The sequence below is a fragment of the Scatophagus argus genome, chromosome 13 (assembly GCF_020382885.2).
Source record: "Scatophagus argus isolate fScaArg1 chromosome 13, fScaArg1.pri, whole genome shotgun sequence".
Taxonomy (NCBI): domain Eukaryota; kingdom Metazoa; phylum Chordata; class Actinopteri; family Scatophagidae; genus Scatophagus; species Scatophagus argus.
The window spans coordinates 7,702,628-7,763,575 of NC_058505.1; the positions used below are offsets into that span (position 1 = coordinate 7,702,628).

General features: G+C 39.5%; 2 protein-coding genes and 1 long non-coding RNA gene across 8 annotated transcripts; 2 read left to right on the forward strand and 1 right to left on the reverse strand.

Moving 5' to 3' along the window:
- The first annotated feature begins 10,072 nt into the window (after positions 1 to 10,072).
- LOC124069690 (pituitary adenylate cyclase-activating polypeptide type I receptor-like) lies at positions 10,073 to 34,270 on the forward strand. Of its 6 annotated transcripts, XM_046409061.1 has the most exons (16): positions 10,073 to 10,278; positions 14,165 to 14,331; positions 17,479 to 17,575; positions 22,119 to 22,229; positions 22,332 to 22,432; positions 22,511 to 22,608; positions 22,825 to 22,957; positions 24,303 to 24,456; positions 24,853 to 24,913; positions 25,617 to 25,686; positions 25,837 to 25,928; positions 27,130 to 27,213; positions 28,816 to 28,945; positions 30,491 to 30,532; positions 31,426 to 31,658; positions 32,427 to 34,270. In XM_046409061.1, the coding sequence occupies exons 2-15, from the start codon at positions 14,290 to 14,292 to the stop codon at positions 31,627 to 31,629; spliced, it is 1,419 nt and encodes a 472-aa protein (XP_046265017.1). In that variant the 5' UTR covers positions 10,073 to 10,278; positions 14,165 to 14,289; the 3' UTR covers positions 31,630 to 31,658; positions 32,427 to 34,270. The 6 variants fall into 6 exon arrangements, with proteins under 6 accessions (XP_046265017.1, XP_046265018.1, XP_046265019.1 ...); XM_046409062.1 differs by having other exon boundaries at positions 27,133 to 27,213; positions 31,426 to 34,270; XM_046409060.1 differs by having other exon boundaries at positions 10,074 to 10,278; positions 31,426 to 34,270.
- A 2,311-nt stretch (positions 34,271 to 36,581) lies between these two features.
- LOC124069949 (vasoactive intestinal polypeptide receptor 1-like) lies at positions 36,582 to 59,859 on the reverse strand. Its single transcript, XM_046409493.1, has 13 exons — positions 59,526 to 59,859; positions 58,640 to 58,748; positions 49,927 to 50,034; positions 47,895 to 47,995; positions 47,000 to 47,097; positions 45,713 to 45,845; positions 44,404 to 44,557; positions 42,465 to 42,525; positions 42,297 to 42,366; positions 40,863 to 40,957; positions 38,624 to 38,753; positions 38,076 to 38,117; positions 36,582 to 37,945 (listed from the first exon to the last, which is right to left on the reverse strand). The coding sequence occupies exons 1-13, from the start codon at positions 59,640 to 59,642 to the stop codon at positions 37,799 to 37,801; spliced, it is 1,365 nt and encodes a 454-aa protein (XP_046265449.1). The 5' UTR covers positions 59,643 to 59,859; the 3' UTR covers positions 36,582 to 37,798.
- On the forward strand, positions 41,641 to 43,215 carry LOC124069950. The gene is made up of 3 exons (XR_006845130.1): positions 41,641 to 41,783; positions 42,656 to 42,748; positions 42,876 to 43,215. It is a non-coding gene; the product is annotated as an uncharacterized LOC124069950 (long non-coding RNA).
- Positions 59,860 to 60,948: the final 1,089 nt, after the last annotated feature.

Here is a 60,948-nt window from a genome sequence, read left to right on the forward strand (position 1 = left end):
AGCTAAAAGCTGCTCCACAGCAGATTAGGTCTGGTATGCTCTTTGCACTCTCATCTGAAAATGTGTGCTTATTACCCTCGCAAATTATCGATTCCTTACACAGCATTTGCTTTCTGCTCTTTAATTTCATACAACCAGGAGCCTCTCTTTCAAGTCGGCAGACTCGACACTCGTCTCAGGCTGCAAGCATTTCATGCTTGTTCGCATCACAAAGCTTCGAGCGTGTCGCACGGCATATCTTCTCTTCAGAAATCCCAACTAAACATCTGTGTCTCTGAGTTTGTGTGCGTAGGAAGGAACATCTCTTCAGTGTCTGTCTTTAGTCTGATGGCTTTTGTCGTGTGAAATAAAGATCTTTGCACGCTTAATAGTCTCTTCACAGGCAGGCTAATATCAGGCATGTAGAGTTCAGATCCTTTCACAAAGCCCCACTATGAGAAATGATGTAATTGTTGTGCAGTTTGTTGTGGGTGTTATGAAAGAATTTTTCCACTAGTACAAATGTTTGGATAAGTGCGCATCTAATTATCTGACGGTATGCAACAGTGCCTGCAAATAACTCTTGTGTTTGTGTGTATGTGTACGAGTGCCGTGTGTGTTTAGTGAATGATAAAAAGAATGCAAGGCGTTTCCAAACGGCTTCTTTCTGTGTTTACATTCAGTCAAACTCAAGACACACGCATGTGACAGTGTTCATAGAAAATTCTGTTTATTGGAAATATTTCTTTATTTGGAAAATTGTAGGAGGCTCGTGCAGGTTGCATACATTCATTGTTTCGTGTGTGCTCCTTTCCTGAGTGTCTACAATAAATAAAGGTAGCACACAAAGCCAATCTGTGTGTGATTGACACACATCAATGTCTTTGTTCATTCACTATTATTATCTATAGCAAAAACAGCTTGGATGATTTGCAGTGATCAGTCATGTGACGGTCCTCTTATTCTCAGCTGTTCTGGTATATGTATATATACAAAAAAACTAATAAAAGCACATGAAATCCACTGCTGTGCTACCCACTTTCCATGCATTTAGCAATGTGCTCAATTAGTGTAAATTACAAAATTAGGTAATAGCTTGATTAAAGCAATGTCCCAATCACTGTGAGTTAAACAAATAAATGCAATAATTTGATCTAAGTGTTTACAAGGTTCACAGTAACCTGATTCCCTCAACAGCAGTTTATTTGATGTCCAGAAGGATGTAAGGAAGAAACCAGAAAATGTCTTACTGCTGACCTAAAACAAACAAAAAAAGGACACTGGGGATTTGTAGCAGAAGAGCCATTGATTCACATCCATGTCACAGTCATTTTAGTTTTGACTGATGTAATTCAGGTGTGTTAAGGGGATTATGCTGCATTTTTGTAACCTTAATCCAGATAATACAACCCATTTAGGTGTAAGCAGTTGCATTAATTTAAGTATTGCCTTTATTCACATTATCAGAGTGACTGTTAACATGCTGCTTGTCAGATCTCTGACCAAGCAAATACTGACTGTTTTATTTTCTCCCAATATACCCTTCATCAAATATTATCTGTGGTTACGCTGTTTATTATAGCCATTTTGTGATTGCTGATTTAGTTCTCATGTGATTAGTAAACTGCACACTTAGCTAGCTAAGACTAATGTGTTGCTAACACAGCATTCTAAATGTTAATGATGCTACTGTTGGGCTAACTGTTTATGTATTTCACTCTTGTGGGCTCTTGTTTCTTCCTATAGGGGGACAACGTAACTAAAACTAATTTGACTGTCCTGACTGCACAGATCTTCTGTGCTCCCAGGTTGAAGATGTGTGTGAAGCATCCATGTTTGTAGTTTCTTTGCTGCAACATCCATATTCAATAGCAGTGTAGTCCACCACAAGCTCGTTTGGCTTTGTTTTCCTTGCACCTTAATAGCCTATTGATACCATCATATACTTTTGCATATGTGAAACAAACTTTGGCTTCTAAATTGCCTCTCATAACTACCAGCAGCAGATTTATGGTCACTGATCAGGTTAAAACTGCAAAGTATTTGTCACGTTTGTGAACATTGTACCTGATCTGACATCTTAATTCTTCTTCTTCATATTGCCAACAAGTTCTGTAGATGTAAAGCACTTAAGGCTCTTTTGAGCTCAATGACAAACAGTGATATAATTCTGTTCCCTAATTCTTTTTTAAATTATGTGTGTGCTATTTAAAACTGCTTAGTGAACATATTATGTTCACATCCAGTGTGGATGCAACGCTGAGAACATTAGTTAAAAAACAGTGTGAATCTCACCTATAAATAAAATATAATTTATACCTGCACAGAATTCATTCATAGAAAATTTAAGAGGCTGATGGGAATGCTGGTAATTTTACAGGTGGGCAAGTAAAAATGTTGGGCTGATGATTGTGCAGAGTCATGAGGACTAATCCTCTGGGCACCATGCACATCCGGTAGTTCATATTTCCGTTAGCATGGCTGAGAATTTATACATGAAGACCGAGCAGTGCAGCACCAACAAGTAGCATTCAGTAATAATTCTGTAATGCAGCCTCAGGAGATTCATGAGATCTCAGTCATCAGAACCGGCCAAATGGTCACTGTAGCATATTGAAAGCTCCAGCTGCTCGAACAAAGCCTGGAGGTCATGCAGCTGGCTTCCACTCGCCTTGTAATTAGTTGTCTAAAGGAGAATGATAGTGATTACTATGTTGCACGTGGCAGCCATTAATCAACTGAACAACTGCATGGCGATCACTGCGGCACATTTTCATCCATACATGGACCTGTTTATCCAAGGCTGTTGTCAGCAAATGTTTAGAATGACCAGTAATAGTTGCATCATCCTTAAACATATTAAAAAGAAACTGCAAAAGCAACCTTGTGCAGCTTTACAGCTGACAAAAGTGTGGAGATCCTGACACACCTCACGGCAGAGATGAAAATGGTTCAGATTTACTGGCAGCGACTGTTGTCATGTGTTGAGAACTGGTGCTCTCTTCCCGCTCCCCGTCCTGACTCACGTGCATTTGGCATGATTATTCACTGACTTGAAGTGGCAATTACTTGTCTTCCTCTCAACTTTAATGTGTGCTGGAGACACATAATGCTCCAAACAATTAGGTTTAGACACAACCTGTGAAACGCCATTTGGAAGAGTTGGTTATGCTGTCGCAACTGAGAAATGAAAGTCATAGCAGTGAAAACAAAGACATCATTGCCACAGTATTTTAGAAGAAACAGCCAGGCTATAAGATTAGATAAGATAAGATCATCTAAACAGTTTGATTTCCCATTTTTGCGTCTCCTGAGTTATTGCTCTCATCTTCAGTGTTACAATCATTTCATGTCAGCATTTTGGTGGAATATCAGACACAATAACAAGAACGCCGCTCATCTCTTTGATGGTGCACATGATGTTTACAATGACAACAGTGCAGAGGAGCCGAGCCTTGAGCCAATTAGTCCCTGATGTTGTAGTTTATGTATTTTGGCTTGCAAAAGACACAGATCTGTGTTTTGCGAAAACAAATGTGCATGCAAGTTTGCATGCATAAAAGTCCAAAAATCCAAGCTTTTTTTAAACAAAGATTAATGTGGTGTAATTCAGAGGTGGACATGTAAGAGGCTGATCATCTTTTAACTGCCTCAGCAGGAGTAGGATGAGGTCACAGTGCAGTTAGGTTTAAGCATAAAAATGAGTTTGGTTAGCTGTAGGAAATGATCATGTTTGGGTTAAATTATGTTATGTTATGTACCTGATGTAACTTGCAGTACGTGATGTAAATTAAAGTTTGTTAATATTGACTTTTGGTTTTAGACGGGACTTGCTCACTGGTCCACAGGACCTGTGTTTGTTTGACACACTGACCACTCCAGCCTCCATGTGTGGACTTTCTGTTTGTAGTATGTCACCTGACATTTTTTTCCTTTTCACAATTTTGATAACAAGAATAAGTACTTGGCAGTATTCATGCGCCATTTGATGGGACCAGGCTGGGCTCCTATACCTGGTGAGCTATCTGCTAAATTGCTTGCCAGCTGGGCTAACACAAATCAGTCACAGGTGCTCCTGGAGATTTCCTTTCCCAACTGTTTTATTTCCCCCTGGCATTTTTTCTCCACCATTACACACCATTTCATAGACCTCCTCTGTCTATTGAGTGAGCTTGCTGATCAAATGGCACAAATTCGCAGGCCATAGTTCAAAGTTTAAAGTTTGGGTGGATTTGCCCCCACGAACAAATGACCTAAACGCTGCTCTGAAATTTTGACCTTTTAAATGCTGGTGTGGGCCTGCAGAATCATGGCGGCAGCAAACACTGGTTGAGCAGCTCCTTTGATGGTGAAACAACAGAAAAGCAGCTGTTTAGGGCACAAAAAACCCATGTTGCTTTGATAAAGAAGTCAGTCACGAATCTGCCTTTTTCCCATCGTGCAGCGAGTGAGCGTGATCTGGTTTCATCCTGCACACATCACAGGTAGACTAGATTTGCACACAACAGCAGGTCACGCTAAAAGGAATTGCAGGAGTGCAGTTTGTCACTTATTACTCTGAACAGCTCACTGTGTTTGTCCCTTCTTTTTTTACTCCCCAATATATTTTAGATGTATCTGTTGATTTACTGTTGTTTAATAGAAACCTTTTTGAAGAACAATTGTTTTTCTAGCATCTTGTTTGGATCCTCACTAAGCTATTAAAATTATAACAAAAAGGTAAGCGTCGGTTCTCCTTTTTGTCTGTCTTCATGTACAGCTGCACTGCTTACACTGACAGCAGTGGAAGTGACTTAATATTGTAAGTAACAGTAGAAACCTTTCACACTCACATGCACTAAAACCTCCACCCGCTGAGACTTCTGATGCGTGATTTGTCATTCTCCTCTCCCACACTAGTGAAAGGACCTCGTGACGACATGTGTCATCCATTACAGAACATTTTGTTGAGCTGCTTTTTCTCTTTCTGTGACAACCTGCAATTATATCAGCATGCTCTGAGAAGTCAATCCACACTGCCAGCCTCACATTAAAGTCCGTCAAAAGCTTTTGAACAGACTTGTCGGGAACAAAATGGATGTGCAGACTCTACGGTGTCATAGTGACTCTGATGGCCTCAGGAGAAATAGCCTTTAAACATTCAACATTATTTAAATTTCTATATGTTAAATATTTACCTCAATACATCATTCACAGACTTTTGCTGAAAACTTTGTTGAGACCTTTTAGGTGTGTGGAGCTAAGTTAGTTAGTGGCAAAAAGACAAGTTGGAAAGTTGTTGCTCAGTTTACTCTTTTAAAAAGGCGACCAATCTCACATGCTACTGGTGTTTAGTTAGAAGAAGAATAATCACTTTATTGACATTTTTTTTACACACACATACTGAATTTGTCTTCTGCATTTGACTCATCCTTAGTTGAACACACATGCAACACCCAGCAAATTACATGCAGTGAAACACACACAGGAGCAGTGGGCTGAATCAAGCCCCCGGGGAGCAACCTGGGGGTTAAGTGCCTTGCTCAAGGGCACATCAGCCAGCTAATGGAGGGGAGGAGCATTTTGCGCATTAATCACTCCACCACACCCAAATTTTTCCTGCCCATTCAGTGGGAGAATTGAACCAGCGACCCTCTGATCACAAGCCTCTAGGCCACGGCTGCCCCCTTCTCCAGTCAGTGCTCATTTCTCATAAACTTCAGGACACATTTCACATAAACCATGCTGCATTGGATCCTTCCTCCAGCTCACTGGCCTTTCACCACATGCATTTGTTTTTAAGAGCAAGAAAGAGGGCGAGAGCTCATAACTGAGAGCTGAGAATTTTCCATCAGCCTTTTGCTCATCTCACCATCTGCCACTGCGAGAAAACATTAGCTCCTTCTGTGCTGGAAGATCAGCAGCCGTCCTCTTCCGTCCTCTTCCCTCTTCTTCTCTTACATGTTTTAGTGCCATAAAGCAATCCAGCAGACTTCCTGTGAAATCTTAACCCAGTAGAGCACAAAATCTAGCGGGAAGGCCAGTTGAAGCTGCCAATCGTCTTGGCGTTGATCTTTGTGTTTATGGTAATTATGTTAATTTATCCAAATTAAAGGTGGCACTGATTTTTATTTAATTTTAAAAGCTATACGAGGGATCTTAAATATCTTACACTTTACATTAAAGCCAGTGTGGAAAGTAATGTAACTTGAAAATGTGTGCTTTTCTGAACTCCAGAAATGCAAAACTGTTGCAATGCAAAACAGACAAAGCCTACGTTTACATACGCTGCCACTCACCGAAGGTCAAGGCTGAGGCGTCAAACACATCTGTCATACACGAGCTTCTTCTTCAGTGCTGTCTTTGGTGCTTTGCCATATTTGTTTGAACGGCACGTCCGATCCATCACGTCCATCACAAAGACACACTTCCAATATCACCAAAATATCTTTAAAAATGCCTTTATTGGTTACATGGCTCGGTCATAAGACAATTAAAAACACACCTGTCTTCTTTCCTTCATCGTCATGCGCCTGTGGTTTCTATTATCCAGTCAGGACACACTCCCTGCTGAGTGAATGCAAACAAAAAGGTCAAAACTGGATAGTTTTGCAGTTGCAACTTTAAAATCTTCTATTTTAAGCTTTCTATTGTATTTTATTCTCGCTGCTGTGCAATCCTGAAGCTTTTTCCTCTTTTTTTATTTTTGTGAACGCCTTTTCAAAACAATAAATGTTCATAACTTCCTGAAAACATGACCAAAAATAACTCTAAACTTTCCTCCCCGGTTTATTTTGGCTGCAACAACATAGGAAAGAATCTGTCCTCTCACTTTTATGTTTACTTTTCAGTTTTTTTGGAAACTTCTGCCAATACAGTCCTCCCTTCTCTGTTTTTTCTAATGTTCATAGCTTATTGATTAATCCCCACCAAGTGAGACGCTCAGTGGGAGACAATCATGTGGGAGGACACTGGAGAGGGACTGGGGGTTAGACGAGGTCTTGCTTGGTTCCCCACGGCGCCCACTTTGAGATGAGATGGGTAGGTGGGTTTAGCACTCAACCACTTGGCGCTTCCCTCCCACATTCGATCGAAAACGAGTCACCATGGCAATCCAACAGTCTGATTGTTGCGTGATGGGAGAAGAGACACAGGCAGAGAGGGGGGAGATGTGTCCTGTGGAGAGCCTCATTGAGTGACGGCACAATGGAGCATACACACCTTCAAGAGACTGTTTCATATGAATAAAGCAAGTGAAGAAACAAACTTTTCTCATTAGTTCCTGGGCAAGTTCTCAAATCTTTTTAAAATCTGTGGCTTGCAGCTGTGCAGAGCATTAAATAACATGACGCTGGGATTTGTGCAGAGTTTAATATTCAATACTAATGATTCACTCTGAGAATTGACAAGTCAAGGGATTAGCAGACACAGGAAAAACCAACTGATCACAGTATTTGGCAAACCAGTAGGGAGGCTGACCCAGAGAAGGACCAGTCAACATATGTTTTTGTTGAGTAATTTATCCCTATGAAGGGTTTTATTTGGGGAAGCTACAGCGATCTTTGAAAATGTCTTAACTTGTGGAGACAATTTAAATTTAATCTCAGAATACTTAAGCAAGAAAATTAAATATGTCCGATGAATTTATAACATTTAAATATACTTAAACTCTCTATCTGTCTACCCTTACGAGACTTACATTTTCAAACATTTTTCATTTTCATTCAGCCTTGGTTGGTTATCCTTGTGGCCCACTTGTCCTAATTTGAATCTTTGGTCTAAAATTATGGTCTGAATTTCACATATCCAATTTGATTACTCAGACCTAAAAGAGACCAGTTGAATTTGGTGAATATCAATATATATACTGGACACTTGCATACATTTAAATGAATCTTTCAAAGTGGCCCAACTTGAAAATACCCTCTGGAAATTTCAGACAAGGATATCCAGGCATAAATTCAGATACAGTGCTTTTTTAATCTCCCAATTAGGTATCGTTTTGATTATTGATTGAGATTAAAATCCTCACAAACAATCTTCCCAAACCCGCTAGCCTGAACGCTCACTGTTTAAGGTTACCACTTGAACATGTGACATAACCATGTGTGCAACACACACACACACACACACAGACTTTTCCGGTTCTCAGGGTGGAAAGGCCGGCTGATAGCCAGAAGGTTGCCGGTTTGACCCCTGACACTGACATACATTTCAATCATGGTCTCCACCATCAATGTCACTGTGTCCTTGAGTAAATCTCAGCCGCCTTAAATCAATTATTTTCACGCTGTAATCACAGTGAAGACACACTCTGTGCAGATATTTCAGAAAACATCCAACTGCACAATTTTCCTTCTCTCTCTAGCCATTCTGCTCGCACACACTTGTAATTATCACAGCAGCTTAAAAGTGTCTTTGCCTTGTTGTCTGTAGTTCACAGAGATTTGGAAAGCCAAAACACAAATGAGTGTTTTCCATGGAAACAAGGCTAAAACGCACAGTCTTACCTGTTCTTATGCTACAAAAATCATCCACAGATTGCAAACTGCAATAGCAGAGAATTTTATATTTTTGTTTTTTAGAATTTCTCTCAATGGGAACATTTCCATGGATGTCCTTGAGGCAGGACCAAACGTTCTGGAAATGGCAGGAAACATGCGTCACTACCCGTCATCCAATCAGGCCTTTTCATCATGGTGTTTTTTTTTTCCTGTCCTCGACATTTTATACATTTTGATGGGGTTTGTGTCTCGAATGCAGTTACTGGGGCCCTTCCTGTTTTTTTTTTTTTTGTTTTGTTTTATGGGAATATTCACATCATGGCAGAGTTTAATACTTTTTATGCCTGACTGATTTATAGCCAACCCATCAAGGGCCTCGGCTGAGTGATCAATCACCCCTGCACTCAAAACACTTGCCTGCATATAGCTGGATCCAGGGGCGGATTTGGAAGCTGAATGGGCAGGGGCAGATTGGGGGCCTCAGTCTGAATGGCGCAGGGGTACGATTGATTGATTCTCATTCTTTGCAGTAATAAGCTGTAACATTAGCAGTTGTCACACGGTTTGTCCAGTGTGAATGAATTCCAAACAAACAACTTTAAGTACTCCAATATGACATATGTCAGTAAATGGCTGATGTTTGTAATGGCGTGTGGCTGTGAACTGATTATGAGATAAAGGACCCCTGAACAAAGACATGTAAAAAGTTTCTCACTGCAGCAAGACCCTCAGAGTGACTCACAGATGGACAAACAACGGCGAACTCATCTCCTTGTTTGTACTGTAATTGTTTATTGCTTCTTCTTTTCTTCTACTTCTTCTTTTTGATATATATACTTTTCCCTATAGTTGCTATTTTTCATCTTTTGTTGTTGTTTTTGGTGTTTTGTCTCGTTAATCTGCTCCTTACCTGGATCATAACAATCATGTTGAGATCTAATTAAAGCAGCTCCTCATATCCTCAGACTGAGAATGCTGTTTATCTGCCGATAGAGTTTTGTAATGAATTAAAGTTAAAGGATTTGTTTTGAGCCCACTGACGCCCCGGGGCCATTATATGGTCGCTGTCCGTGGTTCTGAAAGTAAACCGGATTGCCTGCAGCCACGGGGGCCACAACATCAGAGTACAGCTTCACTAAGAGCATTTTTGGATTATCATGAAACACATGCGGGAATTCAGACGTTAAACGTTTGACTACACATGAGTCACACACTCATCGTGGGACCGACTCAGCGCCTCACAAATTACACCCAGCAGGGAACCGGACCCTGTGCCTCCGGGAGCGTCTGAGAGGCGCAGGCGCAAATGTCAGAGAGTTTTATGAGAGTTTCTTCTCTAGGAGTCCCACGCATGCGTCTCGAATACGTGTAAGGTGGGTTTCTTTTTTATCATTCAGCTCAACATCCCATCGTTGATACTTAAAAATTTAAGGAAGAAAAAACTCTCCTCCTCCAGCTGCATTAACACTAAACTGTTATCTCACTTTGTTACCTCTGTGTCTGAAGAGGCGCGAATCCCGAAGGAGCTGACGACCGCCTCATCCTCCTCCACCACCACCACCTCCTCTTCCTCCTCCTCCTCCACCTCGTCGTGGTGCCGCAGCAGCAGCAGCAGCAGCCGACGCGGTGAGTGCGTCCTGCAGCAACAGCAGCAGCAGCAGCGGGCGAGCAGCCGTCGTTTTCAGGACGAGCTTTCAGCCTTTTTAGGAGTAAATCAAGGAATCCTTCGAAACATCTCATAGCCAAACAACGCGGGGATCCGTGAATACCGATGGCTTCATGTGTAGATATCTACGCCTCTCAAAATTACGCATCGGTAAGTTCCTTTTGACTTGTTTTCCACGCCGAGCGCTGCGCGCTTTTACTCACGTGTGGATTTCGCTGCGGCTGATCAATTAAGGAGGCTCTCACTGAACCCAAGGATAAATGTCACAAGCATATTTCCTTAAAAGACAACAGAAGAGCTTTGAATGAATTTCGAGTAAGAGTGATCAATAAATAGGAGGCGTGTAGACGCTTTTTCTGTTCGATGTTTTCAACGTGCAAAGCGAAGGTCACCCACATGCATTGATGAATTAAACGTTTACAAATGCGGGAATGAAGAGAGAAAGAGACTGGGGAAAATTAGCTTATTGATTCTTGTCACTGATTGATTGGAATTAAGGCTGTTTTCCATTTTTTTTCCTTCTGTGTGTGCCCGCATTTTGCAAGCTGTGATGTAAAGATGAAAAACAGAAAGAGATACGCTGTTATTACTGTAATGTAGTCTATATGTGATTATGCTACAAGACCATTAGCTGAACATATTAACAAGGCTGTCAGGAACTAATGATTTTGAATGGCTGCGTTGCTGCACGCTGACACTCATGCAATCCCCTGTTCCAGGCGTTAACAGGCTTGCATTTGGGTTAAATGAAAGCGTTCTGCTGTCTTACTGGGATCGTTCAAACTGAAAATGAATAATTAATGCACCACCGTGTTCAGAGGGGATTCAACACACATGAGGAGGAAGCTGATATGTTGAGGCAGATCTTTAAAGTCACATCTACAATGGAGATAAATCACTGAGGAGGGTGCATTGCTTTTTCTCTCTTTTCTGCGTCTAGCACACACTTACAGTCTTGCAGCTGATTAACAACCGAGTGATCCCAGTGCTAATTATAGTCAATGTGGTTCTCACATCAGTTTTTTTTAAGTGTTACTTCCAAGTTCACGTGCCTTGCAGTTAATTCATTAATTCCTCTGTTTATCTCTGGGAATCCAAATGAAAACTGTCAGATCCTGTTCTGTAACGTGTCTCGTCTTACTGGGATTGTTTTCATATGCACTGCACTGAACACATTTGATTCTTCTCTAAATTCCCATCCCGGTGAAGCTCCACAGACTTCTGAGTGACTCATATGAATCCAGTGCTGAGCAAAGCAAAGACTCTCTTGCTTTCGTGCCCTCGGGGTAGTTTGATGTTTAGCCTTTCTGTTCTTTTCCTGCACCAGTGCTTCCTCAACAGCAAAGCCATATGGATTTGTTCTAAATACCAAGCTCTGCTTTTTAACTTCAATTGGAGCCTCCAGGATCCCGACTTCTGTGACATTTTGGGTTAAACAGATGGAGAGATACAGAGCTGAGCGATCCCATGTCTGACAAGTTGTCGTTGGGTTTCTGTAAGTTTAAGTGTATTTTTATTTTTAAATGTGCCTCCTGACAGTTTGGTTTCAGCCCTACTTCACACATTTTCCCTTGTCTATGTCTGCGGGTTTTTCCTCTGAGCACAGCCTGTCCTATTACTTGATAAAGCACCAGAGAGATGCTTTAGAGGTAATTGGATTCGGTACTGGAGGGAAGGGACAGAGAGCGGAATTTGTCTGTGTGTGTGCGTGTGCATGAATTAGCTTAGATAGAAGATGTGTGCGTGTGTGTGTGAGTGTGCGCGCTGCTGTTTCTTTGACTGTGTGTGTGTGTGTGTTATGAGTCTCTGTTGATGCTGGCCAGTGTGCTTTGTGTTTGCAGTGAATCATTGTGTTTTCAGGAGGCTTTGTGGATGAGTAAGACGTAAAGGGAGGGTGGGGGTTGTGACGTTTGTTTTTAACTTTAACCCGTGAGGCACATAAATTTTATAGTTTTAAGAGAAATTTGTGTGATTCTTTACTTTTTTTTGCCTCTGGTAACCAGTTTGTCTTTCATCAATCAACATGTATGTTTTGCTTTATGACTTGTGGTTGTATGTAAACCCAGTTAAAAAAAAACAGCAAATGTTGCCTCTGTGATTTGATGGAGGGGGTTTTATGAGTCTAAGATTGTGGTTGAATAAGATACGAGATGACTGGAGTGTGTTTGTTTATGTCATCGAGTAGAGAGTCTAGCATGCATACACTACACATATCAGGATATTTTTTTTTGCACTTAAAAAGTCTGTAATTGTAATTAAAACTTTACTTGAATAATATGCAATAAAAATATTTGTGTGGGACTTCAAATAACCATTCATTACCATTTAAAATATTTATTATTTTCTTGATCAATCGATTGACTGTTTGGTCTTGTCACAATTTCCTATTCAAAATCAAATCAAAACTGTTGCTGATTATGTTTTTTGTCAGCCAGACAATCAGTTAATTGACTTATCGTTTAAGCCTCAGTTTTATCAAACTGACTGTGGATTCTTCTTCACTATAGTTTTACCAGTTGGACATTTGGAGAAATTGTTATTGAGATGGTTTTAAGAACGATTAAACATGATCATTAAGGAGCGCTGATGAATTCACATGACCGTGGTCCTCAGCATGTGTGTATGGCATGGCAGGTTTATATGTATAGAAATAAGAAAAAGTGTTGTATCTAAGATATAAACAGAAGTCAGAATGAGTAAAATGTTTGAGAAAAATCGGATGAATAAAAAAAATCTCTTACGTGCAATGAATTTAATCATCACCAGAAATTATTTACAGTGTTGCATAAAGAAATGAAGCATTATGTGCTTGTATATGTATGTATGCTATTTAAATATGCAGACACTTGCTTTTGCATAATGTGCTTGTGCAATCGTTTGTAAAATAACTTTTTAGAGAGAGGCTGTTATTCTTTATGATATGAATCCACTCTACAAATAAGGCCTCAGGTAGTTTTTCAGTAGCATTTTGAAAAGATTTTACAAAAAGGATAAAAGGATGAAAAATACCACCAAAAAACAAAAACAAAATTGTATTTATTTGTAGCATCACTCCTCTTGGTTTCACAAATTACCCTTTAAAGTCTTTCTAAAAGCAATGTGTAAAAAATGTAAAGTGACAGATGAATAAATCACCACAGAGTAACGGAGTCGTTTGTTGTTGGAAGAGCTATTTTGGGTCCCAGGTTCTGGAAGTGTAAATCTCATTCATTTTTCTCATACACAACACACATGACTCACGATTGGAGCATTTCTGCAGTGTGGACTGGCCTGAAACTCTCTCTGAATGACTCACCAGTACAAAAGATTAACAACTCTGTCAGAAAATGAACGTTTCTTGGAGGAAAAGTTGATGATACAAGCCTGTGTGCATTAAAAAAAATTAATAAGAAGTTAGGCACAACTCCCAAGATTCATTTCAGCAAGAAACATCCAATCACAGAGCAGCTGAATCTTTGTGGAAGCCAATGATTATGGTGTGGCGGAAACTGAATTTGCAATTGACAGTTTGAATTAATTAATTTCATCATTCAGCATCAAGTTCTGAATGAATTCTGCAGTACAGCGCAATGTTTTGTTCTCCGCTGCACCGACGGAGCTGTTTTGAATTCACTACTGCTCTGATTTCTGTCTCTGACTTGCTTCCTCTCCATGGTAACGGCTGCAGAGGCTCTTGCTTATTGGAGTTTTTTTTTTTTCCTCAGGAACAAAGTTGAAATACATAAACCTGTAGGATCGTGCCATCATCCAGGAGAGTTCCTGTGTTTCTTTATGAAGCAACACTGAGTGTCCTGTTTCAAGAATAATCTGAAATGGGAAGACTTAATTTTAGACTTTAATTTTAGATGCTACAGCTGACAATGATTCACTGCTCAAGTTTCCAAAACAGGCAATATTATCAGCTATAAGTAAAGATGTGAAACAACACATACTTGCATGTTGCTTTCCTTATGCTTCCTAAAAGAACAAAATAATAAGAGTTCCCATGTTGATTGTCACCTTGCTGAACCATCTTTGTCTGTGTGTTGTATTTCAGAGCCCTTGATGCTGAAATGTGGTACTGCTGAGGGGAGCAGTTTGAGTGCATCCCTGTGAAGACACGCAATCAGACACACACACATATTGTGAAGCCTTTTGGATACAAACGCTTCGCGGGAGACGATGAGAGGCTGCCTGCTGACTGCTATCTTTCTGCTGCCCTTGGTGAGTGGATTGAGTACATGCATCTATGTGTTGTGCACATGTGGAGTGTGTGTGTGTGTGTGTGTTCAGGAGCATGCAGGAATGTGTGACCATGTATAAGAGAGTGGGTGTGTTCACATTTCCATCGTCATCCACCTCTTTACCAGCCTCAGATTTTATATTCATACGTGACGGGTGGGTTTGTGACTGGAAACGTGGAAGCCACCATATGCCGCATCAGCACATCAGCATACGTCGCAGGTCCTGGATCAGTTCTGTGTTAAGATGACTGGCTGCCTGTTAGAACAATAACAGATGGCCCGGCTGACCGGAGAGCTGCCTATCCATCTGCTGTGACTCACTTTTATTAGCAGGTCTCACTGAAATAAAAAGCAGAATTGAAGAGTTGTGCAAGATGTGTGGGAGGAATTAAATTCGGCACACTGATGCAGCACAGCAGCAGTTTGTCTTGGTGAAGCTACACAGATACAAAAATTGTTTTTGGTTTATGTGGACACAACGTCAAATTGGAGTTTTATTATCTGTGCCGTGCGGTGCTGTGGGAGCTACTGAGTTATCTGGCCCTCGAAAATGGCCTTGGGGAGGGAAATGTGGTTCTGCAGTTTCAAAATGGATGGCTTATCTAGACAGACATCTGTCCAAGGGAGAGAGGAGATGAGAGGAGAGGGGAGCAGAGAGGAGAGGAGAGAGGAGAGGAGAGGAGGCATTTTGAAAGGAAAAGGTGAAGCACACTTTCATTGATCACTTCTCTGTTCTATACAATGTTGTCATGTCTAGTAGATGCTGTTACCTTTGGACAGAGCATATAGTCTAGCAGTCTTAAGCTAACTAATCAGTGCTAATTGTCACTTGGTGATGAAAACAGTAAGTATTTTTCTCAAAATGTCAAATCAATTCAGTGTTTCAGTGAAGACTTCCAGACCTTCCAACAAAAAGCAATCGATTGTGGAAACCAGTCTCTTCGGAGGGTGTGACATTATCTGGTTAACGGCCAATTCTTTTATCATTTTTAAATGTAGATGTAACTGTTTAGTGCAAAGAGAAGTGTGTGTGTTGGTTGTTCAGTTGTTCATCTGCAATCTGTTTTAATTTGTTGATGTGTGAGCAAAAAGCTAAATTTGAAGTTAGCCTACCAAGATGTGGTGTAACCGGGATTTGGTGCAAGTGGGTCTGTTTTTGTGTTAGCAACACACCCACACAATAACTGCACACTCTTCAGGAATGTGTGTGTGTGAGGATATGTCTTTGTCATTGGGCTAGCGTACAAAAACAAGAGTAATATCGATTGTAATTATAGTAAAATAAAACCAAACTTCTAACCCAGCTTGATAACACATATGACCTGCTGTCTAGGATTCCATATAGATCAACTCATGAATAACACAGTGAATCGTGCTGTTTCCCAGGCCTGTCTGCACTCATGCCAAACAGATATTAGTCATCTGCATCCAATTATTTCTCATTTCTCGGAAGCCTTGCCTACAAACTGTATTGGCTCCTAGCTGGTTACCTGCTGCTTAGCAACGTGGATGCTTGCAATGGGTACAAAGAACTCTTTCTCTCAAACATCGCCGGCGTCAATTTTAATATCAAATGCTGACAACATTAAAAAGTGAGCCCTTTCATATCTTTTTGTTTTGTTTTGTTTTTGTGCAGCCATCATGGTGAGGCGGAAACAGTTTCTGTCCCGTATTTGACGGATGTCTGAAATCACATCAGAAACTGGTTGGAAGATAACTCTAATGATGTTTCACATCATTCATGCAGTGTTTTAAAATTCTTCCCATACGCAGCACTGATAAAGAAAGGCAGTGAATCCTTGGACATCTTCACAGTCGTTTGATGCCCTATCTTATCAAGGCAGCGAGGCCTGAAGTGAATTCATATTGGAGGGCAGAGATAGAATGATGAGTCAGACATGGCTCAGAGGGCCAGGACATATTACACCTATCATTTCACAGCGAGTGAAGGAAGCGGGGCGCAAGGAAGCTAAGGGTGCAAAACAGAAATTGTCCTTAGGAGAGCAAGAGGAAGAATTAGAGACATACATTAACTCGACAACCTCTGGGTAAATCCACTGACTACACCTTAGATGCTCCACTGTGTTTCCTTTCGTGGTTGGTTAGTCACAGAGTAATGGTATTTTGAGCATTTTGAGCATCTTTAGTTTAAGTGCAGCAGAATATGGACGTGCAATGCAAATCTAAAAATGTTTGGATGAAAGTGTTCAGAGATTATTTGATTCGACTGCACAAAAGTAGATGTAAAACAAAGAGAATCGTAATGTTGAGCCTCCAATTACTATTTAACTCATCCACCACCTTGTTAACTCAAACAAATAAAAACATCCTACTCATACATGTTTTCACGAATATTTGACACATGCACATAGTTAAATAATAAATACAGAAACACAAGACAGGATGGATTTGTCACGCCCTAGGTTTCTGTCTGTTGACTTTTGATCCATGTGTCATGTTTCATGTGTGTCTTGTGTTTCCACATATTATGTTCCAGGTTTTTGTCATGTCCTGTTTTATTTTGAAAGTGTCACTTCCCTTGTGTGTGTCTGTTTCATGTACCTTTGCTTTAGTTTATCCTGATTGCTTTCTCCCTCCTAATGTGTTTCATCTGTGTCTCGTTGTCCTGTCTATTTAGTCCTTGTCCTCCCAGTCACGTTTGTCGGTGTGTTGCATTTTGACTTTGTATAGTATTTGCTGTTTGCATTCATGTCAGTTTTTGCCTTCATGGCTTGCCTTGTTTTTTTTTGTAGCCACAGTTTTCATGATCCCTTGCTGCAGTAAGTGCGCGATTTCTTCAATTTCATTTAATTAAAAGAATATTATTTCGGACATCTGCCTCCCTGCCTCTCCCTGAGTCTCTGGGGTTCTGCTCTCTCCGCGTCAGCAACGCTTCATGACAGGATTGTACAGGATACTCAGGATTGGACAGGATACTCGTCATGTGACATGAAAAGTATTGTTTTTACCTTTGGTAGATTAGTGTTTGGTTCATGTCGAGCCCCTTTGGAAAGAGCAAGAAGCTGGTTAAGAAAAAAACAGGTTTTCAGAGACTTTAGCACATCTCTCAGCGGTGCAGTGTGTCAGCAATATTTTATGTGAAAGTGTTTTTGTTTATTTCCTTCAGGTGGCCTCAGAGTCCGAGCACTGCATAATCAAGCGTGAACATGAGAAATGCATGGAGAGGATCATGCTGCACAACCCCGGTGATGACCTTGAATTAGGTAAGTGAGGATGTGTGAAGTCTGGACGTGAATTGTGGTTGTGTGTGTCTTTCTATGTGCATAATGTGGCATGAAGCCTCCGGTTTTGATGCCTCTGCTGCAGTCAAATCGTGTAGCCTACTTCTTGGGTTGCTGAGAGAGCACAGAGCTGCTGATGAAATTCATTCATCTATTAAAAATCTAACTTTTCAGGAAATAATTAAAAAAAAAATGTCATAAGGATAAAACATGAGTGTAGAGTGCCACATTCATATTACGAAAACATCATCCTGAAAGGCTGTCACACAAGCACAAACAGCCATTCAGCGATATATACAGTTCACAAACCAAATGTCTGCCTGTAATGTCATGCTGAGCTGCTGTCGCATTTTTCCCCACATGTCCTTTTTCCAAAAAAAAAAGGGGGGGAAAAAAAAGAAAAACAGGAAGCTTGGTATGTGATTGCTGGAAGCAATTATTTTCTTGGCTATGGACTGTGGGTTTTCATTAACAACTGCTTCAGGCCTCTCGCTGCCCGAAAGTTGCCCAACAGACTGCAACTCCCAGACTGCACAGTGACTCACAGCTTTGTTGACAGCCACTGGTTCTTTGGAAAGAAAAGGGAAAAAAAACATGAAACTTTAGATTTAGAGTGTAAGATAACAAGTTAAATGAGGAGAGAAGTTGTTGTGTTCAGCTCATTTCTCTTCTGTAGATCTTAGAGGTCGGGCCTGCCGTCCTCCTCTATGTCACACTGCAAATTGCATGAGCTCTTTGAATGAGTTTTTAGCTCATACCTTTTGTATTTTTACGTCTTTTTCATGTCAAATGTCCTGAAGAAGGTTAGAGGGCAGGTTTGGTTTTGATATAACATAAATTGTTTTAAAAGGTTTTCAGTTTACACTTAATAGTAGAAAATCAGGCGTTCTGTTGGTGATTTAGTCTCTTTAGTCTTTTTTTTTTCTATTGAGTAATTTATTTTCAGACCGTATAGCCACACTTGCTGGCCTTCCTCGACACTCTGACTAACCCTTGTTTACTTCTGTCCCTTTAAAAGGAACAATCCTGTTTTTCTGCTGACAGGAAATCTTTGGGGAAGAAAAGAAAACGCCAGGCTTGCAAAAATCTTACGGGGGGCTGTGGGACAAATAAAAAAAAAAAAAAAAAGGAGAAAAAAAATGAGCACAGATAAACAATAAATAAGCAAAAAGGGGAAATGATAAGTGGTGGCCTGTTGCAGCTGGTTCATTTTTCTTTTTTGTCCCCAGATTTATCAAGATTCATTTCTAAAAGCATATTTCATAATTTATTTGTTATTATATTTTTAATTGAGGTTCTCTGACCTCTGATTAGTCTGTGGGCCATGTGAAATTACTAATGATTTGCTGCCTAGTGCTGTAATCAGCATCCAGCTAAATTTAGCCAGCGCAAAATGAATAACTGACGTAAAATGTCCTGCACAGTGTTATTTCAGAACACAGTTTCTCAAAAGATAAATTTAGAATGAATTTGACTGAAATTAGAAAAAATGCGACCTAAATTTGACTCTCATGTTACCAAAAACAGGACACTTTTGTTTTAAATATATAAATGATTAATCAGTTAAACAATTAGTCCATTCACAGAAAGTTATTCTACAGATTCTGGAAAAAAATCAACACACAAAATCTTTGTTTCCGGCCTCTACAGTATGAGAATTTGTTTTTGTGTGTGTGTGTGCATTTGTTTGTTTCTCTTTTTTATCAGTTACGTTAATTAGATCAAAGTAGGCATTCAGAGAAATTTGTCTTGGGAATTCAAGAGAACACAGTCAATGTAGCAATACAGATGTATAAGCAAACTACAGCTAACATGCAATATCACACACAGATCAATAAACACCAGAACAAGAATATTGCACAATACACTACACCGAGGTGTTGCACAGATAACCCACACTAGATATTGCACAGATGCCTTGAACCAAAATATTGCATGGTTGCCCTACATGACAGTATTGCACAGATGCCCTATGCCCAATCTATGCCAACATATTGCACCTTCCTCTCAATAATGTGGTGCCACAGTAAATAATGCATTCAATGGTTGCCCTGTAAAGCAGTGACTACTTACATTTTGTAGTTCAGTTAGGAACATTTTCTTTCTTTCTTGTTAAGCCACTGTGAGACTATCACATGTAGATTCAAATATTCATATGATGATACTTCATAATACATTTTTCTTTTCAGTTCAGTCTTTAAAGTTTAATGAAAAAGAAATGAAGATGAATGTTTTGTCATGTGGTTGTTGAGGAGAAATTAGCTGATCAATATTGTATTGCTACAGTTGCACCCCATAACTCAGAATTTTAAAAAAACCCACCAAGTCATTCAATCATTTTAGCTTAGTGTTTGTGTATGCATACTTTTTCTGTATACTCGGTATGTGTGTGGATACCATGCAGCCCAGTGAAGATTTGGTATACTGAGCCAGTGATGCAGACAGAGTGCTTTATTGAGCCGGTTACCTCTGTAGCTCAGTGTGGCTCATTTGGCTCAGATTTGCCCTTTAAAAGGTAATTGGCTTCGTGTCCGGCTCACCAGACAGAACCAAAACAGATTAGAGAGCAAAGCGAATAGAGAAAGGTCTGCAAACACACACACACACACAAAATGCATGCAAGTGAACACACATACATTAGGACTTGCCTCTGCAGCACTATAAAACCACCCAAGCAGAAACAACGTGGTTAGATGCAGAAAGAGAAATGGGAGGGATGGGGAGGTGCTGAAGATAAATGACATGGAGGCAGAAAGAAAGAAGGAAAGAGAAATGAAAGCTATAGGAACAATACTGAAAATCCACAATGTGAAATTTTATAGTAAGCATACAGTAAGTCAGCAAATGATTAGGCAGAAGAGGAGATCAAAACAAAAGAAAAAAATTGTAGATGCAACTGGGTTAAGTAAGACTCGATTTCAGCCTGTCTGGGTAACATGTCCTCATAGCAAATCGACAGAACAGCCTGAGTGCTCAGGACTCCCAAAACCACATAGGGACCTCAAGGTGGAATCCTGCAGATTCTTGACCAGGTTGGGATCTTGGGAGTCTGCAGGCTGTTGTTGAGGTCCTTGAGACATTCCTGTGCTGTTTTCAAAATGTGATGGGGTACATTGTCCAGCTGGGGGGACGCTGCTGCTGATGGGAGGAGCTGTCGCCATGGGGGAGTTTAGGCAGGCGGTGTGTGTCAAAGATCATCTACATTCAGACCTGGGCAAACTGTTCCACAAAGGGCCGGTGTGGCTGCAGGTTTTCTTTCCAACCAAGCAGCAGCACACCAGACTTGACTCATTTAATCAACTGATCTCAGTCTTCAGACAGTTGATTGGTCAAACTGTGTGCTCTTGGTTGGTTGGAGCAAAAACCCGCAGCCACACCGGCCCTTTGTGCCCAGGTCTGATCTACATGATTGCCAGAATCCAAGGTTCCCCTGCAGAACATTGTATTTTAAACAGATTATCAATGTTATTCTCTTCACCTGTCAGTGGTGTGAATGTTTTTGTGTGTGTCCCACGATTTTTATATAAATTTGGAGTTTTGGTCGTGTTAAATTAATAACAGAACACGATCTTGGTCTACGCTTGTGCTTACATTCTTGTTTTCTGGAGAGAATTATCACCTGAATCTGCTGTTGCCGTTGGCTTTGCGAAGCTTTGTAGTGAGTTTTAACTGTCCAGCCTGTAAATTTACTGTTTTGTTTTGTTCTCACAATTCTTATAGTGCTGCTTTTGGCTACAGCACGCAGCTGTCCTCATCCCTTTCTAAAGTTTTACCTTTGTTCACCTCACTTTTATGGGTTCAGGTTGATTTCTGTTGTAAATCTCTTTGATCGGTTTCCTTATACTGTCTAGTGGCCAAAAGCCAAAGGAGAGAGGATGTAATTTAATAAAAAAAAATAGAAAATAGAAAAAATGTAAAAAATTGGCAGAAACACTGACAACTTTGTTTTTCTCACTTTGCTTTTCCAACAATATTTTTATGGACAGGTAATGTTCTGCTAAAACGGAGTAGAAATGATTCTGTTTTTAGTTCACTGAATGACAGTGTTAAATAAGCAACTGTTTGCTCAGAAGTGCACCATATCAGCTAAAAATATGATATTTTGTCACTATTGTGTTCACAACTTGCTTCCAAAGTAGCTAAAAAGATTGTTATATAGGTTTAAGTTGTAGAAAGGAACGAACTGTTCTTAAATATCAAACATACTGCACTTTATTATCACATGGTTGTTTAGTATTAAAGTTAAGCATTAATAAAATGGTTTCTTTCTAAGGTGGATCAAGACGGGTAGTAAGTTGCTTTCATGTTTCATGTTGTCCATGTTGCTGTGATGAAAATGCTAGCTATCACTGGAAATTAAACTCTATTATCTCCAATTCAATTACCTTAACTTGAATTTAATTCACTTCAATTAAATTTGGTTACTGTCTGTACCAATTCATTGTCTTTATAACAGCAGAAATGCTGACAGAAGATTTACACTGACCTCACTGTGTTTCTGTTTATCTGGTCCTCTGGTTTTCAGTGTGTCCATGGATGTGGGATAACCTGACCTGCTGGCAGGCCGCCAGTGTTGGTGAAGTTGTGGTGGTCAACTGCCCAGAGCTCTTCCATGACTTCATGGGCCCTGATGATGGTGATTAGCTGTGTCTCTTATTTGATTTGATATCATTTGTATTTTAAAATTTAATTTCGCTCCACTGAATTCAGTCAGCACAGGCATATTTTTTGCTTTCAGAGATGGGGAAGGTCAGTCGAAACTGTACAGAGGACGGCTGGTCTGAACCGTTCCCTCACTATGTGGACGTGTGCTTCTTCTATGATAACACCACAAAACCTGTATGTCCTCTTTCACCTCATCTAGATTCCCTGCTTTACCACAGACACACACGACTAACCCTCTGTCTTCAACATTAGGACATGTACTACGCCTCGGTCAAGGCCCTGTACACAGTTGGCTACAGCACATCGCTGGTGTCTCTGACTACAGCCATGGTCATTCTCTGCAGATTCAGGTGAGTGTCACCTGAACGTGGCCTCCATAGTTGATGAGATGGAAATGGGTCTGATTTTTAAACATTTGAACCATGCCAGACCCAAATTAGATTTATTGCAAATGGACATTGGAAATATAGAATATAGAAAACATGGGAACAGGGTTAAACGCATCCAGAAGCATTAATTAATTTTCTTTGAAGAACTCTGATATATCTTATCTCTCTTCTCTGCAGGAAGCTCCACTGCACCAGGAACTTCATTCACATGAACTTGTTTGTGTCTTTCATCCTGAGAGCCATCTCAGTCTTCATCAAGGATGGTGTGCTGTATGCTCAGGAGGACAGCGACCACTGCTTCGTACACACCGTCCGTAACAGCAGCTAATTCATATACTGCACAAAAAGAAATGCGTTATCTGTGCCTCATAATAGGCTGTTCAACAACAATTTCATCAGCAGGAAAGAGAACTGTTTGTGTTGTTGTTAATAAAAAAAACTGAATAGGTTATTTTCAATTCACAAGGCTAATAATTTCATTAACTCAATTTGAAGCAGGTAATTGCGCAATTACACCTATTATTTTAATGAATCTCTGCTGAAATTATCGCTTTATTATTGTGAATTAGTGTAAGAAGTTTGCAAAGTACTGGCAGTACCGAAATGTTTTCAAGATTATTGATTTAATCTGTTCCAGAGAGTTTTATTAAAGGATTTCATTGAAGTGCAGCCACTTGCTTTCTAAAGGAAAGCTTGCGTGTAAAATGTAGTCGCGGCTGTTTGGTTTGAGATGTAAAGACAGAGGGCCACTTCTCTTCCAGTCTTTTCTGTTTGATGTGCATCTTTGAAGAAACTTCAATCACATGCAAATTTTACAAAAAGCAAATATGCTATTAGATGACTAATACCCCCTGATTACAAATGCAGAACAAGCTCTTAGCCTTTGTTTGGTAGCAACACATTGTTCGCTCTTGTTAAGCAGGCAAGATAAATAAACCTAATTAGGTACGCTAATGGCTTCAGCAAGGCCAGTGGAAATCTTATGCCAGAGACTCATTAACATATCAGTGGGTACTTTGCCCTTTTTGTCAAACCTGCCACTTCACCATTTTTGCTATGGCGATCACAGATCGCTATTGTGGCATCGTGGTAAGAGGAATCAGATCAGTGCTGTAATTGGTTGACCCCACTCAGCATATGGACTCTTTAATTAACATAATGTCATTAGATAACAGTCCACCTGACATGTGGGTGGGTCTCTATTCCTGGGTGGCTGTGAAAACATTGTTAATCCACACATAGTTGCTAAATGCTACATTTTTCGGTTACAGCGTGGTGTTGCCATCCCAGTCACCCCAGTAACGACGATCTATGTTTACAGTGTGATTTGCAGGAATAAGGACATTTGTCACTCTGACATTTATTGTGTAAGCTTTTAAAAGAAAGACCACTCATTAAACATGGATTTCACGTTTGAAATCTGCAACAAAATCCCCTTACTGTGGTGTAAAACAGCCACCTGCAAATCAAGAACTTTTTTTTTTTTTTAAAAAAAGGCCAAAGGCTTCCCAAATGTTGAAGAACTGGCTGTTGTGTTCTAAGTGAGATGATAAGAAACCCAGAGTGGTCTAAATACCCTTAAATTCTTAAATACAAGTGTGGAAAATCACTGATTTCCTTCGCTCTACTAATGCACCTCCCCCTGTGTTTCCCAGGTGGCGTGTAAAGCAGTGATGGTCTTCTTCCATTACTGTGTCATGTCCAACTATTTCTGGCTGTTCATTGAAGGTCTGTATCTCTTCACTCTGCTGGTGGAGACTTTCTTTCCTGAGAGACGATACTTCTATTGGTACACCATTGTAGGATGGGGTGAGTATGGTGGAAAGTAGCAATGTTCATACTGTAAACTCAGTCAGTCATGACCCAATTTTGCTATTACTATTTTATTCGGCCCCTGAGATTTCAGCCAAACTTGCCAGTAAGTGTTTTTAGGTACCAGTAAAGCACAGCTGTAGTAGCATGTTGGCATCTTTCTTCCATTGATTGTGACATCGTGTAAGAGTTATGTCTTGTCTGATCTTTACATAGTTAAATACAGGATAAATCAACTTATACCACAGAAATATGAATTTGTTGTTACAGTATATGTTAGAATTCCCCAAAGCCTGATTTAATTAAATTACCCTAATCTGTGACATGATCTGTATTGTTGTGACAATCTTAATGCATTTTTTCTCAATATATTTATGATTACTCTTAATACAGGAACTCCCACGATTTGTGTCACTGTCTGGGCAGTCCTGAGGCTCCACTTTCATGACACTGGGTATAACAACTCTTCCTACTTTAGATTTTACCCCCAGAAAAGAAAGAAATGCATGTTGACTGTTTGCTATGTTCATAATGTGTAAGGTAATTGTGGGAATACTGAACCAGGGAAAAAAGAAGCAGAGGCCATCTTGATGCGGAGAAATTGTACCCAGAAGTCTACAATTTGTGTTAAGATGGATGACTCCTTCCAGCTGTATCTGCTCTTCTTCTTGGCAACTGTACAATTCACTGGGCACATGCAGGTGCAGGAAGCCTAACAGATCCAATCAAACATTGATCACGTGTTGCATATGATTAAGTAAATAAGCTACCAGGGTTTTAGCAAGCAAGTAAACGCTGTCTATGTTTCCAGAAGCTGTTTAATGAGCTCTTGTTTTCACTGTCTTTGCCTCAGTCATTAGCTTGTAGCATTGCTTGTGCACAATACATGACGTAATGTGCACGTGTAAGCAATCAAACAACACTAAGAATTATTAGACTGATTATTCAGGGCAGGATAATTCATCATTTTTATTTTCTTTTGTTAGGTCTGCTTCCATTTTAAATCCTCAGCTCTCTGAGCTGCTCATCTACCTCACTTGTTCTGCAAATGTCAACTTGGCTTATTTTATGGTGCTGTGTTTTACCAGGTGTTGAGAGAAGGTTAAGGAGAGTATACTGAGCGATTACTGAAATGTACGGTTCTCCTCCTCCTCCAGATGCTGGGATACAAATGAGAACACTGCCCTCTGGTGGGTGATCAAAGGACCAGTTGTGGCCTCCATTATGGTATGACGAATGCTGATTTGTTCATCCAGTTTTCTTTTATATTATGTTTCTACACATTTGCAATCATTGCTTAACTGACTGGAATGTAATTTATGGCAACTCCTCCAAATCTTTTTTATTTTGTGTGTGTGTTTGTTTTGTTTTTCTCAGATCAATTTTGTCCTCTTCATTGGCATAATCATCATTCTGGTCCAGAAACTGCAGTCCCCTGATATCGGAGGGAACGAATCCAGCATTTACCTGTAAGTTACAGTCATCAAATACTCTAATGCTAAATTTTTACAGATTCAAAAAATACTCTGTGTGTGAAGAATGTTGTGCATGAAAATCAGTAAAGTGAACTAACATGATACACTAGCGCAAATAAACAACCCTGCAGTCTAAAGAAATGTGATGCATTTTTACTTAAAGCATAAGACTGGCAGTACTCTATATTGTTCTTTTTATCAACAGATCCCATGAGAATATCAAAAGCAAAAATGAATTGATCAAGTCCTGTCTCTGTAGCCAAAGCCTGATTTAGCTTATTCTGCCATGCCTTTAAGTCATTCTTGTTTAGTGACTAAAATATTTTAACCACCGTGTTGCACTGAGTCACATGTTCCTTCACTGCGATGATAAATGTAGTTTATTTTGAGTCCATCCCACTCCCCTCCTGCTGCTGTAAATACTCACTAGAGCACCAGCTGAATCTGAAAACAGCCCCCAACAAATTCACCATTTCCTCCTGTGTGAATAGCACACTAAAATGACTGAGCCTTTTTAAAAATCAAACTATGAGTTTGTGGTCTGACTTGAACAGTAAGAACTAACGGATTTGGGGCTGAGACAAAGGTAGGGAATTTGGAAAGTTGAAAGGACTAACACATTGTTGGTTTTGGTGTTTTCATGGGATTTGTTAATGATAAGAAAAATACAGAATACCACCAGCTTTTTCCTTTAATCAGGCATGTCAACATGCCACCCTGTAAACATGATGAAAACTTGCCTTTTTGACTAACTGCATTTCGTTGCCTTGTACTTGTTAATCTAATCTAATCTGTCACTGGCCTATTTTACCACTGCTCTTTTTTTCTGTGGATCATTAGGCATCTAATATTTAGAAACTGAAGAACATATACTTATTTATATTTATTCTTTTTCCAAATCTTTATCGATGCCTCTGATGTGTTGTCCTAGATACTTTCAAAATGCACTAATTTGTAGTACCTGTTGGCAGGAAGCTTGAGCCTCATTATGGAGTTGTACTGTAGCCAGACATCTCCTGTTCTGCTCCCACAGGATCGTGTCTTTTGAGGCTCTGCAGATAATGTCATTCTCATCTGTTGCTTAGACCTGTGCGTGCGTGACCAAGTGTGAAGATGTGTGCGTGAGATTGTGTGTGTCTGTGTCCCTAAAGACACTGTCTTTGTTGTACTGCTGTGCTGTCTTTGTGCTGTGTAGCAGCTGTGCTCAGAAATGCTTCAGTGAGCCCACGCAGGCTGTTCAGCATTCGTGCAGGATGTCAGAGTTATCCACCATCACACTGTAAGTGTGTGTGTGTGTGTGTGTGTGTGTGTTTGTCGTATGTTGACTGTGTCTGTGTGTTTTACACCAGGGGTTCTTAGAGTTTTTTTTAATGATCTGGAATCCCAAATGTAATACTCTCACCCCAGCCACCCACACACACACACACACACACACACATCCTCACTGTATTTCTGTATGTGTGAGGGTTGTCGATGACATAATGCATCCTCTAACACTAACCGTAATCTTGTCCATCAGCCCAATGAGCCCATTAAATAATTGACAGAATTATTCCAGTTCTTTGAACTTGGAGCCTTTATTGGTCCCTCTGAACAAACAAACAAAAAAAATTCAAATATCATATCTGTGCACTGCATGTATCTGATTGTATACATCAGGTTTTCCAGGGAAAATAAATATTACACTACTCATGTGGAGGGCAGAAAAACTCATGTATCAAATATGATATGTTATAGGGTTAACTTAACTTTCTTACTTTGTCCTTGGCCTCACAAAGGAAATCCTACCAGAGCAAACAGACACACACATACATTGAATTTGCCACATTTACAGAATCTCAGCAGCTTGACAACTGAGAGGTTGGTGGCTTTTCAGCTTCAGTCTAGTTGTTTCACTAGTGCTAGTGGAGACACAGCAACACAAAATGTTACCTCTTGATCACAGTAGTGCCTTTACATTTTCTAGCATCTCAATGAAAGAGTTCAGAGTATGACTTTGTTCTGCTCCTTAAGTACCCCTGGGACTGCACTGTAAAAAACCACTGTGTTGCACATTTGTGTCCTCCATTACTTTAAAGTGTCATTTGTCTTGCGTATCTGTGTATGTCAGACATGTGTTTTGCTGCATGATACGTGCTGCAGAGATGAGGACACAAATAAAACTCTGTGTGACCACAGACACATTTTGCACATGCACGAAATCTTGCACTGATGTTCTCATAAAAATGAATTAGAAGGCTAAATTCTCCTCAGTTCTTAAGGATAAGTTTGATGTTTTTCATTATTTTCTCAGTGTCAACAAATCCTATGAAAGACCAAAACCACAAGAACGTACGTACGAGTAACCTGAACGAGTAACAAATGCATTGATCCAATTTTAAAAACTTGCAAGTAATTAAGAAGAAGAAGAAGAAGAAGCTGTTTTGTTTTTAACAAATGTCAGATAAACAGGAGGAAATAATGAATTTGTAAGGAACTATTTTCAGCTGTGGATAAATATACATTTTGTACGCTAGTGGGATTGATTCAAAATGAACTGCAGTATTCAGGTACATCGCAATAATCCATGAATGTTGTACCCCTCATTAGGCCCTTTGCTTTCATTATTGATATGCTAAACATTAAACTGCCTAAGAACAAAAAAAAAATGCAGAAGTTACCAACAAATCTCACAACAACAAATAAAAAGGTCCTATCATTTTACTTCTCACACATTTCTTCACTGACTAAAAATTGTGTGAATTTACAACAGCAGTCAGAAAACGTCTCGTAACATTACATCGGTCACTCTGTTCTTGCATCACATCCAACTGACCAGTAAAACATGACTTTGATTTGTGTTTCACTTAAACCTCGATCTTATTAAACTCTGTGTGCGTAGGCGTCTGGCGCGCTCCACCCTCCTGCTCATCCCCCTGTTTGGTATTCACTACACTGTGTTCGCCTTCTCACCCGAAGATGTCAGCAAGAAGGAGAGACTGGTCTTTGAACTGGGACTGGGATCCTTCCAGGTACATTTTTACAGCTCTTAGAGATCCTTCGGCATCTCGTTTCAATTAAGGAGAAATAAGAGATGATTAGTGAGAGAACATTATGGGCTAATAAATCATCAGAGAATTCAAAAAGAGGCACCTCAGGAGAATGCTAGTGATACTGAAACTAGTCTTCTGCCTTCACTATCTGCAGCTATGCAGCGAGCTAAATGAATTTCAAAAAAAGTTAATGTTTTTACTGGAATTAATTGTACACAATGTTGGAACACGCATTTAGTGATAGCGACTATAAAATCAGAATAAGATTTCATGCTGCCAAATAAATCTCACTGGTATGTCTGGACACATCAGGAATCGTCAGGTGGTTTGGGTCTTTCAACATCAAACACCCTCTTCCAGGCATCCAGATGGCAAACTAGCTGCTCTACTCCCGTGGCTCTCTTGAGTCACAGCCACTTTCAGGCTCTCTCTCCGTCGATTGGCACTTCTTCTCTCCATCAATGCAGTGAGTTAAGGGCTCTGACTAGAGATGAAGCTGCAAAGCCTTTGCACCCAAATTGACTGGGAAGCATCTTGCTCTGTAGCCACACGGCAGCATTTGCAGAACAGACTTTCATACTTGGTGAACTTCCTCTCAAGTCCCTCTTCACGGTGGTCCTCCCACTGTACTGTCAGCTCCAGGAGCATGACTTGCTTTGTGGAGTCGGACACCAGAACCATGTCTGGTCTTAAGGTTATGGTCACAGTGTGCTGTGGAAACTTGAGTTGACCCTCAAGGTCCGCCATCAACTGTCAGTTCCTTGCAGAGGCCAGTATTCCGACTGTGGTTCTCACAGGTTGTCCTCATTGTTCTGATGAAGGTGATGACTTGTTTAGATAGACTACATGTCTTCATTTATACTGTCCACCTCCCAGTGGTTTGGTACAGCAGCATACGATGTCCTCATGGATTCCACGAGTTTGAGCAAACTGGACAGTGTCAACAAATCTACCATAAAAATCAGTTAGCACATCAAAAAGGAGTCTGAATTCACACAAGCATAGACAGGCTGTCAAATTAAATAATTAAATTACATCATCATTGTGTGTTATCACTGACAAAATGCTCAGGAAGTAATTTGGTTTCTCTAAAATTGTAACATCATAGCTGAGAACCTTCGTCCTTGTTAATAGCTAATATTTCTGCCACTATGTGTAAATAAATAATTGGATATTGACAACTTCTGCAACTTCAGAAAATGACAAGCAAATCTTTCTAGGAAATCAAAATCACCTTTGTCTTTATTTACTTTATTAATGTTACAGACTAACAGTCTTACAGACATGGTAAGAAGTTTACTGATGACATAGTACTGTTACTGGGTACTGAAATGAATGAGCACCTTCTGTTTTGTCGCATGGCTTTCAATAGATATTACCATTGTTCAAATTTATCCATGCCCACAGACTCTTTGATATACCTTTAGTCTGTGGTAAAAAGGGTGCATTTATTTTTAAAAATGAAAGCACATTTCCATCTCAAGCTGTTTTTGTCTTATTTGTTGTTTTCATTCTCCTTCTCAGGGCTTTGTTGTAGCTGTCCTCTACTGTTTCCTCAATGGAGAGGTAAGCTTTTGTGCCTGTTCAGAAACACATTCACGTTTTGATATTCCCATCATCAAATTTTTGGTTTTTTATGACAAACAGTGATGCCAGAAATGCTCTTAATGTTACTTTACCTCGATTTACACAGGGAAACAGGCCTATTGCATTCTCTCTTTGCAATGGCACCCTGATAGTAAAAATAATATATATATAAAAAGGCCAAATAACAAAGTTACAATACATATAAAGCATTAAAGATAACATCAATTCAAATAATACACCTACATCCACACCTGTCTATTAAAAGACATCTCGAAATATGTATATTAAATATTAAACAAAATGGCACTAAACTTTAGCCCCTCTATTTAACATTTATAATATAGCAACACTTAATAAATCATTTATAACACCATATAATTTCGATGGCTATGGTCAATCCAGATTGTTGATCTCTGATGTAAAATAGAGTGAAGGCTTTAGAGTTTTGCCATGTTGCCAATCATTCAAATTGGGTGTGGTGAGGTGATTGATAAGAAAATGCCCCCCCTCCCACATTAGCCGGTTGATGTGCTCCTGAGCAAAGCACTTAACCCCCCAATTTGCTGACCCCGTGTGCCTGACCGTGCTCCTGTGTGTCTGTGTTCACTGCATGTAATTTGCTGGATGTTGCATGTGTGTTCAACCAAGGATCGGTTAAATGCAGAGGAAAAATTCAGTGTATGTAAAAATAAATATATGTACTGCAAATAAAAGTTTATGCACCAGCTAAAAATGCTTTGCAGGAATTATAACCATTGGCAAATACACTTCATGTCTTAAAGTGCTGCCCACACAAGTGCACGGTACCTTTTCATGGAGCTGGAACAGCTTAAAGTACATTAAAAATGACCTTGTGAAGTTTCTCCCTGAAGGTGCAGTCGGAGATCAAGAGGAAATGGCGCAGCTGGACGGTGAACCGATACTTTGCTGTGGACCTGAAGCAGCAAAGGCACCCTTCGTTGGCCAGCAGTGGCGTGAACGGCGGGACTCAGCTGTCGATCCTCAGCAAGAGCAGCTCCCAGATACGCATGTCCAGCCCGCTGGCGGAGAACGCCAACATCAGCCTTCCCACCTGAACGTGTGATTGGCATGAGTCAGCTTGAAGGTGCCGTTCCACTTATGTACACCAAGACCAACCAGAACAGACCAAAGTGGCCCATCACACCTCTTATATATGTAGTTTGGCCTTTAGAAATGATCTTAAAGAATTTGCTGGAGATTCATTAGAGGTGCATAGCTGGCTTTCATACTTAACAATTTAATTTGACTATACAATATAATTGAATTAATTTGAGTATGTTAGTTGACTCTTTGGTTTGCAATCTTTTAAGATTAATGATGAACTTAATAATCTTACAGACAAATGAAATTCCGCTCCATTGATTGAATCACAGGAGATATATGAGAAATTCCCTATCAATTTTTTATTTTGGATTTAGCTCCTGTTATTTTTATTGTTTTATTTCCAAGTGATATCAGTGTAGAGTTGGAGCCAAAAGCGGTACTACTACTTGTAAAAATAAACAAAAACAAAACAAAAAAAACAAACAAAAAAAAAAGCAATGGTTAAACATCAAATGTAGGGTCATATTTGGCTGTTGGTGTGTAAAGTAGATGTGCTTCAAAAGTGCCATACAGGTTGGATCTGATCTCATAACAGTCCAAAGTGAAATAACAACCAAAAGTTCGCCTTGCTTGTATAAATGCGCATTGTTGAAATGTTTCATCTTCAATATAAACATTTTTCTACAATCAGCCGTAAGTACAGAGTATGTCAAAAGATATATTTAAAAAAAAACAAAAAAACTCATGGACTTTGTAAATAGTTATTTTTGGTGTCTAGATCACTATTTCTTTCTTTTTCATAATGCAGTATTGTAATGACCTTTTGAACAAAAGGAACTGGAGCCCAAATCTGTAGACTTCATCACATATCCTGAGGACCCAGAAGATCCTGCCCTCTGTATCCTGAACTATTTGTATTAAATAAAAGACACACACACACACACACACACACACACACACACACACACACACACACACACACAAGAACATAATCCCAAAATGAATGCGCACTGTAGGTCAGTGGTTCCCAACCTAAAGGTCTCAGAATTTATCTCACGGGTTGTGAGATGCCAGATGCAAGTTCCATAAGATGCAGTTCCATAAGAACAATATTTTTCTTCTGTATAAAATTACATAATTTTTAATGGTATTTTTTAAGCTTATTTTTGCTCTTGTAAAACCGGACAGTTTGACTTCTCGGGGTCTCTTAAAATCTTCAAAACAAACCATCTCAGAAAGTAAAATCAAATCATGCTTTTTTTGAAGTGCTCACAGGTTATAGAAATTTGCAACCTTTGATTTTGTAATGTTTTAAAGGTGCACATGACAAAATAGGTTAGGAACCACTGCTATAAAGGATAGCACAGGACATGAGGGAAAACAAATTTTGATTAAAAGAAAAATGAAAAAAGACTTAAAATCTACACTCTGAGCTGATTTATCCTCACATATTGTCAGTGTTGAGCCTTTATTTGCGCTACAGTAGTTTACTCCAGTTCATTTGTCCTTGTCAGTCATGTACTTGCAGATTGTGAACATAAAGAGTACTTGTGCCATTTAGAGGATGCTTTCATCCAAAGCTCCACATAGTGCCATGACTTTATATGTACAGGATTTTATTGGAGGCATTTATTGGAAGAGTAAAACCCTCCACAAGCTCTTAAATATGAAGATGTTTTCTTTTCTCTGAGCCTCAACACATCTTGCCATATTAAAATGTTCTTCTTTTAATTTTTTTGAATGAATCATCTCCTACACTCATATTCCAAAGTGCCTAGTCAGTCACAAATAGCTATCACTTTATTTACAGTACAACAGATCTCAAATCATTTCATGCAAAGAATGTACAGAGTGGTGTGTTTTATTAGGACTCATTTTGCAAAAGTGTGCTTTTTTTTATTAAGAAAAAGTACATTTTGCTTGTTTATTTGTGAAATTCTTCTTTTTCTCTTTTTAATATCTTACACATGAAGTGAAATGAGTCCTGATGTGTGTGTTGTTTTTTTTTGTCAGTTTATCATGATGAATGTGACAAGACTTTAGTAATAGCTCTCCTTAATTTAACCTCTTGCATACAACTACCATCTCTTCAAGACAAATAGAAGTCAGCTTTCATCACCAACGTTGAACACGTAATCGGCTTAAAAATAGAAACAATACTTGTCATTACAGTCAACACAAAATGCTTTAATGTGACAGCTGCTGACAATCACTGAGCGTTGTGTTGCCTATTTCCTCTTTCTGTCTTTTTGTTTGTGCATAAAGAGCTGACAAACGATGACTGCCCAGTCATCACAAGATGAAATGTGAAATGGTGCATGCTAGAGGATTTATTCATAATATTCCCTCAAAATATGTATTCATTGATGACTTATTTTTAGTTTAGTTTATTTTTTGTGCTATCATCAGGGTGGATTAAAAGAATGTAGTATCATTAAACACTGAATTTATGTGAATGTTGAACAGGGAAAGATGTGTATTTATTTTCCATAAACCAATTCCATGTGAAACGACTCCATGTAAAGTATAACTACATGCTTTCTTCTGTGTAATTTTGTTGTGTACATGGTGTATGTTTTCATTACACCGAATGACATTGACTTTTGTGGTCAAAGTGCCATAAATGTAGTGCCATAACTGGTGGCAGTGGGAGATGTGTGGCACAATGTTTAATTTCTAATTCTAAAGAAAACAAAAACACTCATGTGAAACTGCTGTCCAAAGCTGCAGAGGATATTGTGAGAGATAAAAACACCGATATAACCTCTATGAAGCAAGTTAACACATACACACTACTGTAGAGATGCTATGATGCTTTTTGGACAAAACAGTGTGTGACTATGAGATACAGTATTATCAAGGAAACTATAACTAGTGTGGAACAACTGCGACAGATAAAACACAAAGTGTGTACAAGGGTGTTATAAAAACCACTCTCCTGCTGCTTACGTGTTCTATCACCAGCCGTCACTCTGAGTTTGAATCAGCTCAGATGGAAACGACCATGTCTCAAAGCTGTTACTGTCTGTGAAAAGGGGAGCAGAAAACTCCTTACATGACCTTGTCTGTGCTGTATATTTGTCTACCACAAGGTGGCAGCCAAATGTTAGAATTTTAGTTTGATAGTTTAAAAGGGGGAAGTTTGATTGGCATTCATTTGCTTTTTCAGCTTTGTACTTGGTGTTTTTGATGTGGATAGGGTGAGGCATTTAGGCACTTATGCCGCATATGCTCATCATTTTTCACATCTATTTTTTCCTGATTTTTCTTTTCACAATTCAGAAAACAAGCCTAAAAATTTTCTAAGTGGAACCTGATGTGAAACATTAACAGCTAAAAATGTGTCATTTTTTTTGTAAGTGCCCAGTCTCAAAATTTATTTCTTCTTTACTTAAGTTTCAAAACAAATTGTGAACTGTGAACATTTACTGAGATGGGGGGATATTTCTTTAACTTTTAGGTCCTATAACAGAATCAGGCAGCCCATTGTTTACCTTAATTTTAACTATAGCTGACCCTTCTGATCAGCTATAGTTAAGAGCTATAGTTAGCTATAGTTACAGCCTCATACTGATATTTTGGGAAATATGTACATTGACTTTCCTGCTGACATGGGAAGGTCGATAGCTAACCACTTTAATGTCTGTACATTAAACAGCAAGCTGCCATTTTGTTTAGCTTAGCACAAAAACTGGAAGCAGGGGAAAATAACTAGTCTGCAACTTAACTCCCAGGGAAAACTGTGGGGGTTTTTTTTATACATTGCTTTATGTACAGTACAACCAAAAACAAAAGCCAATTAGTGACTCACTTAACTAATATCTATAGCAATTTTTCAGAGATGAAACAGATAGTAATATATCATATTACTATCTGTAATATATATAAATATTGACTAACTACAATATAATAATAGGTTATATCTACTAGCCGTCCTCCTCCAGCTCTTAGATGAGCTACTAGCTAGCTTTACCGCTAGCCAGACTAGTAGCTAAATCTACTAGGTTGTAGTCTTCTCATTCAACTCTGCAAGAAAGAATATTTTCTATATTTCTCAAAATATCAGTGTTTCTCCTGTTTTCAGTGTGGCATATCTATGTGTTTAGATGCCTTTTCTTTGTGTTGATATTGTGTGTGTTGAGACAGTTTTATCAAGTGTTGAGTGTATGTGTGTGAGTTCTACTGATTGCCAATGAAGTTTTGAATGTAGTACCGATATTGCTCAGCTGCTCTTAAATGTCGCCTGCTATCAATTTGCCATGATGTACAAATGATGTCTTTTCTTGATCATATATAAAGTACACTGTATATGTATATTTTTGGCACACAGGTGGACCCCTTGATGAAGACCTGTAATGTTTGTGATTGTGTTTTTGTATGTTTGTGTTTATGTAACTGTTTTGTGTGTGTGTGCGTGAGTGTATGAGTGAGTATGAGTATGTTTGAAAGATGAAGAGAGTGGAAGAGTGTATTCTGTATGCATGTGTATCTAAAGACAAGCATCACTGAGGATATAAGTAACTTAATTGTCAAAAGAATATCTATTAACCCTGTGTGTTATGTGCAACATGCGTTCTGATGTCCATCATTCATGTCCAAACTTGTGTAAATCTGACTGCAAAATAAATCTATCTGTGGTAAATTGTTGTATTTTGTGAGCACTGTAAACATTAATCCTCCTTGGCTGAGCTGTTATGTTAGCTAGCTTAATTAATTGATTTCTCAGTCATGAGTGCAGACAAGCTTCTTTCTGCACAAGTGATACAAAAGGTCTATATCAAGGCCTGTGAAACCATGTCAGGGTTAAAGTTACTTGATGTTTTCTTTTAGTTTGGCCCATGTCCAATCTGCTTACAAATCATTGTACCTTTATTTTAAAGATGTGATTTTAAGGTAAAATAGTTACATAATGTTGTTTTAATGTACTGTACTCTAAGACAAAAACAGACCAGCTAATACTTGTCAAACCACTTTTCTTCCATTTATTGTGCTTTTCTCTACACCGGCCAAGCACCACTAGATCCAGAACAACAACAATGAAAATATATTCAATATAAAATAAAGTGCAAGATTAAATCATAATGTATGCTGACAATGACGGTCCAAGTGCCTAACGGTACAATATCATTAATTATTCATGGTCTATTAAAAAAAACAAAGAAAACAAGCAAAAAAACAAAAACCAAAACAAGGGTTTGGTTTTTTGTTTTTTTTTCACCTTTAAAACAAGACATCATCAGTCATCAAAATATGACCAACTTGCATACAGGTGCAATGCCAAGCTTTCAAAATATACTTTGAATCTTGCAATGCCGTGTCAGTTGAAATGCTTTTCATAGAGAAGCCTACCGTTTTGATGCCAGTTTACCACATAAATGCCTGGCACCCAGTAAAAAATTACACATGAAGAAAGAAAACTAGCTTAATAAATATTACGAAATCGCTTAAATATTCACTTTGTTTCAAAGATGGCTCAAGTCTGAAGTGTTTTAAGCTATGACGTACCAATATATATATATATATATAAATACATATAGCTTCACACGCACACATGACATTAAATACATTCAATCAGCTCCCTCTGGATAGTTATGACTGAAAAGTTCATTCTGGCAGAAGGCGAATTGTTGTACAGAAATGAATTGGCAAAGCAGACCCAAGTAGGTAACTTCTCTTCTGTGCAGCACAAAACAATTTGACAACTCAAGCTCATTTCACATAATTTAGCTAAGTTCAAACATCCACTGTTTCCACAGTAGTCTATAATCCCTCGCCATTTGCTCATTTTTGTACTCATGCAGTCCAAACTCTAGACACAGCCATGTGAAATCACCCTCATACTGGCTCAGGGCCAGCCCCGTCTCTACTGTGGTCTCGTCTTTCCGCCCTGTCACCTGGGCATCCGAACAACCCAGGCACCAGTGTTGCTTTTCTTTTTAGCATTTTTTGGTTGCAACTATTATAGAAGATGAACCATGCTGGTTAAACTCAGAAATGTGTGCTGCCATGGATATAATGCATCTGACACAATGTTTCCTCAATCACTCACCATTGTTCATTATAGTCTGTTCACAGACGTTGTGTTGAATTAATTTCATCAGTAGGTTGAGCTTTGAGAACTACCTCTGATATTTAACTTCAGATTCTCACAACTTTTCTCCCACAGACAGTCTCTCGAAATCATACTGAAGAGATGTTGCCACTAGAAGGAGGCCGCCCGAGCCCCCCGCGGGCTCTGATTGTGATCTGAGTGATACTTCGCTTGGCTGGGGTGAGATGATTTTGATTGTGGCACTTCCTCAGCCACCTCCGCAGCTCTGTTTGGACCTGCAGACAAACGTCTCACTGTTTTTTTTTAAAGCCACACTGTGAGCAAGTCAAACATGTCCCACTTTGCTGCCCTCAGTCGTGCTATCAGAAAAGGATGATAACTTTTGTATCTCCTACATTTACTTACCTCTCCATTCATGAAACAGTAAAGCAGTGCCACCACAAAACCCTGCAACACAAGAGACTTACAGTAACTGAAATTGTAACTAAAATCAAAATGCACGATCTGATTAAATTAGTTTGACAAAATAATTTAAGTCAGAAGATGTGCCTTAATTTTACACACTATGGACAATTAACAATATTGATATTTTCAATCACTTATGAGCAATCAGCATATGACCTTCTCCCAAATTTTGTAGGTCATAAATACATAAATATTTTGATTTCTTTTAAAGGTAGAGTTAGGTTTAAGTTGCAGACGATAAACTGCAACATTGCTGGTTCAGTTTCGCTCATTCCCAGTTACTAGAACAGATCCATTGTTAATGTGATAAGTAAGTAGCTTTTTTTCTACTATGACAAGGCAAGATGTCTGCTGTGCATAAGGCCTGTCCTGTGAGCATTCTACTGTAATACACTGTAGTTTTTCATGATCTGTCTCAGTAAAGTTTATTTTTATTTATTCATTTTTAATCTGGACTCTTGTTCTGTTCTCTTTCTATTGTTTTATACCTGAAAGGATCCCAGCCCCAATTCGATGTACAGTCTGGCTGCCACTCCAGTGTTCTCAGGCAGGAAGGCAAATACTGTGTAGTGCATCCCAAACAGAGGGATGAGGAACAGGGTAGATTTTGCCAGCCTCCTGAGGGATGAAAGAACAGTTAGAACAGGTTCACGTGAGAGATTTTAGTATTTTGAAATGTGCAGGTAGACGACGTGGCCCTAAAACAATATTACAAAATCTCAGGCTAGTTTTGAAATAATAATATTTGTGATATTTGGGACCCGGTCCCGGATAAAGCGGAAGAAGATGGATGGATGGATGGATATTTGTGATCACAAATTATCTGAAAGTATGTTTGGTTTAGAGTGTGTTATACGTGTTGAACTGTGTTGAAGTAAGATGTGACAAAAATCTAAAAATGCACTAATCATGGCCTTTCATAGTTTGAAATGCTCACCTTTCTCAGCGTCAGTCCAATCAGTATTTCAGCTTTAAATGCCAGACCACAAGGCAAAATGCATTATTCTGCCAAGTTTCATCAGAGGTAGACCGGATATGGCAGAACAAATCTGAATTAAACAAACTGACCTTTAAAACGACACTATCATCAGGCCTATCAGTGGAATAGATTAAAATGTCACAATACAAAACCCTGACACATTGGTCTCAATGCTTAGTTCAAGTCAGTGCTGTTAAAATACCATGTGAATGTTATGCGGTGACATTACGTCATTGCAACGATATAGTCCAAGTCATGTAGTTTTCAAAAAGAATAACACCACCTATGCGATACACTCCACAAAAATTACAAAATAACAATTACACTTGTCTTATTCTTTTACTCCTCTTTTTTCTCATGTGTGTTCTTTCATGGCACATATCTAATGATCTAGTTCACATCCGAATCAAAACAACAACCTATATCAATATAAAACCCCAACACCCCAACAACAGATGTCACTCACAGCACATTGTACTCTGATAACAACAGCAGATTCAAAGCTTCCCAGTCAAGCCAAAGCACTTGGTTGGACAGGACTTTTCAAGTGACATGTATGTCTTCTGAATATCACAAATAACCAAAATAATGACTCGTGAAATTACATCATATACACATATAAACACATGAGATAATTAGATAATTTTCCTGCTCATAATTGGATTGTGTTTATCTTTTGTCACAGCAAGGATTTATGCCTTTGTGTCCGCGGTTACAGATCCATCTGAATCAGAATGAAGTTTGTGAGACAGAGCTGAAGCTTCTGAAAGTGTGAAATATTCTTTTAACTGGTGGAACAACATTCCTGTCTCACGGCGATAGAGGATACTATTTCTGGTATCTGGTGCTATTTTTAAAATCTTTTCTAAATTAATTCAGCTGAGCTGGAATCCGCACCATCCAAATGTCAAAAGAAAGGAGGGATTCATTCCGGTTAAGCAGGATTTCTGGGCTCGCAGAGCAGATTCATAGACGCAGCATTTTCTCTCTCTTAAACTGCAAGGAAGAGTTCAGCATTTTATCAAGGGATTTCATCAATTCATTCTCCTTTCCCTGTTCACAGTAAACTCTTCAAAGAACCTGCCATATGCCATTTCATTTCTGAAATAGTAAAAATTCTCTGCAGTTTTACTTCAACACTGAACAAATGCTTCCTAGCTGACAAGAAACACCTGGAAAGACTTGTAATGTATTCTACTGAGAAAAGAAGGCCCTGCAAACCTCCAGGTGCTGCTTCATATGCTTATGCACAGCAGTTCTTGCAGCTAAACGCTAACATCAGCATGCTAACAACATCTGTAAGGCTAACATGTTCACAGCATTTAATAATTTAATTGTTCAGAAATTCTCAACAGTTGAACGAAAATGAATATCACGTATGAAGCAGTTGGTTTCAGGCAGAGCTCTGAAGTCGCACCTGAATTCACTGGCATTCCTCAGCTGTTTGGCACCCTGTTGGGATTTAACACCCACTCTCATTATCAGTCGTAAAAGGCAGCCTTTACAGCCTGACCCTTGTCGCTAGTAGCTCTGGTACTGATATACACTCTCGCCAACATCATTCCCTCTATCACCCCAAACTTACCTTTTAACCATGTTAAAGCGTTGGGCATAGCCAACATAATTGAGATATAACACCTTTTTCTTTCTTGCAAAGCTCCCACAAAGAACAGTGACTTTTCCACCAGATCTGCGTAACCATTTAGAGGGTTGATTCCCTTCCTGATTGTTAGAAAGTTTTGACTCACATAAAACTTCCAGTGTCATTGTTCCCGGCCATGGCTGAAGATTTAAGCTTTTGAACCAGAATCCGGATCACATTGATGAAGATGACTATGTTGACCTGGCAGAGATACATGCACACAGATGTACACAATTGCCCACAGAAAGGGAAATAAAAGTACATCATTATCATACAAAAAGCAAAAAAAACAAAAATATTTAAACCAACTACAATTCCACTCTAACAGAGCAAACTTTAATACAGTTTATGTTCATTATGAATAAAATAGATGTTAGCAATTAAACATTCACTAAACCCCTCTACCAAACAACAACTGTCCAATCATCAGCTGTGATCAGGCAGATGTGTCAAAACTTTTTATTTCTCCATGTGTGTTAATGTGGTCTGTATGAGACTGTGGTGAGAGCACAATTTTATTTGGCCTTTCCAAAACTAAAAACAACAAAAATAATGAAAATAGCAAAAGTGTAAGCGACTGATTAAAGGGCCATGTTGTCACGTCCTGGTTCTCTGTCTTTTTGTTTTTGAGTTCCATGTGTCATGTTTCTTGTGTTTCCATGTTTTATGCTCAAGGTTTCTGTCACATCCTAGTTTTGAGTCCATGTGTCATGTTTCTTGTGTGTCTTGTGTTTCCATGTATTATGTTCAAGGTTTTTGTCATGTCCTGTTTTATTTTGAAAGCGTCACTTCCCCTGTGTGTCTCTGTTTCTTGTAGCTTTGCTTTTGTTATCCTGATTGCTTTCTCCCTCCTAATGTGTTTCACCTGTGTCTCGTGGTCTTGTCTATTTAGTCCTTGTCTTCCCGGTCACCTGTGTCTGAGTGTTGTGTTGTCTTTGGTTCTATGCCAGGAGGTCCTTGTCCTGTTTTGCCATGCCATGTTTAGCCAGGAGTTTTTGCCACAGTTTTCATTTGATCCCCTGCCACAGTAAGTGTGAGCCTTTTGAGTTTGATTATAGAAAATAAAGAATATTGTTTGGACCTCTGCCTCGCCTGCCTCCCGGCCTTTTTTGACTCTGCATCAGGGTTCAGCTCTCTCTGCATCAGCGACGACGCCGCTACTTTTTGACACGTGTTGTTTCTTGTGTTCCTTATGTAATCAAATCTATTTTACTATTGACAGTAATAACCTTATCAGCCTTACCTCCAAGTCCACAAAGTGCTTCATTTGCTAGCTAAATCATCTGCTTGTGTGCAGCTCGATAGAATCACTGTCATATATAAAGATGGAAGACATGTCTCCACTTCCTCCCACTGTGCAAAAGTGAAGCCAATACAAGGCCTGTATTGCAGCCAGCCACCAGGGGGCATGCCATCTCTCATGCCATCCATCTTTATATACTGTACAGTCAATAACTGGAATAGAGAGTTTGACAGAGTTGGTAACATTAACTGAGCGAACGGGGCTTAGTGAACACTCAGTTGACTGCTCTCCACTCACCAGCAGTGAAGCTGTTATTGGTCCTTTAATAATCCACCAAATACCAACATTGTCTGTGTCATCCCAGCAACTGCAATTAAAGCCAGAAGAAATTTAACATTAACATGATGTTACACTCAAAAAAAAAAAAAGCTATTTAACTACTGCATATCATGTAATATATCATACCCCTTGTCATCATAGAAGAATCTTGTCAACACCCAAAGTATAAGAACTGTTGAAGGGAACCCTACAAAGTAAGAGCAGAGATTATTAGTGTGCTGTGTGACTGTCAAGTAAAATTAGTCTGAAGCCTCAACTCAAAACATTGTACTTAATGCATCAAACCTATCTGTCTCCCACTTCCATCTCCATGCCAGAAGAAGAAACTGTTACAGAATGAAAGCAGAAGGCAAGACAGCACAAGCCAGAAAGAAGCTGATAAGACACATCAGAGCTACCCTGGATACTAAGTGAGCAGCACACACACATTCACACACAAACATACATTTTGGGTTGTGACAACAAAGATCCTCAGGACACAGAGGTGTCCAGGTTTTTGTTATCAAAAAGTGACAGAACTGGTGGGTGTCTTCTCAGCCTGCAGGTGCTCGTTGACAGTATAACAGTGTGGTGACAGGATCAAAATGATCCACACAAAGGCTGTGGAACCTCACTGGAGGCATCTGAGAGTGCAGACTTAAACAGGAAGATGTACAGCAAACAGAAGCAAAAACAACGACGGGATGGGAATGGGAAGACAGAAATCAGTTGCCCGAGCAACACAGGATAACTCAGAGGGAAAGTACTTAAAACATCCGCAGAGAGCTCAAGGAAGCAAAAGATAAGGGAGAAAACAAAGGGGAGAGCTGAGGAAACAAGAACAAGAGCAGTCACTGCTCAGGCCATGCTATTGTGTAAATAAAATGCTACCAGGTTTTTTGGGACTGGATTATTGTTTGAGAATACATTTCCAACCCCAATGTGAATGTACTGTGTAGCAACAAGAGGTAAACAAAATAACAGGAGAATCTTATAGTTTCATTCAGTAACCCAATAAAACCACAGGCAACCGTCTCAAAAATTACCAGCTGAATCATAACCGTTCAGGCACAATCTTAGGACTGAAGGACTGTTGTAGCGATTGCCGCATGTTTTTCTTGCTTAGGATGAGTGTGCTCTTACACTAATTACAGGGGATTCAGTGAGTCCCAAGAAGCATGACTGATCTGAACATATGAAGGGTATTTTTATGTATCACAGGTTGTTTTGTTGTTTTGTAGCCCTATGAATAATTATTGTGCATGAAAATGAAGTCAGTCTTTTTGTGATCTGTTTCACTGTTTGTTAACCAATGAGAGGTAGACACATAAAGTAAATGGGCAAGTGTGAAAAGATGCTGTACCTCTAATATTTCAACATAGAAGTACACAATGAAACATAAATACTAAAAAGCACCTAACAGTCACAAAACACCAACTCAAAATCAAGAATAGAATTGAATTTAAAACCTTGATAAGAGTTTGAAACTGTAAATCCAGGACAATGACTACATAAATATGATGTAAGCCCAGGAGGTTGTAAATCCAGAAAGCCTCCAGAAAACTTCAATTTCCTAACTGTGTGTTTAGCTCACAAAACACAAGGCGGCTGTAGAGCAAAGCCAACAGAAAGAAATGTTCCAGCGTAAATTTGATGTGAATTGGTGTCTGCATAAATTGTTCAACTTTTGCAAAAAAAAAACAAAAAGTTTCCAAGCACTTTGTGAATCTAGAAGTTTCTCATGTATTTGGATTCAGAGATTGAGCTGAACACAAACACACAGACACAACCCAACATACATGTATAGTAAGTCTGACCATAAAGTATGTTCACTGTTTGGAGGGGAATAAATGCAAACAGTCCAACAGTCAAAACGAGGCATAAATTTCCTTCAGTTTCCATCTGAACACCTTGCAAAATTAACTTTTCCTCCTGTTACATGACTGAGCTTTTTGTGCTTTAAACTTTTTGTAAACTTGTGTGTCTTGAATATAACGTGAACGCATTTAAATCTAACCATCACTTGATTGTTGGTCTGTCATGGGCTTACCATCATCACATGACCTCTTCAGTCATCTGCACTCACCCCATCCAATCAGGATGTACCACCAAAAGTATTTCCTCTGAGAGACGAAGGTCAGGGCCAGCAGGGTCTGCAGATACATGCCCTCCACCAGCAACCAGAAGTAATTGGCCAGGATGCTGAACTGGAAGAAAGCCACGGCTGACTTGCAAGCCGTCTGGAGAGAAAAAAACAAAGGAAAGTGATTTGACACCGAACCAACACACACAGTTGCAATCAAAGAAGTACAGCTGGAAGGTCCAGATGACTCATTAGGAATTTTTTCTTATGTGTCACGGCAGAAGATGAGACGTAGAGATTAAAGTAGTTTTGATATTTTAAATTCTTTTTGTACAACGGCAAAGGCAGTAATGATATCCTACAATCATATACTACATCTAACACATCCTTTTCATACTCCACCGTTATGAACATGAAACAGCTTTTCATGGAGATTTATTTATTTAATATATTACAGCATTCACTGATGTTTACATCCTGAGAAGGCATACACTTCCTGTTTTCATTGACTTTCTCCATCAGGATCTCTGGTCCTTTCAGGGAGCTTGAGACATCTTCACTATTGTGTAGTAAATTCTTAGAGCATCTGGACTTGTTGGAGTTCTTGAAGATGTTTCACCTCTCGTCTTCAAGAACCCTAGCAAGTCCAGATACCCTAAGAATTTACTACACAGACCATGACCTGGATGATTGAGAAGCTTCACCGTCATTTTTACTATTGTTCTGATTTCCATTCAAATATGAGCCAACTTTAAAAGCCAAACCTTCAAAGTTCAGTCAATTATTGTACAGTACTTTTAAAAGTACTGTACAATAAGTACTTTTGAGGAACTGTTCATGTGGGGCTGCTTGTGTGATTATCGATTGATTATGTAATATTTTACTCAAAAAGTAATTTTTTCATGGAGTATATTGTATATACCTTTTCAACCTGTTTGAATAAGGAGGACTATGACAGCATTAAAGTAATAACAAGAAAGAAAAAATGTATAAAGATTCTAAAAACGCTTTAATGCAAACTTAAATTTAGAGCAAACATTAAAACATTTAAGTCACAACAACAAAGAATCACTCTAAATTCACTCCATCACTTCTTGAGTTTAAACTGTGTTGCTGCTAAAAGAATTCATTAGTTTTGTCCACTAATGAAAGCATTTTGCTGAGAAATGACAACAGCCATTGATCAGTTTGCAGCTCATTTTCCCATCTTTCACCCTTCTTTCCTGTCCCTGTCCACTGTTAACTCAATCACACAGCAGATGTGGGAATCTGCTTAATGATGGGAACATTATTGACTAATTAGTGTGCTCACCGTGGACACGGAGCAGTGGTCCAGGGTCTCATCAGCAAACAGCACGGTGTCTTTAATGAAAACAGCGCTGGCTCTCAGAACGAAGGAGGAGAACAGGTTGATGTGGATGTAGTTTCTGGTGCAGCGAAACTTTCTGAAAGATGCAAAAACAGAAGGAAAGAGGGATATCACACACATACATACACAAATAGTACTTTCTAATCAGGTTCTTGAAGCTGCATTATGTTGAAGATCTGCTGACACCACCACTTGTCGCTCCTCGTTGTGGCTTGCAATTAGACTTAGACTTAGACTTAACACTGTGTAAATAAGCAATCCTACACTGTTCTCCAAAGGTTTATATGCCCAGCAGCACTTTATCTCGGTTTGTACCTACATTCTTGAAGTAATGACGGATATTAAGTGCAGATAGTTTGGGTTGTTTTTTTTTTATTTGGCTTTGTTTTCTCTTCCAAAAAACATGAATAACCTGAGGGTTTGTTTGGGATGTGTTTCATGCTTGTTGCCCTTTTGGTCCTGTTTTTATAACAGATAAAGTTTCAAGATCTCAGCAGTTACTTTAGTCAGTACGTTATTATCATAATCAACAGAGGCAATGGCCACATAGACACAGCTTTCTGTGAAAAATATGAGTGTTTGACTTGCTATTATTGACTTTTTTCACCAACAAACTTGTTTACTTTGCCACTCTGTTGTTTCTAGCTTATTTGCTGAAAATGTTCGCATTAATGAGAGAGTCAGGACTCTCCTGCCATGTGTAATCAGGAAAACCACAAACACGGTTTAAAAGCTGTTATAAATACATTAGAATTAATCTTGTGTGAATCTGTCACTTTATGCAAATATTTGTTTAACTGTTTTGTTAATTTTTGTCCAGCTGCAAGCTGAACATTGTAAGAGTTTTCTACGTAACAACAGAATAAGTATTATCCACTGAGCAGCTTCATAGGCATTTATGCTTCATGAACAACTCACATATGTTTCATATGTAAATGAATACTTCATAAGACCATCAGAAGCAAAAGACAATTGCACGAATTTGCATGTGTAAGATGATTCCAAAGGTTCTATATATAACAAGAGCTTTATCTGGATATTTTTATCTGTGTTTGATCTGCTTGTTTCTGAAACAGCTTTTCAAATCTTGCTTACCACAACTCCAAACACCCCAGTCTGGACTCTTAACTCCATAAATATTGGGTAAGTGAGCATCCTAATTGTTGTCCCTTTTACTGCCCTCTGTCAGTGTGTGTGTATCTGGGTCATTGTGTGCTGTCCTGGTTTTACCTGAAGGCTGTAAACACCACTATGGCTGTAATGAGGGAGATGAGCGAGGTGGCATAGCCCACAGTGTAAACCTGTCTGAACATAGAGAGGTAACTCGTCTGGAGAGAGAACAGAGAATAAAGAGAGTGTGAATAAAGTACAATGCTGTCAAATTTATTTACTTGCAGTTGTGATTTTATAGTCAGTAAAGTGTTTATAATCAGTAAAACACATGGGAAACAGATGAAAAGTTTTACCTAAGCATCAAAAATCCTTACTTTTAATTGTGCAGCATTTTACATTTATTCCTTGAATGAATGTTGCCCTTACACTACACTCATGGAAGCTCATGATTATATAATAATGCAGCCAATACACACGCTTTCTAAAATACAGCATCTATGATATGAAGTAGAAGTTGGCCACGTGGGCTCGAACCTATTTTGCTGTTGCATTGCTAAATAAATAGTGGGCTTGTGTAGGACAATTTTATGGGATAATGGGAAAAAAACACATGCGTAATGCAAATTTTGCTATTAACAGAAACCTTTTCATGTATATTTGGGTTTTTAACTAAGGTTCCAAATATCATGACTGAGATGAGGGATTGAAACTGCTCACTCGTGTAGTAGGAGCATTAGATTGGCTCAGGTCTCATGGTAGTTCTTTCTAATAAAACAAAGTCACCTACAGATAATTTTTATTTTTCCTCCATGGATTTAAGCCTCAACCCCAAAATCTGTGGAGTCTTTGATGTACCTCCTCTGACTGTTTCCTGTCAGTGTAGCTCAGACCAGTACACTAAACCTGGTCCGAACTGAAAAGGAAGTGGCAAGGAAGGAAGAGTGGAGGGGAAGCAGAAACAATATAAAAATGCTTAACTGATTGGCAGGATTACAACAAGATGTTTGTTTACCTCAGATTCAGGCTCACTGTCATCATTGAAGGCACAGGCCTCCTCATAGGGTGGATACATTTCTGACCAGCCATCAGCAGTACAGTTCCTGTAAACAAACCCTGGGGTGGGAGCAGACAGCATGAATTCAAATTGGTTTCAACCACTGCAAATATGGTCACAGCAGTCTATTTAGAATCTCAGTCAATTTGTTATTCTTCTGTTTCTTTTTAGTCTTCACCTTAGCTTCATTGAGAGTCTACTTCCTTTGGTAGAAGCACATGTTGAGCTCCTGAGATCCTAAAAAAGATTGCTAGGTTTTTGAAAATGTTTGTTCAGTTGTAAAGGTCAGGAGTCTATTCACTTTCAGTCAATTGACTTGGCACAACACATACAGTGTAATATTGGATTTCTTGGGATTGTTTTTTTCTTAGGAGCAGTGGAAACAAGTTGTGAATATAACATGGTGAACTTCTTAGGGAAATGTCTGACACAATGTGATGCTACACGCTAACTGTACCTGTCTGCTATTGATGGATTTTGTGTTGGTTTCATTGGCCTGTCTGTCTGTGTGTGAAGCTCAACCTCGCCATCATCCATCACACACAGAGGGCAGATGGAGACAGCAATATAACCCAGTCACTATGGTTTTTGTAGAGTTCCAACCTTGCACTGTTATTAGCTGGGTGCTACAAGCCCTCCGCTCAAAGGTTGACCCAAACACAGATAAATTCTAATAAGAAAATACAAGCAGAGGGCAGGGTCTGCACATAGAGACACTGTCACACATTCCTACAGGATGTGTGTGATGACAGAGAGGAATTACTTTTGTATGAGTATCTACAGGCCTACACAATCCTCCATACTATGCTCTTAAAATGTATTTGCATTTTTTGTGTGTTCCCAGTTTTAAATGTACTATTTTTCACACTATGAAATAAGTCACATTTCTAATTCACACACTGCAGCTACACATGAGTGCATTTGGACTACTTCGCTGACATTTCCTTTCACGGACCATTTTGCTCCATCATTGCTTTCAGTGAGAGAACATTTGATGCTTTCATGTCCTTTTTCAAGTCTACTGACATTTAAACCTGGTTGACGTCCATTTGTAAACAGCAGGCGAAGAGGAAGGTTGTCAGCTGGATCGTTCCCTGCACTGCTGTGTTTGTGGGATTGCTGATATGAATGTGTGCAGGCATCAGCTATGCTGTTCGAACAAAGGCACACAGAAATGCAAACAGGAACTAATGCTTGCAATTCAGATTATAATGAGACATGATCTCCATCAAGGTAAAGAGGAAAGGACATTACTGCCTAATGATCCTGACCTTATCTTCCTTAATGATGCTATTATAATGACAATCCAATTAAGACAACAAGTACAAACAGCCCCGCATGTTTAAAATGTCTGTAAGTAGTCTGGGAGACAAAGGCTCCCACGATTTAAAAATTTAACATCTGCCCCATAAACACTAATTTACATAAGCAAATGATTAATAATTGATTAGAAATTACTTACTACATAACACTTCATTGTTTTTATTATTAGTTGAATGAATGAATGAATTAACACCAATATAAGTAACTGTTTCAAAAATGACATCGTTCTGCATATAAAATCTTATCTGTCTTCCCAATGACATTATTAAAACTTCATGGCTCCATTGGTGTCATCAGTGCAATCTCTCTGGGAAAACAAATCCTACAACAGGGCGAGAGGATGTGAGACTGTGACGTATGAACCCTTCAGATGTGATTTTACGTCATTTCTCCTGCCAGAAACTTCCCAGAGCGTAGTATATATTCTTGCCAACAAACATACATGAATAATTCATACTGTGCTCCCTTATCAGAGTGACTCCATTCTGCATCAGTAACTCCAGCTGTATACAGTGCAGATAAATATAGTGAAGCAACAGTGCATCAGCAGTGAATGGGACTTCTACAATACCATCTGTATTTTAGCTAAGCTACTGATAAGATGAAAAGAAATGAGGTATTATTCCTTTCCAGGTAGATCGAGACAGGAATTAACATTGAAACCAACCTTGATTGCTGGAGAGATGCTGGAAGACTTCAGAGCAGGATACATTGACCACCTGCCCAACTTCAGCTCTCAGCCAGCATCCAATATTGTCCCACTCTGTTTTACATCCTACGAGCACAGACAAGGGGAGGAGCAGGGTCAGTCAATAACAGCGTGAGTAGAAATCGTATTTGGCTGAGGCGGAAAAGTTAGTGAATCTATGAAAGTAAGATGCAACAAAAGCATCAGAACTTTTGTGTTAGTATTTATCCAGAAGAACTAACTAAGTAACTAACTAACCATACCGAGATGGTTTTTGCAATAATAGCATTACACCTGTTAAACTCATGCGTTCTTATTGTAAGCATATTAGCTTGCTGCTGTTGAATTCACAAAGAGCTGCACTAAGAGCTGCTTAACATAGCGGCTGGCATGACTTTAGACTCTTAGTCTTGTTTGAAATGTTTGTGTTTCCTGCAGTGCAAGGATATGATTTTTTTATTCAATGTTTTGTGCATCACGACAATTCCTGGCTGATCAAAAGAGTATTTTCAGCGTATGATGGGCCAGCAGTCAGTTTATACATTCAGATAAGCAGCTTAAAAAGACAATAGCTTTTTCACAATTACTGTGTGCCTGTAAAACCATCCAAAGTCACTGCGGAAAAGAAGACGTTTATACGTCAGTCAAGTGCTTCTATTGGTGTTCCTGACATGCTCTGTGAATTTTTAAATGTCCTGCTCTCTAGTAAAAGAATGATGAGTTTCTCGCAGCGTCACATATTCCCTGCTGTTACGTTTATTGAGAAAAGTACCTGAAATATTTTGACCAACCTCAGCTCTTCATCACCACAAAATCTTCCCATAACCACAAAAACTACAGTACACACATGTGACCCAATTACTTAGTCACACACGTCTTGTGTAACCAAAAGAGCATATCCTGTTACTCCTGGCCTAATAAATCTATACTGGTGCATTAAAGCAACAGACAGGTCTTATCCACGGTCCAGCAGAACCTGGCTTGCTTTGTCTTGTTTCTGTAAATGGACTGCAGTAAAAGCTTTTGCTTAATGTCACTCACTGCAGGATTTTTCATTTTACTGTTCAGATTCTGGATTAATCACAGATTACTCACCGGTATAATGGACTAATTCACATATCAAAGAGGTCATTGGAGGCAAAGTAACAGTTTTGACAGGAGCGAACAACCGAATGGACAGAGTATGTAACTCCACTCTGATACGTATTAATCATCGTGATAAGCCTAGCAAGCGGTGCTACAAATCAACAGTGATGATGAAAAAAAAAAGGTATGGTTTTTCCGTTTATCCCCAAGGCTTACATGAGACAAAAACAAATGTCAAATAGATTTTCTGCAGGAAATCTCTTCTCTAAAGTAAGTTTAAACTCCTCAGGCACTTTGAGTTTTGAGGACCATGAAAATGTTTCAAAGATCCGGGAGTGGTTTCTGACAGAAAAATGAACACAGTCTGCCTGTATGGAAAATCAGGATTCTTATTCTTCACTCTTCACAGAATGTCAGTGAACCACATTTTGTGCTGAGGAAGACGCATTCATTTCATTGTGTTTGTTCATCCATACATTAAACACTGTCCTAACTGGAGCATGGCAAAATGGAATTTTAATGTAATCAAAGCACAGATGGGGACAGAAATCAACCGATAATGTCACTTGCTGTAATATTTAAACCCTTTTATATAAATTTGATTAAGATGTGACTCATCTACTGGGAGGTAATTTAGCCGTCAGGATCTGCTGCATCGAGACGAGAGAGTTTGCAGTCATACCAGCAGCTTTGTGAGGCCAAAAGTCTGGTACTGTTTGTAATGTCTGTACAGTTTAAACACCAGCGGTGTTTTCAGTACAAATTAAAGGCAAGTGATCACAAACCAAAATAATGAGCAACTGGAGATGTTGACCTGTTGAGGGCGCTAGAGGAATAATCAGAGAATCAGGAGTCATTCATCCTCTGGGGACCATGTATGTCTGCACAAAGTTTGTGCTGATGCATTTCACCTGCTAATCTATGGCATATTGTACTGGACTGGATGAAATGTTTGACTTGCAAGAGTCAGAACACCAAAGATTTAGCTTCTGGGTGCCATGAATATACACTTCATGTTAAACCATCTCATAGCTGTTGAAATTTACTGTAAGATGACCTCAAAATAATTATAATTATTATTTTAACTTAATAAAACATAACATAAACATGATTTATTGTTTAAATTAATGCAATGTCACATCAGGCCTGTTCTTTGACTACCTCCCCTTAAATGCTGATTAGAATTCGAATTAGAATAAAATTCGACAACAATAAACAGTCACTCCAGGTTATCTGAGCTATCCACTACAGCTGTCGACATTAATGCAAGGCAGAGTAACCAAAAGTAGCAATCTGTCTGGATGAAATATCTTTTTTTCTCAATGCCTTATTTCATTTGCACAAAGCCAGTGTATCTAATCCATTATCCTCTCCTTCTCCTGTGTTCCCCACTCTCACAAAACCAGCCACTTGTATCCAATCAGGAGGTCTGACAAAAATGATGTCAGATCCAATAGTGAGCAATTATTCATGGAGAACCAGGGAGTTGGATGATTCCCATCAGCGTCTCCTCTGTTGCTGTCAGGCTGACTCTGACTGATAATCCTAAAGACGGAGATCCAGGTGGGGCAGAGGGACTGTGTGGAAATGTACTTTCAGATCTGTCATCTCCTTGAGTGTTTGCTCAATGAGTTGATGTCTCGGAGGTGGTGTTGTGAAAGGTGAGGCATTAACACTGTGGGTGATTCAAGCACAAAAATGTTAGAACTTCATATTTTACTCTACAATGCTTTATTTACAGGATTTACTATTATTTGTTCATTGTTGTTTGTTAGTGTGCTGCTACCTAGTATTGCACACTGAGGCCGTATGATGGCATCGACAGTTTATGCTGTTGTAAGTACATTAAAGTCAATAGAGGCCCAAAGTATTTATAACCCAGCAAGTGTATACAGTTTAAACTGAAATAGTATTACCAAATACTATTAAAATAGCACGATGACGAGTTGTATTTGAAGTCGTTATAAAGGCAAGAATTTGCATTTGAGTATGAGTGTGATTAATTTTTGTTTGACAGTAAAGCCTAAAGAAAAAAATGATCCAAGAACTATGCCAATTAGCATCATTAGCTGATCATTGTGCACAGCACTCACATGCACTTTCTGCAGGAAATGTTCCTTCTTGTTCTTAGTTTTTCATTCATTGTTACTTATATTTAGTCTTTTTTAGGTTTTCGTTTTTTAAATTTCAACCTTTTGCACCTGTCCTTTTGTTTATTATTTCGTGAAATGCATTGTTATTGCGTCTATCTGTATCGCTGTGATATGCTACATGAATAGACTATGCTATAATCATTAGTACAGGGGTATTAGTGCAGGAGTATCACTGTTGTCACTAGACCGATCCCCTCATTTAAATTCTGGCTTTTGGCTGGATTATCCCCTGATAATCAGCTGCACATGAAGAACTTGGCTTCAGTCTGCTTCTTCAAGTTTTTTCTCAGAAAACCACACAGATGCTATGTGATATCTCAGAAAATAAATTATTTGTTTGGGGGAGCCAGAGCAGTGTGAAATTAAAGTATGAAATATTTAGAAATGGATATCTGGGGACTGCAAAAGTAATTTTGGCAAAGACAAATCAGCACCCCCAGAAAGTTTGAACACAATTGAACACAGACAGAAGATGTTATAACAAAAGAAACACAGGTTTAATTAATCACATTAATAATGATTATCAGTTCCTGCACAATGCCCATTGACTTACTACAGGACACTAAAGCTGAATCACACCTGTGCCTTTGCTGCTATGAAGGCAAAACTAACTGCGATGAAAAAGATCAATTCCTGTCGTCTTTAAAGCTCTAACTTGAAATTCATAATGTGGCCATGTCCACGCTATAAATCCACTAAATAAAAGAAAGATTTCCAGCCTTCTGTGGCTTTCCCTCCACACTAAGCCACAATTAATCACATCCCAGAAAATAATGCTTTTCACACCGCCCTCTGTCAAGTGCATCTTGTTGTAAGGGGTAGAAAATCCATTGTGGATAAGATGATTAAAACTGGCAGTGAAGTACAAGCTTAAAAATAACAAGCTTGCAGTTAACTGTCTATTGGGGTTTATCATAGGAAGAGGAACAGTTTCTTAGTACAGGAACTAAATAGATGGGCTGAGGTAATTGGTATCAGGGATTAAGAAATTTCACTCTCCAATGTTGTGGTTTCTTATTTCACTGTAGTTAATGCCAAAGATGGATGTTGGCCTTTAAATTTTAAATTTGGTGAGAGGGGAAACATCTTCTTAAGCATGTTGCATGTGGGAGGATCATCTTCAGGTTTACACAGATGGGTTTAATCCTAATAGAAAAACAGAGACGTGTATTCAAGAGAGGAAACAGCTTCCAAATAGTATTTTGGTTGTCTCGGCAGAGACGGTGGCAGGTTTATAGGCACTTTGGTGATTGGAACAAACAAAACCAAACAGCAGTGTTGTTTGTACAGACCCAAGGGCAGAATTAGCTCTGAAGGATAGGAGAGCTGAAGGTAGATGTGATTTAATTACTGAACTGAACTTTAGGTGTTGCTTTATAAAAATCTATCTGGCTTGCCATCTCCTTACGTTGGAGGAGCAGATACAGCAGATCAATTCAGTAAAAGGTAGAAAGTTGTAGCTTCATTTACAAAGTCTGAAGTACAACACATCAGTCTCACTGCGCAGTGTCACATTGTTTGTCATAAACCGATGCCACACTGGATGCTCCAGACATGCAGGAAAAGTAGTGAAGGACAGGATGCTAATCTGGAAACAAATGTGATAAAACTGCTGCTTTTCTGGAGAGCTGACACACACTGACATTAGGAATTAGGACAGCAGCATATCACGACGTGATGACGCTACGTCGGCTGCTCTTTAGTCCAACTGAAACAACTATTAGATGTGCGTCATCAATTGTACAATGCACATTGGTGCAGGATTTTTAATCTAAGTGCAATTGTCCTGTAAAATTTAACTTGTCCACTACTGTAGTTTACAACTAAATATGTTCAAAACTAAAGGCATTCAGTGTGAAACGCACAGCAGCTTCCATTATCAGCCAGCTGTGCGGAAGTGAGAAAACATATGCAGGAATTTCTCCTGTTTTACGGTCTTCCTCAGGTACTTGCAGTGTCACTTTTCGTATACAATGTATGAATAGCTTCAGGCAGAGAATGTGTGAAAATGTGTGCCATAATCCTGATATTTAAAAAGCACCCCCCCCCCCCCCCCCCCAAAGCGGCTGGCTTTTCACCCCATCTCTAAGTGGCTGTTTGAAACAGTTCTAAACACTGTCATGCTATGGGTGTATTAGCATGCTGGTGTTAGCAGCCTCGCGTTGCTGCCAGCTTGGCTTTAGGCTCTTTGTCTGGTTTTTTCTTTATTATTTCAGTGTTTCTTTTGCCTTTTGTACCAGCCAGGTCCGTCGCATTATATCTGAACCAAAGTTTATGTCGCTCGAGCTGTTTGTTGGATTGCTCCTAGAGATTAGATCGCTTCAAAGTGTGAATTAAAGTTTTACTCTCTGCCAAGTGGTGGAATAATATTCCCATAAGGGAGTTCATGCTCCTAGATGCTTAAATTCAGATCTCTGGATTTGAGTCATACAGGCAGAGAGTGATGTGACAGCGGTGATGTGCTGATCATGAAAAGATTTCATTTTTAGCTTGAAATTAGAGACACAAAAGAAAGGGACACAATTACATGATCTATGTCAAAAGAAACATTTGTTCCCGTTCATCCACACAACAAAAGCCACATTGAGCGTAGTGAAAACTATGAATTACGGAAACTTATACTGTTTCGCTGAGACTGACATCTTTGTGTCAAGAGGTGGATGATTAATTTCTAACATCTCCTCTCAGATCAACTAAAAGGTTTTGTCACCCACTGAGCAGTTTCCTATTCTTGGGCCTTTATTAACAGACAGCTTTAGAGGAGGCTATACATTTGGTCTCTTAAATGTCACGTCATTCAGGATTAATAAAGACGTGTGAAATTACTTTGGACTAGTGAGTGCTTCCAGAGCACCCCTGAGGGAGGAACTGGAAGGTGTCTTGATTTATTAAGCAGCAAGCAGAACTTAGGCTTCTCTGTGGGGTTTAGTGTTTCGGTGTTTCAATGGACAGTTTTTTTTGTCAGAAAGAATATTATTGTTTTTTGGATGAAAACAAGAAGGAGCGAGAGAGAAAGTGAATTTCCTGGGTGGAAGACATTTGAAACACTTTAACCTACTGACAGATGGAATAATGACAAATAAACAAGTCTGCTTAGCTGTGCAAAATCTGCATTCAAATGGCAACTTTTGGCCTAACCTGAGAAAGTTTAGTCACTGATGAGACACTGCAGAATTTACGTTTGACCTGAGGGTGGCGCTGGATGGAAAGCGAGGGGAACACTATAACACAAAGATTCACCCACTGGGCACCATGTATAACTGCTAGTCCGTCAACAGTTGGCATGTCAGTCTGGACCAAAGTGGTTGTTTGATCAACCAACAAATTAACACTGATAGTCACACAGCTTGTTTGGCTAAAAGGTTTTCTTCCTTTCTCTGCTTAAAGTGTTAAAAAATTGGACTATTGTTCAGAAAGAAAAGCTGTATGAAGACATGGGTTTTCAAAACCTCTGATGGAAATGTGTTACCAATTTTACTGACGTTTCAAATGGCATAGGATTACTAAAAAAAAAAAAATGTCATCTGCAACCCTAATTCACACCAAATCCATCAAAGAGGACAACAGCAACTGGCCTGTTGTTGGTTTCACAGTGGCATACAGCAGCACATGATGCCTACTTGGGCTCGTTACCACCAGGAGTCCCTAATGACACTGATGAGTATTTGAAATTCCAAGCTGAAATTTCAACTCTGCATGACTCTCCAACTCTGCATGGCTGCATGTCACCCGCGTGGTCGGTATCACACTGATGGACGCACAAACACACCTACTTCGACAATGAAATCCATCAGCAGACTTTTATCTCCGTAATGAGCAGCGGATGACAACTTTTCACCGAAGCGTTGCGTTCAGTGTCATCGAAGGTAATTAAGATCAAATTAGTATGGAAATGTTAAAGTTCATCACTCTCGCGGAGGGGAGTTCTCAGAGTGTTGTTATTCTTTGGCAGTTTTTGATGAAGTGGAGAGGAATTCGACTTCAGTGACGCAACTCATGATGCAGACATGCAGTGTGGCCCTCTAGGAGATGCCAGGTTCATTAGTTTATAATGAAATCAATGAGTCAGATTGGAAGGAAAGCAGGTGAAGCCTCACCGGGAGGAAGAGCAGGTGTCACATTACATCAGCATGATGAACACTACATGGTGTAGTAACTGCGTGCTTGTACACACTACAAACTCTGATTTTTCAAAATAAGATCAGAAACTTTTTAAAAGTTGTTCCAACACAAGTAAATTAAAGTGAAATCAAAGGGGTATCACAGAATTGTTATGTTGCTATGAAGTGCAATAATTTGAAAGAGGTATTCTGGTAATCAACAATAACATTGACAATAACACAGTATAAAAATACTCATTTAAAAGTCTATTCAAAATGTAGTCTGGTTCAACTGGTAAGGCCGCCCCTTGTCGTGCTGCTGTGCCTGGCCAGTGCTGAAAAACACAAGTATTGCTTAAACCTCAAATTATATCAAACAACAGTGCTTGATATATAATTTCCACAACTATCACTCAAAGTACAATTTAAGGTCTTTGTACATTACTTGAATATTTCTAGTTTGTCTGCTACTATACTAAGTGGGAAATGTTGTACTTTTTTACTCTTTTAAACAAGTTAGTTTACAGATTCAGATTGGAAACACAACATAAAATCAACAAATAAATTATGAGGTAAAGCTTCAGCCACCCAGCAGGCTAGTAAAACATTAGCCCCACCTTTACCAGGTGCAACAATAATGTACACATTAATGCATCACAACTGATGCATTAATGTGTTTTAGTGAATTGTAGTAATTTTACTATATATATTCACAAATATAGAAAAACATGCCAACATTTACCCTTTTTTTTCTTTTTTTTTACTTAGTTGTGTATTGTGGTGCTAGTACTTTTGTACTTTTGTACTAAAGTAAAATTTTAATGAACTTTTACTTCTAACTTTAAGTATTTTCACATTGTTGTATTGCTACTAAAGTCTATATTATCTAAAATCTAAAAAGTCCCTTTACCCAAAAATTGTCAATTAATTAAACTTTTAAAATGATTAAGCAGTGCTGCTGAAGTGAAATTTATTTTTGATATTTTGTAAGAAAGCTCATCACTCCACTGTATTTTTACATAGAAAACAATTGATTCCTGATGTATTAATGTTTGCAATGGTATATTGAGCATTTAAAAACCGACACATGTGACTCAGTCTTGTGCTCTGGTCATCGTCGGAGGGTCAACGCATGACTTGAGCTGCCAAAGTTGCTCGCAATACTCCGATTATCACAGCCCACCACAACTGGTAGACTTTTCAAAGACCCTACATAAAGTTTATCCAACGTGCCTACTACAATCTAACTTAATTTCTGCCTCTCTGTGTGTTTTATCCCCCCAGCCCATCTCCAGCCTCTCTGCGTGCGTTCGGATGCGCAGAAACACAAAGCAGCAGCATGCATGAACCCACCGCTGCGGTCCGTCCGGTTTTGCGCTTCGCTCCTCGTCGTTTGGCTACAGATCTCCCGAGCCCTCAAAAGCTCAGATATGATGGCGCAGTCCGGATGAATTGCTTCAGCCTGAAATGAACGACAGAACTTCAGTTATATACGGGAAAATCAGACACATGCACCACAAGCCAATTCCCCGAGCTGGTTGCTTGGAGGAGTTATGATGCGTGAGTGGGTGCAGTTATGGAGGAGAAAAATGGGGAGGAAAACAAGTCTGTTGAGCAAACATCATCAACAAACACACCTCTGCGGGCAGATCACTTCATTCTGTCGACCGACCAGGTGTATTTTTCAAGAAAGGACTCAACTTTGACGGATGAAACTTACTCAGAGGATGCCCACATTTTTTTATTTTCGACAATCATTTTTAATTTCCCTGCTAACCTTTTCAGGTTAAAACATGAGCGTTGTTTTAAGAATTAAAACAATTTCTCATAAGCGCGTCTTTTGCAAATTCGTGTTCCGTCCCTGCAGACTTGAAGACAACATCTGGGCCAGTCATGCGCCCCCTTTCTTTCTAAATGAGCCCCTGCTCTCCCTGTTGATTTCGTCTTTGGTTCATACCAGATGGATGGCAGTGATGGATGCAGGTCCCGAGCCTTGATAACCACTAATTAGCACCAGCCGCTTAATGAGGACACTTGCAGTGCAAGTGCGGTGTGCTCCAAAGAGCCATGGAAGGACAGCGGATAATAACGGTGACAGCGTTGCAACAAAAAATGTCATTAGGCTGTAATTAAGTGAATCGCTTCCTAATGTGAAAATGCAGCAGTCAGAAGGGTTAACTTCAGCCGCACTTTGAGCTGCTTTGAGAGTCTCAGAGGTATATTAAAACATGCTACTTACATTCGGCCCGCACCACAGATGAAGATAAAAGATGAGGAGTATGAATGTCTCGTGTCGTCCTGGCGGTCTCTTACAACACACTTCCATGTTCTTATCTGTCTTCTTAATGTCCCTCATCGGGTGGTGGTGGTGGTGTGTTGGTGATGATGATGTGCGCGCAGATCCAGTTTATTTGTTCCTCTGCGCCTCTTGGAGACTCACTTCTTCTTTATAGTCTCGGTATGAAAATGTCAACCTAAAATAGATGAATCCTCGCTCTCTCCCGCGAGCTGCAAACTTGCGGGAGTGAAGAGCTGCTGTCGCACATCTGCTCTCTCTCTCTCTCTCTCTCTCTCTCTCTCACCCCTATTCCCTCTCTCTCTCTCTCTCTCTCTCTCCCTCTCTCTCTCTCTCCGTCCCTCTCCCTCTCTCTCTCTCACCCTCTCCCTCTCTCTCTCTCTCTCTCTCCCCCATCCCCTCTCTCTCTCTCCCCGTCCCTCTCCCTCTCTCTCACCCCCATTCCCTCTCACCCTCTCTCTCCCTGTCACCCCCCTCTCTCTCTCTCTCTCTCTCTCTCTCTCCCCTTCCCTCTCTCTCACCCCCATTCCCTCTCACCCTCTCTCTCCCTGTCACCCCCCTTTCTCTCTCTCTCTCTCTCTCTCTCTCTCTCCCCTTCCCTCTCTCTCACCCCCATTCCCTCTCACCCCCCCCCTCTCTCTCTCTCTCTCTCTCTCTCCCCTTCCCTCTCTCTCACCCCCATTCCCTCTCACCCTCTCTCTCCCTCTCACCCCCCCTTTCTCTCTCTCTCTCTCTCTCTCACCCCCCGTCACCCGCTCTCTGTCTCCCATTCCCTCTCACCCTCTCTCTCTCTCTCTCTCTCTCTCTCTCTCTCTCTCTCTCTCTCACCCCATTACCTCTCACCCTCTCCCTTCTCTCTCTCTCCCCTTCCCTCTCCCTCTCTCTCTCCCCCATTCCCTCTCCCTCTCTCCTTCTCTCTGCCTGTCAGAGTAAGATCAGGTAAATGAATGCCTACATTCAGAGAGATGACAATCAGGACACGTGATGAAACAAGCAACCAACGGCCTGTTTTCAAGTCACAAAATGTAAATGTTAATGCTAATAGCAGCCAGACATGTACAGTCTCCAACAAAACCTCTGTTTGTACACTGCCTCTCTCATATTTGCCTGATAGGCAGCATGTCATGTAATATTTACCAAAGGATACATTGTTCAGTACGATTAGTGGTGGGAAGGCACTCACTTACGGAAATGCTGTACTTACAGTATTTATGTACTTGAATTTGGCTTGAGTATTTCCTTGTCCTGCCACTTTATACGTTTCCTGCATCACATCATCATCACAATATTGCACCTTTTCCTCACTACATTTGTCTGCAAACCTTCCTACATGCAAAACACAAGCCCAGTTTATACACAATAATAA

What these genes read in the sequence shown, in the direction of transcription:
- LOC124069690 (XM_046409061.1), top strand. Translation starts at nt 14,290, where the DNA reads ATGAGAGGCTGCCTGCTGACTGCTATCTTTCTGCTGCCCTTG. An exon ending in CTTCATGGGCCCTGATGATG is followed by an intron (nt 22,230 to 22,331) that starts GTGATTAGCTGT and finishes TTTTGCTTTCAG; the next exon opens with AGATGGGGAAGGTCAGTCGA. An exon ending in GTACACCATTGTAGGATGGG is followed by an intron (nt 24,457 to 24,852) that starts GTGAGTATGGTG and finishes CTCTTAATACAG; the next exon opens with GAACTCCCACGATTTGTGTC.
- LOC124069949 (XM_046409493.1), bottom strand. Translation starts at nt 59,642, where the DNA reads ATGAGGGACATTAAGAAGACAGATAAGAACATGGAAGTGTGTTGTAAG. An exon ending in ACAGTGAGCCTGAATCTGAG is followed by an intron (nt 47,098 to 47,894) that starts GTAAACAAACAT and finishes TTCTCTCTCCAG; the next exon opens with ACGAGTTACCTCTCTATGTT. An exon ending in TTCTTCTATGATGACAAGGG is followed by an intron (nt 42,367 to 42,464) that starts GTATGATATATT and finishes CTTTAATTGCAG; the next exon opens with TTGCTGGGATGACACAGACA.